Source organism: Brassica napus, chromosome A10, assembly GCF_020379485.1.
Source record: "Brassica napus cultivar Da-Ae chromosome A10, Da-Ae, whole genome shotgun sequence".
Lineage (NCBI taxonomy): Eukaryota > Viridiplantae > Streptophyta > Magnoliopsida > Brassicales > Brassicaceae > Brassica > Brassica napus.
In genome coordinates this window covers 4003970-4076058 of record NC_063443.1, presented here as the reverse complement: position 1 = coordinate 4076058, position 72089 = coordinate 4003970, and the positions used below count along the sequence as shown (strand labels likewise).

The 72089-nt window shown below is 37.2% G+C and overlaps 5 protein-coding genes and 2 long non-coding RNA genes across 26 annotated transcripts; 3 read left to right on the top strand and 4 right to left on the bottom strand.

Annotated features, from left to right (window-relative positions):
* Positions 1–10275: 10275 nt before the first annotated feature.
* LOC106345235 lies at positions 10276–13087 on the bottom strand. The gene is made up of 6 exons (XR_001270253.3): positions 12490–13087; positions 12256–12338; positions 11790–12085; positions 11493–11714; positions 11180–11244; positions 10276–10855 (listed from the first exon to the last, which is right to left on the bottom strand). It is a non-coding gene; the product is annotated as an uncharacterized LOC106345235 (long non-coding RNA).
* A 15-nt stretch (positions 13088–13102) lies between these two features.
* Positions 13103–24509, bottom strand: LOC106345352 (protein WEAK CHLOROPLAST MOVEMENT UNDER BLUE LIGHT-like 2). Of its 2 annotated transcripts, XM_048743542.1 has the most exons (3): positions 19994–24509; positions 19296–19864; positions 13103–19223 (listed from the first exon to the last, which is right to left on the bottom strand). In XM_048743542.1, the coding sequence occupies exons 2-3, from the start codon at positions 19851–19853 to the stop codon at positions 17502–17504; spliced, it is 2280 nt and encodes a 759-aa protein (XP_048599499.1). In that variant the 5' UTR covers positions 19854–19864; positions 19994–24509; the 3' UTR covers positions 13103–17501. The 2 variants fall into 2 exon arrangements, with proteins under 2 accessions (XP_048599499.1, XP_048599500.1); XM_048743543.1 differs by lacking the exon at positions 19994–24509 and having other exon boundaries at positions 19296–19960.
* An 11887-nt stretch (positions 24510–36396) lies between these two features.
* Positions 36397–38928, top strand: LOC125579459. Of its 19 annotated transcripts, none has more exons than XR_007317509.1 (7): positions 36417–36928; positions 37225–37357; positions 37471–37616; positions 37690–37770; positions 38083–38167; positions 38248–38378; positions 38454–38928. It is a non-coding gene; the product is annotated as an uncharacterized LOC125579459 (long non-coding RNA). The 19 variants fall into 19 exon arrangements; XR_007317512.1 differs by having other exon boundaries at positions 36421–36928; positions 38296–38378; XR_007317513.1 differs by having other exon boundaries at positions 36428–36928; positions 37706–37770; positions 38271–38378.
* A 10309-nt stretch (positions 38929–49237) lies between these two features.
* On the bottom strand, positions 49238–52447 carry LOC125578940. The gene is made up of 5 exons (XM_048742090.1): positions 52009–52447; positions 51287–51942; positions 50880–51189; positions 50629–50775; positions 49238–50484 (listed from the first exon to the last, which is right to left on the bottom strand). The coding sequence occupies exons 1-5, from the start codon at positions 52445–52447 to the stop codon at positions 49238–49240; spliced, it is 2799 nt and encodes a 932-aa protein (XP_048598047.1).
* Positions 52448–57273: 4826 nt separating this feature from the next.
* On the top strand, positions 57274–59099 carry LOC125579458. The gene is made up of 3 exons (XM_048743541.1): positions 57274–57887; positions 57964–58149; positions 58401–59099. The coding sequence occupies exons 1-3, from the start codon at positions 57405–57407 to the stop codon at positions 58755–58757; spliced, it is 1026 nt and encodes a 341-aa protein (XP_048599498.1). The 5' UTR covers positions 57274–57404; the 3' UTR covers positions 58758–59099.
* Positions 59100–61548: 2449 nt separating this feature from the next.
* On the bottom strand, positions 61549–62728 carry LOC106454042 (protein FAR1-RELATED SEQUENCE 5-like). The gene is made up of 2 exons (XM_013896223.1): positions 62324–62728; positions 61549–62211 (listed from the first exon to the last, which is right to left on the bottom strand). The coding sequence occupies exons 1-2, from the start codon at positions 62726–62728 to the stop codon at positions 61549–61551; spliced, it is 1068 nt and encodes a 355-aa protein (XP_013751677.1).
* A 1977-nt stretch (positions 62729–64705) lies between these two features.
* On the top strand, positions 64706–66202 carry LOC106452148 (probable BOI-related E3 ubiquitin-protein ligase 2). Its single transcript, XM_013894176.3, has 4 exons — positions 64706–64926; positions 65012–65103; positions 65201–65484; positions 65615–66202. Exons 1-4 carry the CDS (start codon positions 64874–64876, stop codon positions 66098–66100), a joined length of 915 nt encoding a protein of 304 aa, XP_013749630.2. The 5' UTR covers positions 64706–64873; the 3' UTR covers positions 66101–66202.
* Positions 66203–72089: the final 5887 nt, after the last annotated feature.

Sequence of the window (72089 nt, the reverse complement as noted above, 5' to 3'; positions counted from 1 at the left end):
AGAGCTCATATAGGCGCATCATAACCAGCTGACGGCTGAGGAGAGAATGTACAAGTTTCGCAGAGTTAGAGCAGCGCGCTACATGTAAGTGGAACAGAGCTCTAAACTGACTTCCTAGCAGACAATTCATTTCAGGGGAACCTCTTAGCAACTTCACTAACGATCCAATGATACTCGCCTTTGAATAGATGTTCAGTCGAGGTTTGGCAGGATAGCAATTACGTGCGAACAGTCTTTCCGGGAAAGTCGGCGTTGTGACAATAAATTCCGGCTCGGTGGATGCAGCTTCGTCTTGTTCAGTGGATGCAGCTTCTTCTTGGTCGGTTGATGCAGGTTCGTCTACTTCTGACTCCGTGGTCATTACTGAAATACAATGACCAAATCCAGACATTTACCCACCGCTTTATTTTTAAAAACTTTTCCCAAAGAATTTCACAGCGGAGCTTAGCAAAAGGAGATACCTTCATAACGAGTTCTACTTTTGCCTTCTCGGGGAATTTTCTTGGGAATTGCTTTTCTATCACTGGCGTATTGACTACGAGTCACCCTCCTCGAGGGCGTTACGCTGGACGGGGATACCATGCCGATCTGGGTTCAGTCGAGGGTGGTTCTTATGTGAGAATGTTCTTATGTTTGGTTCTCAATTGCAGCTGTTTAGAGGTGGTTCTGGTATATTTTGATGGGATGTTTTTGTTTTTCTAATTTTTAATTTTTTTTTGTTTTTATTAGGTCTTTTTTTGATTTTTTAAATAAAAAATAAGCGGTGGCACGGTCGTAATATCAAGAACCACGTGCGCCCTCTGTCGACATTTCACACTTCTCGAAAAGGCGATTTGCCCAATTTGCTAATTTAAACTTGAGGTGTCCCAACTCCCTAATATCAAACTTGCGATTTGCCCAATTTGCCAATTTTTTCTAAAATATACAAGGCCCACGATCTGGGATCTCCATCGATCGACGTGCAGAGTGCTGCATCGATCGACGCGGCTTCCTCTTCTCGGCAGCTTCCTCTCGCGAGGTAGACTGACCACTCTTCAGTAAAACGGGCATAACTTCTGCTACAGGATGCTGATTGACCTGAGACCGGTGGAATTGGAAAGCTAACCCAAAGCTCTATTTTGTGTCAAAATATGGGCGCAATATAACGGTCGGAAGGTCTCCATCCATAGCTAAACATCTGCGCGTCTGTTCAACTCTGTACCTCCAAAGGCTCCAAAAGACTCCAAAATCACCATATTTCTCCTAAACGTCTCTGAACCTGTAAATACTCTAAATAGACTCTAAAACATAATAATTGTATCTTAAAACAATTTAAAACACTTATAGACCATGATTAAAAATGGGTAAAATATATGGTCTATCATACGACGAGTTCAAGCCTACCAAAATAACTTTAGTTCTTGCCGAAAGATCCATTAGAATACCTGAGGGGATACTTGACGACGTGCAAATAAAGATTAACAACTGTCACATACCCACGGATTTCGTTGTCCTGAAATACCAAAATGAACCGAAAGATCCCCTCATTTTAGGTAGACCATTCCTAGCAACAGCTGGTGCGATCATCGATGGACGCGACTATGGCAGTAGAAATGTTGATGACATAGAGGATGATGCTTTGGAAATCAACGTTGATCGATATTTGAAAAAAGCCGACACATTTTAACAAAGCGAAACATTTTTATCCGCAAATTATTTTCAGGTCCTCGAAAATAAACCAGTCGTTAGGGAAAATCAACCTTTGGCATCGCGAGACGTCGCAAAACATGCCTTAAGAGTTGTCTTTTCCCGGCCGACAAAACGAAACCTTCGTCACGAAAACCAATGAACATGTCAAACGCCTCAGCCAAACACATATTTTGCACAAAAACTCAAACGGCGACATCTGCCGCCAAGTCCGGTGCTGATCACATTGAACTCTTGAACGTCCTAAACAGACATAGCCATCTCACGAAGATGACTCTCGTACATCCGACACAAGGATAATAGCGTTATAAAAGAAACCCGAAATTTTGGTTTAGCACTTCCAGTTGGCTTAAAAATTGTCTCTGGAGAGATGCTCGATTCGTATCAAACAAGTCGTGTAAGCCGAGAACCTATCGCGGATTTTAAATCGGTACGAATCAGGTTAAAATAGCAACAGATAAATCGATAGCCGGCTAGTCACCGCATAAATCTTAAAACCGAAAGTAAACCTAGGTCTTGCCCTAAACCCAGCGCACTGGTGTCTAACATCTCAAGGCATGATATCGAAAAGATACGAGATCCCAAAACCATGCTTCTGTGTTTATATTCAACATCTTCAGATATCCCGCAAAATCTATATCTCGCGGAAAAACTCTCGAAACAGATCGCGAACAAAACATTTCACATCGTCTTCCTTCCATAGCATACGCTAACTCTCGAAACATTTCGAGAACAATCTATATGAGATGACAACTCATCATCTTCCTTCCATAGCATACGCTAACTCACGAAAAACTCAAATTGATCATCTTATCATAAAAAGAGAGCCGCAACACGGCAGGGATTTGAAGCCACAAACGGCCAGTCCCGAAACATGAAATAAAGCCACTTAAGGCCGAAACATCAACACAAAAAAAATAAAAAATCTCTCACAAGAGATCTAAACCATAGTCATCTTCTGAACTCAAGCCCCCTCTTCACCCATCGCTTCGTCCAAGATTGGAGCCGCGTCACCCCCGTATTCTCCGACCACGGGATCTTTCCCCTCTGGGTCTTCTGAACACGTCGGAAGGAAGCACGCGGATTTCAGGTCAGCTAGGACGAGATCGAAATCTTCATCCAGGGCTGCCAAATCTCCCTTGCAATCAGACAACCGGGTCTCTTCGGCCTCTAAGGACGGGGGAGTCTCGCTCTGGAACGCCCAAACTATGGCCTTCCCGCCTTCAATCGTCGCCAAGACCAAATCCCTACTCCAGATGCACTCGAGGGAGCCAAGAAAGGCAGAAATCTTTGCTAAACGAGCCTGGAACTCATAGCGGAGAGCATCCTCGGCCTCTCGGATCCCGTGACTCGCCGATCCTACGTCACCCTCGATCTGACGCTGAAACGATGCACCTCCTTAAGCAGAGAGCTCACTGTCTTCCCAAGGTCCCTCTCTAGCTCCCCGATCTCAACTTCGAGTTTGGACACCTTCGTGGAGTGAGAATCCTTGACAGACGTCAGCATGGCTTCAGTCTCAGACCATCTACCTTGCAGCTCTGTCAACTGCCCGGAAAGACGACTGGCCTCGGAACCGCACTCGCTGGTCATCCAGTCGATCAACGACACGAACTGCGAGACGAGAAAACAGTTAAAAAAAAGGAAGTCATATAAAAAATATATAAGAAAACAGGCGACAAACCTTTCCGCGGAGCCCCGATGTTAGACTCGAGCCTCCTTGCTGCGAAGATTCCCCGTCACCGCCCTTGGGAAACTTCCTCTTCCGGCCCTTAGGCTGAGCAACCGGAACAGCGCTAGGAGCACGCAGCTATAGAACGATCTCTTTTCTGACCGGAGGAGGATGCATAGACTCAGCGGCCCTCTCCTTATCCTCGATGAGAATCGGAGTCGTGGACGATCCAGCAGGGAGAACCAAAGTATCCGGAACGCTCGTGCCAGCAAGAGTTCCTGCGTCTTGCAGAACCTTGACCTCGGTTCCATGATTCGGAGCAATGACCAGGGCAGAAGAGGATGGGAACTCGGTACCAGCTCGAACTGGCTCCTTCTCGGCTTTGCGACGGGCTAGTTTCTCTCGGAAGGAAAGATGGTCGGCGACGCAAGCCGGTGCTTCGACGGAAGAAGTCGGAATCGGAACCGGGGAGGTGACCTCACCCATCTCAACGTCAGAACTTCTCTTGCCACCTTGGGAGGAAGAAATGTTGAAAGCTAAAATTTAGGAGAGAAGCTAGAGAAGATTTGAAGAAGGGAAGGTATGAGAGAAATGAATGATAAGAGCTCACTACTTATAGAAGTATGGGCTTAGAATTTTTTATTTTTATTAAACATATACTTTCTCGATGACTTTCCTCCGCGGAGTTTAGAGTGTAAACTTCATCTGATACGCCTATCTTTGCCTAAATCGCCAAACCGCGCGCTAGAATCTTGTCTCTCGATCCACGATTCAAACGAGCTGGGGGGGGGGACTAACTGTTGGGGTCAAAAACGGTTGCGACGAAGTTAACACTCAAAAAGTCCAAAAAAGAAAGTAAGAATTTCTTTACGACAAATACTCTTTCGGAAAAGATTTGTTCTTACGAAGGGCTTTGCGGAAAAAACATAAGACATCAGAGAAAAGCCCGAATAAGGTCGCTCGGTCGCTACGTAGTGACCGAGCGCGCATCCCGCTCGGTCTCTACGTAGCGACCGAGCTTGCGTTCCGTTGGGTCGCTACGTAGTGACCGAGCTCTTCCGAAACGTCGATACGACGCGAATCCATACGTTCTCGTCTACCATTTAATGCTATCTCCCGAAGACCGTAGCGAACCCATTTCGTGTTTCTCGTCATTTGAAGTCATCAATCGAACTTTACGATAAAAACCACGGAAAGTTTGTTTTTATCGAAAGAAACCGTAATAAACGTTTCAAGTCATAAGACGGCCCAAAGAGATCTAAGACATGACTCGAAGCCCACTTATGATTTCTTAACCAAAATCCCGTAAACCGTATGACGGTTTATGCTTGGTTCGCAAGAAAAGATAAATGTCAAGTTTCCGCGGATAAATACGAAGTTTTGGAGGATATTTACGAAGATCGGGAAAAATGGAATATTTCCATTTTTAGGCTATGACGGCTTAAGGGCAGAAGGGGAAAATCGTAAATCGACCTAGGAGAGAGTATATAAGGAGTCCTAAGCGAGAGGCATGGGGGAGGACTTTTCACAGAAAGCTTAGCATTTAGAGCAATTTTAGGCAATTTTCCGTTTTTGTTATTCGAGCTGCGACTCAATTAGGTTTTTGCCGTCTTAGGGCTTTTAGAACTAGGAATCTTGCCGACAGCTCTCGTAGCCTAGGCACCTAACTTGTTGTAAACGCTCAAACGCAGATTCAGAATAAGAACTATCTTGCTCTCTTTTTCGATTTCTTATTTTATTACTATTCTCGTTTCGTGTTCTGATTGCTTGGCGTGTGGCATTAGCAGATATCTGGGACCTCTGGGAAACTATGGTTCTCCTATTTTCCTTATTTAAACGGAAATCGACAGTGCGAATTTCGGTTCCCACAGAACCTCTTCAGTTTTGGTCAATAACTTATGAGTTATGGCAATTTGAACCTTAAAACATGACCAACAGGTAATATCTTGTAAATGAGTGTGTAGTTGTTTTAATATGATTATTAGTTATAAAATAATTGAATTAACAATCAAATTTTAAATCATAAATAAAAAACATGTCAATTATAAAACTACATGTATAAAAGGAATATATCCCATTTTTGTTGAGGTTTTCCAGCAGTGACTTTCATTCTTCTCTCTCCACTGTTTTAATTTTTTAATTTATTTAGTATTTAAATACTTTCATTGATGCTATCGATAAATGTGTCTATAGGGAATCAATTTTGAACAGTAGCGGATCTTTAAATTTTTTAAACAGAGGTACATATTTTTAAAGTAATATATAATGTAAATAAATTTACAATATATTATACATAATATGTAATAAGTTTAAAATTAAGTTCAAAATAACAGACTATATTTAAATTTGGTGTATTAAATTAAAAATGAAATAAGTTTATGGCTATTTTAGCTTTTTAATTTTAGTATTTATTTTCTTTTTAAAAATATTCAAATTTTTATTGTTTAAATATTTTATCCCAAAATATAACTAAATTTTAACTATTTAAAACTATGTTAACTATATACATATATATGAGTTAGATACATTGTTAAAGTTAAATGAAAAAAAAAAACAGTTGGAAAAAGCAAACAAATGATCTAACATAGAATTGATAACAAATTATGGAGGGAGAGATGTTGTCTTTACATTTTGTTATAATTCTGAATGACACCGACAAGAAAAAAAAAGTAGAAAAAAGAAAAGAAAACAGCTTAAAATATAGAGCTTATTTGCTGAATAACCTAAATCATAAGTGAAACTAAGTGCATGCTTATGATTTTGACATAATTAAGTAACAATTATGTTTTTTTTGATCCGGTTATAACCTCTCTCATACAAGTAGCAGGTAAAAGTAAGAAGGTAAAACCACATCACTTAAATTAAATATGACTAATAATAAGGCCACATCACACACATACAAACCACATCACCCAAATTAAATGAAGCCACATCATACACATACAAACCACATATGTTTTATTGTCTCAGTAAATATGTAGAGAATAATAGAAAAACAATAGTTTGATAAACGGTGTAGTCCATTCATTTGTGTAAATATAATGATGTCGTTCTCCATTAAAAAAGAAATGATGACAAATGTGTAGATGATGTAATATGGTAAAGTTACAATGTCTTACGTACTATTCTTTAAGGAATTGAATATCTCTAATCTAATCTGGATATGTCAACCTACATCCAAGATATAAACAGTTTCTCACGTTTTTAAATATCAAGTGTACCAAGGTTCATACCACTATACTATATGGTGGATATAGTATAGTATGTTTATAATATGGTTTACTATATACCCAAATATAAACCCAAATAGAATGTATATAATATGATTTACTATACCCAAACACTTACTTAGTAAATCTAAACCCTAGGCATGAACCTATAAACCCAAATGCAATCTATAAATTATTTTCCAATATTAAACACTTGAAAGCACATTTACTTGAAATAAATAGATTAAGCTAAACCCTAATCAAGAAAATATAAACCCAAATAGAATATATATAATATGGTTTACTATACCCAAACCTTTACTTAGTAAATCTAAATCCTAAACTCTAATCACTAAACCCTAACTCAAATATAAACCCTAAACCCAAATATAAACACAAAACCCAAATAGAATGGAACACAATAAATAACATAGTACATATTGGTGAAACTATAAAATATCTATGATTGCATGAAAGAAGTTAATGCTCACCCCAACCATACCCCTCACCTTCTAAATACTAAACCTTACATTCTAGTCACTAAACTCTAATCCAAATATACCCTAAACCCTAAACCTAAATAAATAGATTAAGCTAAACCCTAATCAAGGAAGTATAAACCCAAATAGAATGTATATAATATGGTTTACTACACCCAAACTACCCAAACTATCCAAACTTTTACTTAGTAAATCTAAACTCTAGGCAAAAACCTATAAACCCAAATACAATCTATAAATTGTTTTCCAATATTTAACACTTGAAATCACATTTACTTGGTTAGCATATTACATATCTTATATTCTATATATTCTAAGTAGTATAGTAAACGAATGTTCCAAATAATCAAATTTGTCCAACACTCGAAAAATGAATTTCATATTACAATCAATCACACAAATTGACAAAGAAGAGACCTATCAAATTTAAAAACATGACATATTATTACATTTTTAAGGAGTAGTATAGAAATATGTCTCAAATAGTATGGTAACTGTACATAAGTAGCTATACTTAAAAATATATACTATACTATTCATTTCACCAAATATAGTATAGACGGTGAATTCATCTTCTTCAATTCTTTTTTTTTTAGATAGGCTGATACATATTCATTTCGTTCACCACCATATATAGAGATCATCTTTATCTCCTCTCTTTTTCCCGACACGATGATGCTTTAACCGATTCGCCGTCGTTGTTCTTCACCACAAGATCTGTAAAACAAAAACATAAAGGAAAACAGAGTATGTAAACAAAATCATGATTGTGAGAATCAATTAATTTAAGAAAAAAAAAAGAGAAAAAAAAAGTTTTTGTGTGTGCTCACCGTCTACGTTTTCATCGCTGTCTGTTCTTCACCACTGGATCTTTAAAACAAAAACAGAAACGAAAACAAAGTATAAAAACAAAAGCATAATTGTGAGAATCAATTGATTTAAAAAAAAAAGGAAACAGTTGTTGTGTGTGCTCACCGTCTATGACTTCATCGTTGTCTCTTCTTTAGAATTGATTATTTTTTTTGTGAAGTATTGAAAGAGAAAAATTATGTGACAGAAGAAAATGTATGATTTTTTTGATAATCTGAAGAAGAAAGAGAGACACTAGAAAGAGATGGTGGAGTAGAGACTTGGAGGTGGTGGTGATGGATTAGAAGATGTGGCTAAAAGTTTTTATATATTTTTAATTATTTTTGTCAGCAGGTTTCACCGGTTGGTTGCAAGGGTAATATGACAATAATCTATAACGTGTACAGTGTATATTGAAAAAACAGGGTTTTTAGTTAGTGGATGAATTATAATTTGTTTGATGGATGTAGGATGCAATTCCTCTAAAATATATGTCATGTTCAAAATAACGACATGCGTGAGTTCGGTGCTTGGGGTTTGCAAATCAGTTGAAATTTTAAGATTAGTTAGAGATTAACGGTGATTAGTTTTGAATTTTTTCATAATTTTCGGTTACATTTATATATATTAAATTGTTAACAAAGATCATTAACCAATATATTGGTTATGAATGGTGACCTTGAAAAGTGGGACGGAATTGTCAAATGCATAAAACGCAATTGATTTACCATTCATACAATTTTTATAATAAGTGGTATGTATTTTACAATAATGCTTTTGTCAAAAGCAGAAATAATTTTTTCTTTGTTCTAATTTAACTAATAACACACCATGTATAACTTAATGATATGTTATGGTGCGGTTTTTGATATTTATGTGTGTTTTTCAATTTTATTTATTTTATTAAATAAAATAATATTTGTTTACTATAAATGAATTAGATGTGTGTGTTCCACTATTACTTATTAGTACTACTAGGGTGTGGTCCGCGCTTCGCGCGGAGTGTGTTATTAGATGTTGTTTGATTGTTAGGTGGTGTTACGAAGTCTCTCGCTATAATGATTTATTCCAAATAAAAACTGATGTGTATATGTTATTCCAAACCCACCTTACCAGCTACGCATACTCAGGTCTTAACCATGAGGGTCTTCGGGATATGGTTTGTTATTAGTTTCTTTTTTTTTTGCTAAAACCAACTACACCACGAAACCTTGTGCTTTTGTTGCATATTTCATGTGTTGTGTGGCAGTATTTCTCATTTTTGTTGCATGTTTTGTCTTTGGTTTCATACGTAATGTTTTAGCGGTGATTATGATATGGTAAATTAGTCATGGTGATCATTAGTTGGTCGAATTAGTGGGTGGTAATCTGGAATTGTTTATGGTAATGGTATGTTTATGTGTTTCGTAATTATTAAGTAGCTATTCCTTTTTAATTTTTATAATTGTTGAGGAGGATGGTCAGCTTGGGTTTTCATTGTAACAAACTTACGATCCAATTTATCCAAATCTTTGGACTCACATATATAATTTGTTGATGGCCAGTCGGCAAAATTCATAGAATATTATTTCTTTAGTTTGAGGGTTTATTTAGGTGTCGACAATATATTATTTGAATGTAGTGGTGGTTTTATTTATATCTTTTGTACCTTAAGTTCACGCTCTCTAATCCTAAATTTATTAATAGAAAATTTATTTTAAAACCGAGTTTACACCGGATTATTATGTTAAAACTACATGTGCAAGGAAAACAGTTATGGTATTTTAGGCAAGTACTGTACAGAAGTGACGACATCACCTACTTTTGGAGATTTAGGAGATACATATTTCGTAGTTAGTAGGTCAAAGTTAGGAGCTTAGTTGTAGAATTAAGAGTTAAAACTTTAAGTTTGGACCAATATGAAAACAATATTTAGGAGATACATAATTCCGGACGGGTACTGCAGTAATACATACATATATGTGTGCCATTAACCCTTTAACCCTTAGAAGTGGCTGTCAAAAAAAAATCCTTAAAAAAATGGAATGACATACCATCTCTGGTATCGTGAAGCTCATAAAAGAAGTTAAGAGAAAGGAAAACGATAAAAATTATCTACAGGAAGAGACTTGTGAACTCAGAAATTTTTATTAATATGATTTCCACAATCAAAGGTAGGAAGGATGGGTAGTTATGTTTGAAAATTGGAGCAACACTGGAATTTTTGTGTCGATAGATTCCAAGTGGGGTGAGCAGGTGAATATTGTCCTAGTGGTACCACCAGAGACAGCTAAAATGGTTAATATGTTCATGCGAGCATCCCAGTGAGAACCCTCCATGGTCGTAGGTGTTCAAGTCATAGTTACTTTGTCAAGAAATTTAATGATTGTTTTAAAGAAAGTAATTACCATTTACGTAAGACTTTTGTAATGTTAAAACATTAATTTGAGAAGAACTTGGTTTAGTGTTATACATAGAGCATTCTATCATGCAAATGGTTCTCTCCCCACTTCATTTGAGAATCTCCATAACTAAATTGAGAGAGGAATCAACAGGGTTGGGTCCAAACTCTTGCGCAAAGAAACAACCATTTCCCCCCCGTTATGGTAGAGTAACCCCTAACTCGCATGTAACAGAAAGTGAGCTGATCCAAAGTAGTGTTAGAACCATTGGAACGGTGACGGTGACGATTAACCACATGACTGAAATCTTGGAACCACTCGCAGTGTGTCAAAAGAAGTCGTTCGGTTTCTCTTCCAAAGATCGTACTTGTTGAGAAAGATTGGATGAGTGTGATTTCAAAGAGTTTTCTTGGTGAGTAACATCTTCTGGTTCTGTCTTTTGTAATCCGGTCACAGTCGCTTATCAAAACAACAATTACAGCCACCTCAAACGTTTTCAAAATGATCCATCAAGTTTTAATTTCACTGAGGCTTGTAGAAGGTAATCCTATTAACTGGTACCTGAAAAATACATTAAAAGTATCTATAAATATTATGGAACTGACAGGGAGTCAGATTAGACTTACCATAACAAAGAATCATGGTGGTCGAAAGGATCAATATCCTCTCTAGACTATACCCAAAAACAGAAAAATCAATGCTTGAGTAACTGACCCATTCGTTCTTAAGACTGAATTAGAGAGTTCGTCACAATGCTGAGGTTTTCAAACTCAATTTTCCAAGGAAAATAACTGAGGAATTAAATAGTTCATGCTTATGGCACTCCGTTACCAATATATTCACAGCTAGAAAATGCGTATTGCAGAAGAATATATGATGGCTTACATTAATTCTTCATTTAGTCCTCCTTTGTCCTTTCTGCTAAAATAGCCAAACTGGATCTGAACTTTCTGCATCACAAATACAAAATCACCGGAACATAAATCAGTGCAAGCTTTGATAAACTAAAACCCACGTAAATCCATGGTCTAGTTTTAAAGAGAAACGTAAATTCAAGTTTCTTTAAAATAAAAAGAAACGTACGTAAATTCAAGTTTTGGAGTCATTGAAACCACTATGAAGCAAAACGTACGTAAATTCAAGTTTCCACTAATTAATTGATTTAGGAATCTCCCAAGCAAAAAAGTAATCAACTAACCTTCTTATAAGACGGGATCTATCTCTTAACTTCCTGCAGGGCGAGATACTGGTGCGCTTGGCAGGTTTATAACTCCAGAAACTCTACCTCAACGGTCAGTTGGGTCATCCGACTACACAGCTCTATCTGGGTTTGCAGAGCATGACTTCGCTCATTGAGGTTGACCTGCGAGTATACACTTTCTTACGTCCAATCCCTGATCTTTGTGGTTTACACCATAACCTAGCCATCACCACCAAATCAATCTCCAATTATAAGAAGAGTAGGAAAGAGGTGAATAAGGAAGTGGTAAGGTACCTCTTTGGAATGGTGGACACTTGAGGTAAACTTGACGAAGAAGAGAACAGTCCTTGCCGCTTGAACAATGTCAATAGTAAACGAAAACTTCAACAACCATCTAGCTCAATCCGGATTCTAAAAAAATCAATATAAAATATAGCTGATGGTGATTAAGTACTTGCCTCGTCTATCTTTTTATTTTAGCTTTATGCATTTGCCCACTTCTACAGTCGCATACTCATATCAAAAGGTTCCAGCCACTTTTTTCAGACTCCATGAGATGATATAGTTCTTTGATCAAACAGATTAGGCTGCTGATAAAACAAATATGAAAACAACAAAAACATATAATCACTGTGTATAATCTCATTTAATAAGCGAGATTTTTTTAAAGGAAACTATTACAAAATAAGCAATCCTCCTCAGATCTAAAAGATGGATGAAGAAGATTTTGGATACACAACACAGATTCAATCTTTTTTACCTTATGTTTACTCTGCTTTCCAGTACCGGCCTCTCAAATCTGTGCAATGAGATTGTTTGATGTTTCAATTCTGCTTCTTTTGACTGCAAAATAAGATGTGAAAGTCTTCAATGTAAGTCCATAGAAATTGAAACCAACCACGAACTTCAAGTGCAATCAGGATGCATAATCAACTTAGCAAAAACAAAACCATGTAATTCAACATTTGAAGAAAACAAAGGCAAAATTTTGAACTGTCAATAGCAGAAGTCTTGAGCTGCAGCAGAGCGGAGATGCTGGCTGTATTTCAACGCAGAAATCTCGCAACACACTCTCCGGATAAGGCCTATTGATCATCAGAAGAGCACGAACTCCAATCAGACCTAACAGCGATGGCGAAGAAGACTGATCATTTGTATTCAATACCATCTCGGAAGCAGTTCCAGGAAAGCACAATCCTCTCGTGTCGCAGAGAAAGAATTGTAAGTTTTATGAAAACTTACGAAAGTGAAGAGGAAACGATTGAACTACTCGTTAGAGAAGAGAATGATGTGGCTAGTGGGCCAAACGAAGGTCCAGTTTCTCTAAATCTCGTCCAAGAAGTGCTGACGTGGCTAAAGAAATGTTTTTCATTGGTTAGAATTTCCATGCTGATGTGGACACTCTATCTGCTCACCATATTCTCCTTTTAGTATTGTAGATTTAATGTAAAATATTCCGTTTATAAAATTATATATGTTAACTTAATTAATTATGTAAGTATACAAAATTCTTATAACTTCTGAATATGAAATGAAATGATTAAATACCCAAATAATTTTATATTTATAATCTAAGTAAAAATATTTACAATATTTTTAAAATTTCTAAATTTGTAATTTTATTTCAAAAGAATGTTATTAGTCAAATTTATATTAACACAAAAATATATACAAATCATAATTTTTATTTCAAATTAATTCTAATATTTAAAATTTTATACAAGAAAAATATTATGACATTATCACTAAGAAAAAAAATAATTCTAATCGTATTTATTTACTTATTTTTCATTTTTCTGTCAAAACCGAACTATTTTTTTTTAATCAAAATTGCACTACCTTTTTATATCAAATCCACACTTATCTTGCAAATCACATGAACTGAAGTTTTACCGTACCGGAATCCAATTCCGAACCGCTTATATTATCATTTGGACTCATTATAGTGGTTTAGTGTTAACGGAAGTGATTATACACACCAAAGCCAAGTATACAACGGTTCATCATAATTTTTTTGCTGTTTTTTTTTTCTCTCTCTCTCTCTCTCTCTCTCTCTCTACACAAGTCTCTGATCCTAAAGCTCTTATTGAAGGATTAACCTTTGAACACGAACGTTGTTGGCGCTGCGATTACATAGAAACTTTACAAGATAAACATTCTGGTAGTTGTGGATTAGACAGATTTCTAATTAGATTTTTGTTGGTTCATGTTTGCATCTTGGGATTTTGTGATAGGCAATTATAAAGTTTCAAATTTGGATAAAGTTGAAACCTTTCTTTAGTGAAGATCGAGATTCTGGGATAAAGTTGACCTTTTTTAATCTATAGTTCTTTAGGAGTTTTATTGATATTTTGTCAATGATTTGCTTTCAATTTTTGATGTGAATCAATTACAAGAATCAGTTATGCTTCTTGTTTTACTGTAAACTTATGTTACTCAACTTACCAATATAAACATGAGAATTTTAGGGAAGAACACACATGCAAAACGGCGACTCGTACGAAGCTAAATTTATACTAGTTTTGTCTTTCATGAAACATTCTAAATGCAACATATTTTTTTTCCAACTTTGCAACTTTATTATAATGTCGAAGAATAATCCTCATGGAGGATTTGAGTTATTGATACAGGTACATAAAATGCAACATATTTTCATATATATATATATATATATATATATATCAATTTATTCTTTATCTGAAATAATTCAAAAATATTAATTTTATTTGGAGGTATCCAACATCTCAAATAATGGCTAACAAAATGATCTTGTAGGCATTTTCAAGTTGTATCCAAAATAACTTTGTATTATCCGCATCCGAATCAATCAGCCGGTTATTATCCAGCTAATAGTGTTAAATCTTATTATCACATCCGGATATTATACTGGTTATCTAGATAATAGTTGACCAATTCATTATTCATTTTAACGCATGTGACATGTACTATCATTGTTGAGCCAGTTTACCCAATAGATGAGACCATATTTAGTAAGTTTGACAAAATGATCTAAATGTAAATGTTAATAGGTAGATTTAAATTTTAACTGTAATCATCCAAAATGATCTAAATCTAAGAACATGAAATTGGTGGATATTTCCCAGAAACCTGCATTTTCTGGTAGATTTGACAAATTTGAATCAAAAGTTCATGATAATTTCATATAAAAGATTACAAAGGATTAGACTCTCAACATGTCTCACGATCAGACTATTGAAAAAATCACATGTGTCTTGTTAATGATTAATATAACCAGATAGTTTTACCAAATACTAAATCCTAATCAATCATCCGAATATTACACATATTATCTACCTAATAGTATTGAATCTTAGTATCATCTCCTGATATAATACAAATTATCAAGGAAATTGTTGATCAAATCATTTTAACATGTGCATGTGACATATATTATCGTTGTTGATCTGGTTCACCCAAAACATCCCGACAACAACTACTTTGGAACATTGTCTCTCCTCCTAAAAAGCTCCAGGCCATACCCAAGACTCCAATCATGGAAACCAAAAGCATGTTATGTAAACTTAATGTAATCATGTTTATACCATTATTTTAACTTGAAACTGGCTAAGTAGATTATTAACATGTTTCCAAATTAGTTAACCGGATAAGTTAACAAATATATTGTCGAATTTCATCAGATTTGGACTGGGCCGAGATTCGGAAATTTCGTTGTTGCTCTTCTCTTTTCAAGTATGTTTGTTCCAAAGGATTTATTTAGGTGGTCCAGTGATTAGTTTCATTCACCTCAAGTCATCCCTTCCAAATTCATAGATGTGAAAACCGCCACCAAGCTTAGATTTGTTGAGATCTTTATCAGAGTGTTCAAATGGATAGGTGGAGACAAGAAGATTATAAATCTAAGAATAATTAATCAGATTCAATAAAGAACTTTACAAATGAAAAGCATAATCACCAGAAGAAGAGCTTCGTTGTTTATTTTTTCTCATGACTTCAATAAAACAAAGAAACTTGAAATTGGATCTGATGTATAAATCTAAGTTCCACTGTAACTACTAGAAGATATAGCTTTCATCTCTGATTAAGAAGTAGCTAAATCATCATCTTCTTCAATGAAATAAGATTTTTCACGCTGAAACCAAAATGGAAGAAAGAAAAATATATCTATATACAACGAATCCTACACAATATCTCAAACATTTAATGCTCGCCACCTACCTTACTTATAGCTGTCATCATTAGATATGATATCTAACACTTTGAATCCTCTATTTTCTTTTTGGTTTTTGTTTTTTGTTTTATTCAAAAATCACATATATGTTTTAGGGTTACGTTCGTAACACCACTGCATAGACTAGACTGCAACCAAACCAACTACCTGAGTGGAAAACCTATCTATGAGATAAAGAGATGATAAGAATTTGCTTATTTCATCATTGATTCTTTCTCCGTTTTCCATCACTGTCTCATAGTGTTGTGTCAAATGATGGTTGATTTGAACATAGATTTCTGAAGATTTGTTGACACCATGAAGCTGAAATGGATTATCCGTAAGGACCTGGCACTGCATCTTATATTCAGGTTCCGCAAACAAGATGTCCAACCCGTATCCTTAACCTTCTCAGGCTTATGCGAAAACACTATAATTTATGTCAGTTTTGTTGGCCTCTCTTTCTTTAATGCTTCTTAGGGATATTGTTGCAAGAGAGACGTACTCAGACTCTTATCCTTAACCACACAGGCTGTGTTTGTTCATGTTAGGATAAGACTCTTAAGGCCGGAGTGATATAATTGAGCCAGTGGTTTTCTTGTTTAACATCTTATAGTTTACTGAGTGATTCTCCTGTTTTTCATTTTCTCTTTTCCTTTTTTCATGTGTGGTTGACGAGTAGATGATACTCCCTCTGTTTTTTAATGTTACATATTCTAATTTTTTCACACATTTTAATAAAACACATTAAATTTGCATAATTTTTTTGTGTTTATCTTTGTTCCATAATTTTAAGCCAATAAAAATTCAGTAAGATGCAATTAAGTTTTTTGAAATTTGCAATTAGTTAATAAAACATGTCTTGAAAATGTAAAAAATAGATCTTTTTAAAACAATTTTTTTTTCTAGAATATGTAATATTAAGGAATAGAGGGAGTATATGAATAGATCGGTGTTTCTAGACAGTTTTCTTTCATTTCTTTACGATTCTTGTTTTATTTATCGTCACTTTTCCCCATTTGTTTTCAATTATTCTATTTTTGGTTATATGAGATATTAATGAATTAATTAAAAATGGTAATTTGATTAAATAGAATTGACTGAGAGGATGAGATGGGTGTTAAACTAATCTCCATTCTATAAAACCAATGTTGTTTCAGAGGCTTGTTGAGACCAAAAAGTATATGGATTTGGTCTCTCCAGGAGTCAAGCAACATAAGGATCTTTCTTTTGACTTGATGTAGCACCCAAAGGACAACCCGAGTAATTTTCTTCCACGATATTTTTTTAAACTCTGTTTGTACTTTCTGTAGAATGAGAAAAAAGTTGATTTTGGCTTTAGACATACTGGAGGACAACTCCTAAATTTAAAAAATCATAATAGCTTTCTCTAAATGAGTTTTCATACTCATAGGCACATTTCTTTTTAGCATGTTTGCTTCATACTCATAAACTCTCTAGCAAATGATGGTGATGCTGGGGATATTCGTTCAGGCCTCTTTGACTAAAACTGGTCCTATTGATGCCCTTGTCGAGCACCTCTCAATTCCATGGATAACAGCATTATTCAAACCCTCTTCAGTTCTTGCTTCTTAGGAAAATTTGATGTAGCTAAATTCAATATACTTCTCAGAAAGTATATTAGTTACCGTTATTTATATATGTACAAGAAATCTAACAAACAAGACTCTGAATACCGCCTTTTCTTTAACAATGTATAAAATTTAGATATTCTGTTACCCATTTCGATAATGAAATACAAACAAAATAAGCCGAAAAGGGATGGTAAAAATTACATGTAAGAAACTGTAGTCGGCTCACTTGTTCGATTTTTTTCTTGACAAGAACATGAAGACCTTTGGCAGCAAAGAAAATCTCTTCTTTTTCTTCTTTGTTTCATGTGTTACGTTACTACTATCTCCAACATTGTTGCTTCCTTCTTCACCAAATGCAAATGATCTTGCTGAATGCAAAGCCGATTTCGACTTGCCTAAGTCATGACTTTCCTTCTCCCCACCCTCTGGACTAGACATGGGGCTTCTCTTCCCATTCTCTGAACTCCATTTTCGCAATTCGTGATCCATACTAACCTTCTTATCTCTAGCCTTCTCTACTTTGTCCATTGCTTCCTTTAGCTTTTCCCTTTGAAAAGCTGTTTCTCTATTCACTTCTTCTATCTTTTCTAAGACTCTTGATTCTTCTTCCTTAGCCACCTCGATCTGAGAGACGATCTCTGCTAACTTTTTATTGGCTGCTTCTTCTACTTCATGTGCCTGCTTGCTTAGCTCATAATATTCTTCCACAGATATTATTATACTTCTTGGTGTACTAATGTCTTCAATTTTTGTAGAATATTCAGTCTCTTGCAATGCTTTTATCGCAGCTAATGCCAACTTCTCAGAAGCTTTTGCCGCTTCCATTTCCCTTTTCGCCTCAACTAACTGACTTTCTATTGCAGAGACTCCAGTTCTCGCTTCTTCTGACTCTTCCTTCGCCTTTCTCAGCTCTTCTTGAGCAGCTGAGGCTAGTGATGTTGCCTCTTCTGCTTCTTTGTTAGCTTCTTGCAACTTCTTGGCTATTTCTGAACATCTCTCCTCTCTTGCTTCTTTGCTGTTTCTATGAACTGAAAGAGCTTCTCTTTGTTTGGTTTCTGAGAGATCTTTCTTTTCTCTTTCAAGTTCAGACTGCAATGATCCGACGATTATCTTCAATGTTTTCACCTCGGAGATTGCTTTCCCAATATTGGACTTAACTTCTTCAAGCTCCTTCCTTGTGGAATCAACCGCAGCTTGTATGTCACTGTTGTTTCTCTTTTCGATCATCATGTTGTCATCTTTGTAAGATGTTATTTCAGCCCTCAAATCTTGCTGAAGTACAGAAGCAGTCTCTATTTTGATTCTCACATCATCTGACGCATGCATCTCTTGTCTAAACCTCTCGATCTCCTCTTCCACCATTTTCAGTTCTTTCTCCCGGTTGTAAACGTCCTGGTCCCGAGCCATGGCTGCTTCTAATTTATTTTCTTCAGCTTCGAGGTGAGCTGCACGCGCTGACTCCAACAACTTCTTGGTGGCAATCACCTCTATTGTCAAACCTGTCATCTGCTTCTCCACTTCTTTAGCTGCCAAAACAGAGTCCTCTGCTTTTTTCGTTGCCATTTCTTTTTCTTTCAGCAGAGATTCGTACTCATTGGAGACCATTTCTATCTCTTCTCTTACAACTCTTAGCTCATAAACAGCTGACACATTCCTCACTTTAGCCACCTCAAGCTGCGTTTTGACTGCAATACTAGACGCATCAGCTATCCCATGCTCCATCTCCTCCACTCTCAGCTTCGCGAGATCAGAGTCTTTTTTAGCTTGTTGTTCCTCTTTCTCGGCCTTTTCTAGCTCCATTTTTAGCTCTTCGACGACGCTCTTTGTCCTCTCAAGCTCCATCACCACCTGCTGTTTTGCCTCTTCCGCTACAAACGCTTGTTTCTTGTACTCAGGCATGTCCTCTTGTATCTTCTCAAGCTCTTGATCCACCGTCTTACGTTTCTGTAGTCATATTCATCCAAGACTTGAGTATAATGAACAAAAAGAAATGAGACCAAAAGATCTCTTTGTTACCTCTATTGTCTGTATTTTATGTGCTTTCCAATCTGTGATTCCTCCAAACTTTGAAACTGCATCCTTAACAGATTCGAATGGTGCAGCGGTATCGATCAAAGCAGCAGGACTCGTGGGAGACCCGAAACGTGGGGATCCAGATGCTCTTGGAAGGGCGAGAGCTCTTGGTGAACCAGGAACTTTAAGACGCGAGAGGCTGAGATCTTGGCTTCCTCTAGGTGAGTCCGGGAAGCTAATCCTTGCATCTTCAATGGTGTCGATTCTAGGGTCTAGAGAAAAGGAGTCATGGTGGTTTATTATGGCTCTTGGTGCAATATAAACCTTTGGAGACTCTGCTTCAACAGAAAAATGTAGGTCTTCATCTTCTTGAAATGTATTTACCGATTCGAGAAATGGGTTATGTTCTGGTAAGAGATTTGGTGTCTCTCCTCCATCTTCCAAGTTTATGAGATCAAGAATGGATGAATCGAATTCGATACTGGTGAATGGTGTTGAAAAATCGTCATTGAGATCAGGTAGTAAAGAAAAGTCATTGGAGGCTTTATCATCATCCACCATTGTCACGCTAACTGCAGATTAAGTACAAATATTGTCACAATCACAAAGATGAATTCAATATATTGAGCCATAACGATTCGTTAATATTAGGAGTCATCTGAACAAAGGATATTTGTTAATCAAAATTACGAATGTCGTACCTTAACTTTTGAGGAGAGATTAATGAAGCCTAATCTTTAGATTCTGAAGATCAATGTCACACCAACGTACGATTTTTAGGAAATGAAAATGAACATTGAGAAAATAGTTTTAGGGAAAGAGACAGAAGAGATGATCATCATCAGACAAATATTTCAAAATAGCAAAAGAAAAAAAACATTAAGGCGTGGAAGGCACGCCTCTCATTATCATCTTCTCTTTGTTTTGACTATTATTTTTTGTAAAAATATTTTCTGTTAATTTTAGTTTCTAGTTTCTGTCGAAATTTGTATGTACATAATGTAAAACCAAAATATGTTCTTATCTAAATCGAATGTTGATTTATGGAAATATATGTTGTTTTTGTCAACTATATATTTGAAGTAAGTTATTATGGCTGAATTGGGACTTTGCCAGTTACCATATTTTCAGTCAACCTAATAAATAGTATCGGTAAAAAAAAACATAAAGTTCTTAAGAAAGACTAAAATTCAAAAATTCAAGCATAAGACCAATTTACTTTTGTTTTTTACTAAAGAAAAAGTTAACTTTGCCATTATCTATTGTCATATCGTTTACCATCTTGAAAATACTGTTTGAATCATATTGAAGGACATAGGTTTGCAATGATACAATTAGATCACTTAAAGTATACGAAAAATCCAATCACATGCCAAAAGTGGTCCACAATATTGACGAATATACCTTGTTGGTTTTCATAGAGACATATATTGATACAGCCCCAGAAGACCGGAGGTTTAATGGTTGATGAAGATGGATGATGGTTGAGAGGTGATCGGTGGTCGATGGTCGAGTTACACCTCTTTAACCCCAAACTTACCCGAAAACAAAGGGAAATAAATGAGCTGAAGAATGATATTAATAAACAGAAAAATAAAAAGATAAAAATGGACGTTATCGAATGATGGATGCAATGGAGCTAAGCTGGAAGTTGTATAATGCTCTGAAGCTTTGGCTGATGAATAGGATAGAATTTATGGATAGGTGATTGACTCGCTTAATCGGTGGATTGATTGACTCGCTTAATCTGTGAATTAGGGATGCTTAAATCACACAAATAGGTTGTAGTTCACAAATAAATAGAACTGAAGCGCATCTCACACTTGAATTCTAATGACAATTGATTTAATTAAAAGATGGAATCATTTGAAAAAAAAATAGAAACAAACTTGTATTAACTTTTTGTGACTGAAAAGGTAATTTACAAAGGTAGAAATGACTTTGCTTTATAGGCTTGACTCTGGACAATGTGATTTGCTTGGTGGTCTGGACATATTCCATCCATACAACAGCTTCAAGTTGTAGAAGCTTACATAGGTAGAAGCATACTTATCCTCTTAAACCATCTAGGTTCAAAAAGGTTCAAACTTCCTTTGCAAGGCCAAACAAATAACCTTCAACGGTCATATTCCATCCTAGATGATTTTGCTCGAAGACCATTCATTGTCAGACTTGATTGGACTGAAATATTGAAGATATAATCCATCAAGTATTGTAGTAATGCTCTGTCTTAAAAAAATCATATTTTCATAGTCCCTGAATATTTTCAGGTGATTCTAATTTCCATTGATGCTCTAGTGAGTTGGTTGTCTTTGAAAAAATATTCATGGAAAATCCTCTTGGTTGGTCAGATATGCTCCTTGAATAAACATGAGTCATTGATAGCTCATAGATTGTCGGTGTGGGCAGTTTAGCGAGGCTCTCGTTGAGCCTGTGATTTGAGGGCAGTATCATATATGACGGGATGAAAACGTCTTACAAACATTTTTCTAACTTCATTCTTTTTTTACCTAAACTTTGTTTGAAAACATAATATTTATTTAATCTGTTCTTATTTTTATTTTATTACTTCAAAAATGAAGTAAATATGTTTCTATATATGTTTTATTTATCACTCTATTTTTCACTTTAAAAATAACAAAATTAAAATTAAATTTGAACTTTATTTTAAAGGTAAAATTAGAATGATACATTATATATAAGTAATGAAATTTTTTGATTTTCAGAGTCATTGTTATGTTTGTTAGTGTTTCACTTCTTTTTATTTAATACTTCATTTTTACATTTGCAAATATTTACATTATGACCTCTTCAGTCATATAATTTGTGGAAATTGATTCATTTTATTTGGATTTACCAATAATTACGTTATAACTTTGTATATCATACACTATGAAGTGTGGAATTTAACAGTGGCATATATATATATATATATGGAATTTAATTCATTTCATTTTTTGTCGGCTTAATTCGTTTCATTTACATCAGCTAACACTTACATAGATTATATATATATGTATAAATATCATGTGAATATCTAACACAACAACTAATCTGTTTTTTTTTTTTAATTCGGAGTACATGACTTATATTATTGGCAATATATTTCCTATTTATTCTTTTGTTTGTCACAACAATGAATGTGAATTTACATAATTTTATAGTAATGGTATTCATCATCATTATTATTGTTTAGCAAAACATGAGCAAAGTAATATAAACGTTGTTTTACACATCTCAAACACCATCTCCAATCATTATAACTTCACTAGGCTGTCTTCCGCGCTACACGCAGATTATTGCTATATAAAAACTTATAATTTAAATTATTATTTCAGTACCATATATTATAAAATGAGTTTTAGTTAATACATACCATTTATCATTTGACATCCCTTTATTATTAAAAGAGGAGCACTTTTAGAGACTAACCTTATGTTCATGTGTTATTTACAAGAATGTCATTTCCTATGTGGCAACACCATATTCCTTCTCAGCCTCTTTAAGCAAAAACCCTCTCTTTACTAGATTTATTACATTTTTTACCATTATTTATTAATTGTAACTTAACATAATGTTTTAGTCAAGTTAATTGGTTACGTGCGTTGATATGGGAGATAATATCGAATCCGGTAGTTTGTCGACCTTTTTGTTAACGTGTTTTATTCTTAAAAATCATCAACACGGTTATTTAAGGTTTCATCAATATATCAAACTGATGGGAAAATCATCATCGAGTAAAACCAGTTTATATAAAATGGTATAATCGAAATATATCAAAACGATCTTAAACAGCATTGTTTTATTTTCAAAACGATGTCTTTTAAAACAAATGGATCTTTATATACCGGCTTATAAAATGGTTTATAAAATGGTATAATCGATATCATAATATATCAAAATGGTATATTTAAAACCGGTCTATATCATTATAAAATGTTATGTCTTGATATCATCAACAGATCAATTCCTTTGCACTTTAACTATGTTTTGTCAATGTCATATTTCTCAATGCAATATATTATTGGATCGTTTTATGGCAGTTTAGTGTAAATGAATCCGATTCAAATTAAGCGAAATAAATATATTCCTACATTAATTAGTTGCATTAATTCGCTTAATTTAAGTTTTTAAAGATCAAATATTAATTGTCAATCACGTATTACTTGTTTGACATATTGCATGAGCAGTCATACTATTCCAAATTAGGAATGTATAATATTTGAAGATGACACTAATTTGGTTATATATATACTTATTTATAACAGACGATTTTGGTAATGGCATTGATAATTCAAACTGAATCACATATCATATAGAAACTAAATTTGAATCATGTCAAATTTTAAATGCATATGTGATCGTTAATGTTTGATTTTTAAATTTAATTTGATTGACAAGATCCTCAATTTGTTTCCTATAATATTACAAACCATTGTTTCAAATATTTATTTAGAAGCTATTAAAATTACCTATCGAGAACATGGATTGCACAAAAAAAATTATTTCCTAACCTTATTCCCCTTTATATTCGTCACAACACCGACATAGAATAAACTAGAAGTGTCAATTTTTAGAATCTGAAATAGTAACATTTTTTAGTCCAGCCCATCATGTTCCTTAAATGGGTTTAGAACCATTTTTAATGACTAAATAAATGAGCCATGTACATATAGTAGAATGTGTTTTTGTTTTAAAATTGAGGCATACCCGAAATAAATATTAACCATCATCACTTTTGTTTAAAAATTTGTTGCAATAAAAAATATAGGGTTGGGAAAATCTGAATCCAAAAAACCTAACCAAATCTAATCTGAAAGGGTGGTACTGAATTTTAATCAAAATTGATTAGATATCCGAACAGATTTAAAATTTTAGTATATAGAGAACCAGCACCGAATCTGATCCAACAAAAATATTTCAGGTATCCAAGTATATTCAAACTAGATTTATATACTTAAATATATTAACTATTTTTAAATTTAATATTTAAAATAATATACAAAAATATAAGATGTTTTTAAATTGTCAAAAATACTTTGAAATATATACAAATAGTTAATAGTACATGTTTAAAATAGCTAAACGATACTTAAAATGCCAAAAATATTTAAAATATCTATTGATTTTCTATCCAAATATTTAATCTAAACCAATTTTTATGTTAAGTCTAAGTATTTTGGCATACAATATTAAATTTATATGTTAAATATTATTTTTATTTTCAGATTTTGAAAATTTAAAGTATATATGAACTTTAAATTTTTTTTTAAAGTTTAAATGGATTATCCGAATCCGCAAAGATTCGAATTGAACAGAATCAAGCAAATCAAATGGTACCCGAATGTCAATCCTTAATCAAATGTAAAAAAATGGTTATTGATAACAAAATATATTTTGTATATAATATTTAAATACAATATATTTTTTAAAAAAAACTCATCCCACGCAAGACGTGGGTTATCATCTAGTATACAGTATACCATGGAGATATGATGTTTGGTTGTTTAAATATTGTGTTGCGAAAATCTTTATTTGTCATAGGATGCCAAGTTAAGCGTTGACTTTATGTATGCAAATTTTGTTTATTTCTCTTTACGAAGATTTGTATGATATTAATGGTGTAGAGTAGAAATTCCTTCTTGATGTTGAAATGGGCAATCGTTAATTTGTTTGTAATTTTGAAACAAATAACTAAACTGGATTTGATTTAATAAGTTTCTAGATGGCACATAAGCTTCATCGGACATCCACTTCCCGCTTTAAAACCAGAATCAGATCAGAACCTTTTGAATCTTACGAAATCTCGATTCTTAACCGTTTCTAAAATATATGATTTGTAAACACGTTGGAAGCTTACTATTTCTTTTTCAAATCATAGTTTCGTTTAAAAAGCACAATATCAGAAATAAATGTAAATATAAAATTATGATTTTATGTTTTATATAAAATATAAAATTTAATAGTATTGAAATATGAAGAATGGAAATATATGAATATTAGAAATGATACGTAAATTATCTTTATATATTGAGTTTTTTATTAGAGATATGCAATATATTTTAATATATATTGTGCCAATTATTTATGAAATATTAAAATTAAATAATTGGAAAATACTTTCTTATGAAATGAATTTATTTGTATTTTCACAAAATATGAAATCATTTAAAGTTATTGTAAGTGAATAAAAGCTTTATTTTGAATTTGAATCATTGAGTTTTTTTATTAGGGATATGAAATATATATTCAAATATATTGTGCCAATTATTGATGAAATATTGAAAGTAATTAATTGGAAAATAGTTTTTTATAAACTTAATTTATTTGTATTTTTACAATTTTAATATGAAATCATTAAAGTTATTGTAAATGAATAAATTATTTATTTTGAATTTGAATTATATAATTTTAATAATTTTTATATTTATATATATATATATATAAATATATATATATATAAATATATGCTTCCAACATGTATCCGATACCTATTTTTTTTAGAAAATTAATTTCTCGCTTATATATGGTTCCACTTTTGTACACCCGCTTATGATTCCTTGTAACACATATATATTTGTTTGTATATTATCTTTACGTAGACTCTTGTTACTACTATGACCTCATATTTTCTATTTGTTATGGTGAAATATGAACTTCAATTCACGTAGAAAGTTAGGCCATTGTTGATCAGCATTATCAACATTAATGTTTTTGTGTGGAAATAATATTTATTATTTTATGTGCCGTTTGCACTTGTTCAAAAGCAAATCAACCATCTCCATTTTTAAATCACCAACTATGAAAATAAAATCATTTTATTTGATTATTATATCACTTATTTTTAAAAGAAAGATAAATTTAAATAAATACATGAAAATATATTGATCATTTAATTAATCTGATGTATTTATATTACACGAGTTTTTATTACTCTCTCCAATATGCAGATATTATTTTCCATTTGTTCACAGATATTTAAAAATACATTAAATTTGTATAATGTATCACTTTTATAATTACTAATTTTTAATAAAAATAAACCAGAAATAATTCAAAAAAAATTCTATTGATCTTTTTAAAAAAATTAAAATTTACTATTATTAAATAAGATAAAATTTATAGAGAATACAAAAATATATCTTTATGAAATAGTTTATATATCTTTATAGAGAATACAAAAATATAGCTTAAAACTTGATTTTAAATACAAAAGTATAACCAAACTTGAATCAAATGCAAAACTAACCTAAAAGCCTTGTGAAATTACAGCCAGCTCCTTGTGACAAAAAAAAAAAACAGAACTCATTTTTATGAATATATCTCCGGAAAGTCGTCTGAGTCTTCTGAGATACTGTAAGTCGTGTAGACGACTTCCAAAGAAGTCTTCAGGTATAGTTGATCTTAAAAATAATTTATAAAAAATTTAAAAAATATTTTGACAAGTAAAAATTAAAATCATGAAATTATAAACAGTTTCAAGTAATATAAATTAAAATATAATTAAACTCAATAGTTTTCAACATATATGAGTGAAAGTAGTTAATCATGATATTCTTTAGCTTAGGGTTTGACAACATATGTTGTAGTATTGTATGTTGATATACCATGTATTTACCCACTTTCAGCCATGGTATATAGGTGTTTTAAGATATAATTATTATGTTTTGGAATCCTTTTAGAGTATTTACAGGTTCATGTACGTTCTAGAGACATATGGTGATTTTGGAGCCCTTTGAGGTGCAGAACTGAACAGACGCGTCAGATTTATAGCTCTGGATTGAGATCTTCCCACCGTTATATTGAGCCCTACTTTTGACACAAGATATATCTTTGAGTTAGCTTTCCAATTCCATCGGTTTGAGGTCAATCAGCATCCTGTATCAGAAGTTATGCCCGTTTTACAGAAGAGTAGTCAGTCTGCCTCGCGAGAGGAAGCTGTCGAGGAGATGAAGGACTGTCGATCGATGAAACAGTCTTGAAATCGGCCAACAGTGATGCCAGAATATGGGCTGAGCATATTTTATGACCGACTGAAGCCCAGAAGCAACCATAAATTTCCAGAATGCCCTTGGACGACCTAAAACCCTATTTCTGTGTTTTTTTAGCCATTGTTGATGGCTAAGCTTTATTTTATTCATAGTTTTAAGTTAGGAGAGAAGAGATGAACTCCTTGAGATTCCTCTTGGAACTCCATTGGTTTTATAATATCTATTGCAGTTTTATATCTATTTTTTCTATGATTTCTGTGACAAATTTCATGTCTGAATATATCCACCTTTTAAATTTAGGATTCAGATAGGTTATGTGGGATTAGCCCCAAATATAGAATTGCTAAGTTGTGATATTCATCATTGAGTCTGTTCTTATTGCTTGTTCTTGAGTAATTAACCTGAACTTGATCATAGATTTATTAAGCACAAGCGAAAGCTTGGGTTTTATCAGACTTGTCTTCTCTGAGCTAGGATTGATAGAAACAAACGAGAGTTGATCTAGAAACTCTAGTGAACATATTTCAAACCTGGTCGCTAAATCTTGCTAGAAAGATCGTCGATCGACAACTCGGTAGTTGTATCGATCGACGGTCTGAAAGGTGTATCGATCGATAGCTTGTTGATAGCGTCGATCGATAGCTTGTTGATAGTGTCGATCGACACTTTCTCAAGATCAATACACAAGAGTTGAGATCTTAGATCCAGTAATAGATAATCTAAACATGTGAAGTCGTCCATCTTTGCTTGTTAAAAAAAACTCGAGACGACTTACATGTAAGTCGTCTAGGGAAAACGGGTTAGTTTTGCATTTGACTGGGTAGTGTCAGAAATTTGACTTTTCCTGGACGACTTACACGTATGTTGTCCAATAGTCTATTAAAAAATCAATATTTTGTTATACCTAGACGAATTCCATGTAAGTCGTCTCAGGTTAGTTTTGTAATTGAAAAATAAAACAAAAAATATTACTTTTTCTAGACGACTTACACGGAAGTCGTCCGTCCGACGACTTACATGGAAGTCGTCCAAGACAAGCAAGGTTTGACCAGAATCTCGGAATAAATCATGGACGACTTTAATGTAAGTCGTCGGACGGACGACTTCCGTGTAAGTCGTTTAGAAAAAAATAATTTTTTTTGTTTCATTTTTCAATTGCAAAACTAACCTGAGACGACTTACGTGTAAGTCGTCCAGGAAAAGATAAATTTCTGACACAATCCGGTCAAATGCAAAACTAACCCGTTTACCTTAGATGACTTACATGGAAGTCGTCTCAAATTTTTTTTTAACAAACAAAGATGGACGACTTCCATGTAAATCGTCTATAAAAACACATTTAAAAGTCAGTTGCAAAACTAACCTCTGCATTGACCTGAAGACTTCCATGTAAGTCGTCTACAGCCACACGACTGACATGTAAGTAGATGACTTATATGAAAGTCGTCTGGACGAACAGATCTGGGAAAAACTGATTTCAAAGTTTCAACCAGTGAGATAACTTGTTTAGCACACATAGGTCTTCTCCAAGCACCCAAAATCTCAAACAAAAGTGATCCACCAAGAATCGTAAGCTTCAATGGCTCTATGACCATAAAAATTTTAGAATCAAAATCTTGGGTTTTTTGGATGAATATGGAGAGAAAGTGAAAGAGATGTTCACAATAATTGAGAAAGAAAGAGTGTAAATCGATTTTAAGGTGCATTAAGAGCTTCAAATTGGTTGTTCATGGTGGTTGGTGTATTGATGGTAATGACAATATTTTGAATACTTGAAAAAGATGAGGATGATAGATTAAAATATGTATTTTTGAAAAAAAAGTGATGATATTTTCGTGAATAATCTGAACTTTGGGGGTGAAAGAGACAAGTCAAAGTTCTAAAAAAACATGGGTTAGTTTTGTGTTTGACTTTAAGTTTTGAGTCATATTTGCAAAAACCCCCATTTATCTATATGGAACAGAGATAGTATTCGTTATTTTTCGTTTTGTTATTTATTTATTATTTCTATTTCGTGTTTCCTTATATAATTCCTATATATTTTTATAAATTTGCGTATTTGGTTTATAGATTATTCGTTAATTTAGTTTGTGAAATAATATTATGTAATGTTTATGTTCTTGTAAATCAAATAAATTTGATGTTCGTCAAATAAAATATATAAATATTAATTTATTTTATTTTAGTTAAGATCATGACTTTTTTTAGTATTGAAAACTATTTATCTACAACATTTCACATAAGTATTACGTTTTGAGACATATTTTTTTTAGGTAAACGACCTATTTCTCCACCAGAAGTATCATATAGTAACAAATACACACAAAGTTTTACTCTCGTCTTAATTCCACATATATTAAGTTATTCAACCTATTTCTCCCCAATTCAAAGTTTCAAACCAGAAAACCACATAATCTTTAAGATTGAAACTAAAACCGACACAGCGCTGATTTCCATCAGTTTAATATTTTTCAATTTAAAAATAATCAATTAAACCAAAAACGACTGAGATACAAATAATAAACCAAAAGTTAACTAAACCTAACCTAATAATAACTTGTTTCAAACCGAGAAGCCACATCATCATCTTCTTCCTCGTTTCTCTCCTCTCGCCATTCAGACGCCATTATGCTTTCTCTCACTTGTATATCGCCTACATTTCTTTCAATGGATGCATACCTCTGAAAACGAGAACACATTACTCTGAGATTTGTGAGAAGAGTTGCAATTTATAGGCAGGAACGCTCGTGATTTGGGGTCAGAATCATCTTCTATGAATTTCATGTTTCTGACTGGAACTTGAAACCAGATTTCATGTTTATTGTAACGGCCCGATCCTCCGGCGTCCGACCGAGGTTATCGAAAGGTCGTTATGGACATGTGTCTACTCATTTAGACAACCCTACGTGTCCCGTTACTGGTCCCAAAAGTCGACGGACGCATAACCTTCTTTGAAATACCGTCCCATCCACATCCATATACTTCTACTTACAGTCCTCCGCACATGGAAATGGAAAGGGAGGGATAAGCAACAAGTTACTCAGTGAAGTGACTCTAGACCAGCCTGCCCGCATGACACTCTATACTACTCTATGCGGGAACAAGGGCTGACTAGCCACTACAATCAGTTAATGCATCTTAACATTTCATATCATCATCATTTATTTCCAAACATTCTCAATTCTATACATTTCTAACAACCTAGCGATCAATCAATACAATGATCTCAGTCATTGCCACGCACGTCAAACCATAGACTTAACCGACTCCATTTCAACACCCCGATACCCGACCATGAACTAAGGATTCCTACAATGCACGTTTTTATATCATGCCTCTCGCGGGTTGCTCGTCTTCTCATACTCTGGGGGTAACTCTCGCTAGACCACTACCCCATATTCATGTGGGTGCCCCAACGGGACACTACCCCACAGCTCCTATGGGTGCCTAGCGTAGAGCTAATCCACGTACGCCCTCTATCCTATATGATTCTCCAAACTCATGCTTAACCTTAACGTTTCAACACCCATATACCCGACCATGAACTAAGAACTCCTACGACGCACGTTTTTATATCTCACCTCTCGCGGTTGGCTCATCTTCTCATACTCCATGGGTAACTCTCGCTAGACCACTACCCCATATTCCTGTGAGTGCCCCAACAGGACACTACCCCACAGCTCCTATGGGTGCCTAGCGTAGAGCTAACATCCACGTACGCCCTCTAGACCCTATACGATTCCCCAATCTCATACTTATCCTTAATGTCATTCACTTATCCAATCTCATTCTCATTCTCATTCACTTTCACTTATCCATTCTCATTCTCATTCCTTTATACTTAGACTCGTACTCATACTCGTTCACTAGACGCCACCCGTTATCGGTGTCACACAAAATATACATCGCACTCAAGTTGTACTTACATTAACATTAACAATCAATGCTCATATATCATCTTAGCATTCGCTTCTTTCTAGCATCCTAGCTTTAATCACAAACAACACATGGGACTACACATCCAAACATACAAGCATCATCCATCAACCAATCAACATCACAACAACATAAATCAGTTCATTAAGTCCCTTTAACAGTATGAGGGTTCTTATGCATCGTGATCCATTCATCTATCATCCTAGCAATAAACATGTTCTATCAACCTAGCTCTCAAACAGGGTCTAATCAAACCTAACTCCAACATAAAGAAGTATACAGAATCATGAGAGAAAGTTGGGTTCGAGACACTCCACCTTAGCTTAGATCTGGATCCGGATCTGGAAACAAGAGACAAGGGAGAGGAGATCTGAACAGATCTGGAACAAGTAAACAAGAGAGAGACGAGATTTTGTCACCACCACAACACCACACAGCCACCACCATCACCACACTCGGACGATCACCCCACCACCACTTGGACGACCACCACCGGCGGCTCGACTTGCTCTAGGGGGCTTGCGGCGAGGAGAGAGGAAGAGATCCAATGGAAAGAGAAAAGAGAGGGAGAGAGAAAGAGAGAGGCGTGAGAGAAGAAGAGAGAAAAGGAAAAGAGAAGCTTGACGGCTAGGGTTTCCTAGTCTCTCTAAATCTCTGCAGAGCTTCGCTCAAGTTTCAGAATGAGAGAAAAGTAAGAGGAGGCAGCTTCATTTATAGGAAAAGGAGGGAACCCTAGGTCATTTACCCTAATGGGCTGCAGTCTTAACGGGCTCTTCTTAAGAAATTTATGGGCTAGGAACCGGGTCTTTACAATGCCCCCCTGTTAATCGGAATTCGTCCCCGAATTTCAAGCATTAGACTTCCGAACTTAACATCCGATTTCGAAATGGACTCACACAATCACATATCATACAAGGGAGGCACATAAGGCGAGAATAACTTTGCTTGGGATCGTTTTAAAAAACAAAGAATGAATTAAGCTCAGAAAGAAATTCTGCAAGTAAAATGGATCTGATCAAAAACCTTAATAGACTTATAGATATAGTGGGTGGTTTTGAAATCGTTTTCAGACCTTTTAGGAGAATCAAAACTTTCACAAACTTTTTTCTTTTAATGAAAACAAGTTTTTTTTCTAAAACGTCGGAAATGCTGATCCCTTAGGACAAAACTAAGGGATCTTAACCCGCTCTGATACCACTTGTAACGGCCCGATCCTCTGGCGTCCGACCGGGGTTATCGAAAGAGCGTTATGGACATGTGTCTACTCATTTAGACAATCCTATGTGTCCCGTTACGGGTCCCAAGAGTCGACAGACGCATAACATTCTTTGAAATACAGTCCCACCCACATCCATATACTTCTACTTAAAGTCATGCGCACAGGGAAATGGAAAGGGAGGGATGAGCAACAAGTTACTCAGTGAAGTGACTCTAGACCAGCATGCCCGCATGACACTCTATACTACTCTATGCGGGAACTAGGGCTGACTAGCCACTACAATCAGTTAATGCATCTTAACATTTCATATCATCATCATTTATTTCCAAACATTCTCAATTCTATACATTTCTGACAACCTAGCGATCAATCAATACAATGATCTCACTCATTGCCACACACGTCAAACCATAGACTTAACCGACTCCATTTCAACACCCCGATACTCGACCATGAATTAAGGACTCCTACAATGCACGTTTTTATATCCCGCCTCTCGCGGTTGGCTCGTCTTCTCATACTCCGTGGGTAACTCTCGCTAGACCACTACCCAATATTCCTGTTGATGCCCCAACGGGACACTACCCCACAGCTCCTATGGGTGTCTAGCGTAGAGCTAATCCACGTACGCCCTCTATCCTATATGATTCCCCAAACTCATGCTTAACCTTAACGTTTCAACACCCAGATACCCGACCATGAACTAAGGACTCCTACGATGCACGTTTTTATATCCCGCCTCTCGCGGTTGGCTCGTCTTCTCATACTCCGTGGGTAACTATCGCTAGACCACTACCCCATATTCCTGTTGGTGCCCCAACGGAACACTACCCCACAGCTCCTATGGGTGCCTAGCGTAGAGCTACTATCCACGTACGCCCTCTAGACCCTATATGATTCCCCAATCTCATACTTATCCTTAACGTCATTCACTTATCCAATCTCATTCTCATTCTCATTCACTTTCACTTATCAATTCTCATTCTCATTCCTTTACATTTAGACTTGTACTGATACTCGTTCACTAGACGCCACCCGTTATCGGTGTCACACACAATATACATCGCACTCAAGTTCTACTTACATTAACATTAACAATGAATGCTCATCTATCATCTTAGCATTCGCTTCTTTCTAGCATCCTAGCTTTAATCACAAACAACAGATGGGACTACACATCCAAACATACAAGCATCATCCATCGACCAGTCAACATCACAACAACATAAATCAGTTCATTAAGTCTCGTTAACTGTATGAGGGTTCTTATGCATCGTGATCCATTCATCTATCATCCTAGCAATAAACATGTTCTATCAACCTAGCTCTCAAACAGGGTCTAATCAAACCTAACGCCAACATAAAGGAGTACACAGAATCATGAGAGAAAGTTGGGTTCGAGACACTCTACCTTAGCCTAGTTCTGAATCCAGATCTGGAAACAAGAGATAAGGGAGAGGAGATCTGAACAGATCTGGAACAAGTAAATAAGAGAGAGACGAGATCTGGTCACCACCACAACACCACACAGCCACCACCATCACCACACTCGGATGATCATCCCACCACAACTTGGACGACGACCACCACCACCACCAGCGGCTCTGCTTGCTCTTGGGGGCTCGCGGCGAGGAGAGATCCAACGGAAAGAGAAAAGAGAGGGAGAGAGAGAGAGAGAGAGAGGCGTGAGAGAAGAAGAGAGAAAAGGAAAAGAGAAGCTTGACGGCTAGGGTTTCCTAGTCTCTCTAAATCTCTGCAGAGCTTCGCTCAAGTTTCAGAATGAAAGAAAAGTAAGAGGAGGCAGCTTCTTTTATCAGAAAATAGATATGTTTGATTTCTCCTAGCTGATGGTTTCACCTAAACCGCTCTCTTGCAATCTCCGAGACGAGACTCAACCTAGTAACATGGAATTGTGCCTTAGATGATGAATTTCACTATCTCTTGGTCTTCCTCGGGGAGTGACTCGGTAACGATAGGTGGCGGAGGAGGGGAGGTGACGGATGAGCGTGAATCCGAGATCGATCTCAAAGCATGACATGGAGAACGAACTCAGTGGCATATCTGCATTGAGTCTGATGACCCTTTGGTGAGCAATAAAGGCGATGAGTAATGCCCCTTTGGTAATTTATATTTATCTTGGATGTCTTTTTTCCCAGGTTTTCAGAGCTCTATTTGTAATTGCTAAGGTTTGTTTTAATGATCATAATTAATTAAAAAAGAGAGAAAGAGAGATAGACAGGGAGACAGAATGATGGAGTAGAGAGGCTTGTTCTAATGAGGGTCGGGTTGGTTTTTTTTTGGTTCAAGTATTTCCATTTTGGTTTAGGTACTAAACCAATTTTGGTAGGTTATTAACCATTAAATCAGTGAAAAACTGGGTTTATGTGGATTTGTGTTTCGGTTTTTTTTAATTAGGGAGAAATAGGTAGAATAACTTAAAATATGTGAAATTAAGATGAGGGTAATACTTTCTGTGTATTTGTTACTATACGTTACTTTTGGTGGGGAAATAGGTCGTTTACCCTTTATTGTTTAAATGATTCTTTAGCTAATTTATAATTTATTACATTAGATTAAACTAAATACTATTTTGAATTTGGTAAGTTTTTATTATGATTTCAAAAAATAATCTATCGAGTTACTCGTATCAAATTTAGATAAAGGTTCTGTTTAATGTATTTAATAGTTTTTACTGTATATATGTTTTAAAAACACAGTATGAGTAGATATCTTAATATAAAACCATAAATGACATTTTATTTGAAATTTGATGAAATGAAATTCTTTTTATTAATCAAACACAAAACATTTTTGTCGGAAAAAAAACCACAAAACGATAACAGTTTGAATATATGAGAAATTATATTAAATTCATTAGAAGAAAACCGAAGTGGTGAGCCGACGAAACAATTTTGTGGATCTGTTTCTCTAATGGCAATCTTGAAAAACGGTGTCATACTCCATCGATGTTATTCTTGATAAAATGTATGTCTGTTGTTGCTAACAAAATTCATCTAACAGATTCACGGGTTTGTTCAGTTTTCTTAGTAGAAATACCAGCCGGGATGAGATGAATCAATCTTCGGCTGTCCAAAAGAACACTCTCTTATTTAAGCCTTAATATATATCCAATGAATTCGCAAGATCATCCAAGTAAGAACATAATTCTACGGGGGCTAACCAAATCAAACCAGTCAAGTCACAGCAACAAAAAACATAGCAAAAGATAAGAGATAGACATCAAATGTTAAAAATTCATTCATTGACAAGAAAATTGTCATTTGTGTGTAGGACTGTAAGTCACCGGAAGCACTCATGTATTGTCATGCATGCATTGCATGGCAAGATCAATTGAAGTTAGGAGGAAGAAATAAACATATAAACAGTAATATTAAATAGATTGAAGTACTTTACAGGATTAGGAAGACCACTGTAAGGTTCATCATCAATGGAGATAGTGTTTGAAGCAGAGAACTCTCTGAACCTCTGAAAAACTTAAGAGATCATTGTAGAGTAGAAGTCTACCAATGTTCTCTACTGTATTGAATCCAATGTAGGAACACTATTTTGACCCTATAACAAAGAGTATAAGAGAGAGTATGTATATATATATATACCAGTCAGAACCATGAAAAAATCAATCAACGTACTATAAGCTTTGAAATTTAATTTTTCAAAACTAATATGTACTTATAAAGATGAAAAATCACGAGACTAAACCCTAAGCAGAGGTCCAGATCCCAACTTAGAATCTCTCAAGAATTTTTTTTTTTTTTTGTAATCTCGAGCAAATGCCTCTTATATACCGTTAGACAACAAAGAAACCTAATTAAGCTAGTAATAGAAAAAGAAAATAAAAACATTGTAGTGAAATCTACTTATAGTCACATATATCAAGACTAATAGCAGTGGTAGTCGTTTTGATTTATTTATTATTAAAGTTGTGATATAACAAAAAAAATGGCTTGACATATTATATTATCTATTTATATAAAATAGAGTTTACTTTCTCCTTAGAAAGCCACCTACGATTCCAGCTAGATAAGTCAACATACCTCAGGTTGACACGTGTCACAGATTCTGAAACTCATCGTTTCATTTAAACTGCAGTTTGTTGGGCCTATCTAACGTTATTGGGCTGATATGTTCTTCTGTGAGCCCGAGAGAGAGAGACGAGTATCGTGTTTACCAAAGTCGGCACCAAAATTTAGGGTTCATGTCCTTCTTTGATCTCTGACACCAGAAATGTTCTTCTTCGTTCTCTGATACCTACAATGGAGTTTCTAGGTGTTCAATCGACGTGAAAGAATTGTTGTGTGAATCTTCAATCTTGACGTTTTGTCTTCTGTTCAAATCAAAACCGAAACGTTACGATTATCGATTCATCGCCTTAATCATACTTCTTAACTCTATCAACCCACATCAAGCACGATGTGACATTGAATGAAACTTATCCCTTTGCAAGGCGGTCTCTCTATACCTATAAAAAGGTAAGTCCTCTTCCCTTGATCATCATCCTCTCAAAGCTGTGGATGTCATAAAGACTATTTCCATAGAAATGGCTAACTCCTCTTTCAATGGTTTTGGGTTTAGATCCTTGGTTAATGGTTTGATTATTTGACTGAAGTTGATTCAAAGTTACGTTCTTATTAGAAGATTAAAGTTTGTTGGTTTATTAATTTACTTAATGTGAAATGTAAAAGCTTTATATAGTTTAGTTTCTGAGCTATGTTACGAATGTGTTTTAGGCAAAACAAAATTAAGAAGGGATATTCATGTGTTGTAGACAATTGAAAAATAAAGATGAGGATAGAGTAATTGAGAACAATGAAGGTCTGCCTCACCCTTTTTTGGGAAGCTGCAATGATCGTGCAAGGCAACTCCAGGCTTCTTCTTCAGGTCTTTCTCCATGTTTAAAGGTTTTATCTCTCTCACACTTCACTTTTTATCATTCAGATTATTTATTTTTTTGTTTGTAGGAAAAAGGGAATGAGGGACTGTGTTTGAGTTGATTTTGTTTTGTAAAAATTAGATTGTTTCTTTCAAAGTACTGTACATGGAGGGATGAAACTTGCGGTCGGGGAGTCTGACATGACAGTGTAGCATATCATGAGGCATTTCCTCAAATTTGATGGCATCGAGGCAAAAGGGGAATCAAGAGTACAACAAAAAGCAGAGGTTAGTTTCTCATCTCTTCATTCTTCTTATGTCTAACTCATAAACTATATTTACACGATAAAAATGTCACCAGTAGTGGTAAACGACAGGAATTTGGGTACTTATGACTAATGAGGCTTTGGGATGAGTTGCAGTGATCTGATTGTTGACTGTGGTATGTATATCTTAGGATTCGGTTTATATTTTTTGTTCAGTTAATTGTTATTACAGAGCCTTTAATTATGATACATTCGGATCATGTCAAATAGAACAAACGTTCGGAGTAAGACAAAAAATGTTACAGTTTTGACATCTCATTATTTCATACATATCTAACAGTACAAACAGTTTCTCGGTGATCTCTTGCTTTAAGCAATAGTCTCCCTAAAACTAAGAAGCACAGCTACACTATTTACAGTGACTTCACCAAATCATTAAGCCCTTAGTGACTTAGCACGTATTTAATTTCAGCTTTTTTTCTCTGCAGCAAATAACAGTTTTCCATGTCTCAAGGCAGGCACCAACCAAAGTAAATGCATGCGAAAGGAAGAACAAATAATGGATCTATTAAGGTATTATTGATTTTTTTTCCAAGATGTGTTGTACATTTATTCGCATGTAATAAATCCATTTTCAAATATTGTCTTTTAAGACCTCCCATTGCATACTCTGAAGATCATTTTTGTTCTTCTTTGTGGAGCATTCGCCATAAACGGAAAATCAAATTCAACATCGGAAGATTATAATGGTTTGGAGTGTAAGATAACTTGCAATAATTCAGAGGTACATTGTCTTCTTCTGCTTAACAATATGGAGTTTAAGTTTCAAAATTTGTCTTCATTTGTACATTTCCTGTAGGTCTCTTATGTATTCAACCGGTTTTATGAGTTACTTCAGGCGATCACAAAGCTGGGTTGAGAAGATAGCAGCCAATATCTAGCGAGAAAGTTGGAGGCTCGCACTAGCCAAATATTTGAAAGGATTACAAGGATGCTGATTATGTGGAGGTGGGGGTGGATGTAAGTCTCACGTGACCGTGTGGATACAAACCAGGATGAAGACAAAGAAAGAGTGGAAAAAAGCAAAGAAAGTTAGAAATGGAAATAAAACTATGGAGGAGTTGAAAATGAGGATAAAGTAAGTACCTGAGTACTGACAACAACATCAACGAAGACAAAGATACATTGCCCTTTGTTTGCTTCATATGCAGAGAGCCTTTCACTACAAGAAAACGTATCTTTACCGAGGAAGTTTAACGAGGAAAAATATTCCTCGTAAAAAAACGTTGATTTTGCGAGGAAATTACGTTGAGAAAGAAAAGCATCGTTATTTCGTCGTAAGGTAACGACAAAAAAAATTCGTCGTAAAGACGATGTAAACTGACGTGGCTTTTACGAGGAAATAGTTTTTCCTCGCAAAAGCCACGTAAATTTCGCGAGTGCTTTACGACGAAATATTTTACGTGTACTTAACGAGGAAATTTTGAATCCACCAACTTGGTAGGTGGCTCACGTTTTTTTTTTGGCCATACAATTAATTTTCGTCGTAATTTCATAGTAAAATTACAACTACCAGATTCGAAATTTTCTATAAATATGGATGTTGGAACATCATTTTAAACACACCAACAACAAAAAACATGAAAGAAAAAAAAATGGCTGGCTCTGGGACTATTTACGAGTTGCGGAATTGGATGTATATGCATAGAGATGCTAACGGGAGAGTGACGAAAGAATACCTTGCGGGGCTGGAGACATTTATGCACCAAGCAGATTCAACACCGCTCGCCCAAGAAAGTGGTAAGATGTTCTGTCCTTGTCGGAAATGCAACAATTCGAAATTGGCAAACCGTGAAAATGTTTGGAAGCATTTAATAAATAGAGGTTTCACGCCAAATTACTATATCTGGTTTCAACATGGGGAAGGTTATAATTATGATCAGAATGAAGCTAGTAGTAGTAATAGCAATTTTCAGGAAGAACCGGTTAATCATCATTTGCATAATGAACATAGTTACCATCAGGAGGAGATGGTAGATTATGATAGGGTTCATGATATGGTAGCTGATGCATTCGTAGCTCATGATGAAGATGAAGAACCTAATATAGATGCAAAAAAGTTTTACGGAATGTTAAACGCGGCGAATCAACCACTTTACAGTGGTTGTAGAGAAGGTCTCTCTAAATTGTCGTTGGCTGCTAGAATGATGAATATTAAAACTGATCACAATCTACCTGAAAGTTGCATGAACGAATGGGCGGACTTGTTTAAAGAGTATTTGCCGGAAGACAATGTGTCTGCTGATTCTTATTATGAGATTCAGAAATTAGTTTATAGTCTTGGGTTGCCTTCGGAGATGATAGATGTCTGCATCGACAACTGCATGATCTATTGGGGAGATGATGAGAAGCTAGAAGTATGTCGATTCTGCAAGAAGCCACGATTCAAGCCGCAAGGACGGGGACGTAATAGGGTACCGTACCAAAGGATGTGGTACCTACCAATTACAGACAGATTGAAAAGATTGTATCAATCAGAGCAGACTGCTGCAAAGATGAGATGGCATGCCGAGCATACTCAGACGGATGGTGAGATGACTCATCCATCAGATGCAAGAGCCTGGAAACATTTCAACAAAGTACATCCGGATTTTGCTAGCAATAGCCGGAATGTGTATCTCGGATTATGCACAGATGGATTTAGTCCGTTCGGAATGTCAGGGAGACAATATTCATTGTGGCCAGTCTTTCTTACGCCATACAACCTGCCACCGGAGATGTGCATGCAACGGGAGTTGCTATTCTTGACGATATTGATACCTGGTCCGAACCATCCAAAAAGGTCCCTGGATGTTTTCCTACAACCACTGATAAAAGAGTTGAAGGATTTGTGGTCAACAGGGGTGAGGACGTATGATTGTTCAACGAAGACGAATTTTACGATGCGAGCTATGCTTTTGTGGACCATAAGTGACTTTCCTGCATATGGGATGTTGTCTGGATGGACTACACATGGGAGATTAGCTTGTCCATATTGTAATGGAACGACAGATGCGTTTCAACTGAAGAATGGTAGGAAGACAAGTTGGTTTGATTGTCATCGTCGATTTCTTCCCATTGGCCATCCTTACCGAAGAAACAAGAATTTGTTTAGGCACAAAAGGGTTGTGAGAGACACTTCTCCACCATATCTAACTGGAGAACAAATTGAAGCACAAATCGACTACTACGGAGCTAACGAAACAGTTCGTTGGGGTGGTAATTGGCATGTCCCTCGTAATATGCCTGATTCTTACGGTGTTCATCACAACTGGCACAAGAAGAGTATATTTTGGGAGTTGCCATATTGGAAGGATCTTCTTCTGCGCCACAACCTCGATGTGATGCATATAGAGAAGAATTTCTTTGAGAACATCATGAATACAATATTGAATGTCCCAGGGAAGACAAAAGACAACATAAAATCGAGGTTGGACTTGCCGGATATTTGCTCAAGAAGCGAGTTACATATTAAAAGCAATGGACAAGTTCCCGTTCCGATATTCAGACTGTCTTCAGAAAAAAAGTCGGTGTTGTTCAACTGGGTGGCATCAGAAGTGAAGTTCCCCGATGGGTATGTTTCAAATCTCTCTAGATGTGTTGAAAAGGGTCAAAAGTTCTCTGGGATGAAGAGTCATGATTGTCATGTCTTTATGCAACGACTACTGCCCTTTGCATTTGCGGAGCTACTTCCAACAAACGTACATGAAGCACTTGCAGGTTCGTAGTGTTTTATATCACAATAATTTTATAACGGTCTAGTTTGCAAAATAATATACGACTAACAATGTGTTTAATTGTTTTTGGAATATAAAAGGCATTGGAGCATTTTTCAGGGATCTGAGCACACGCACTCTTAAAGAAGAAGTTGTAGAACAGCTTCAGGAGAACATTCCCATCTTATTGTGCAACTTGGAGAAGATATTTCCTCCTGGATTTTTTGACGTCATGGAGCATCTAGCTGTCCACCTCCCATATGAAGCATTGCTTCGTGGACCTGTACATTACGGATGGATGTATCAGTATGAGCGAGCCATGAAATATTTGAAGGGAAAAGCAAAGAACCTCGCCAAAGTTGAAGGTTCTATAATTGCTGGAAGTTTGACGGAAGAAGTTTCTCACTTCACATCGTACTACTTTGCGTCAAAAGTACGTACCCGTAGAAGAGCTCCAAGAAGATATGATGATGGTGGAGTTGCGCCAACATATGCAGTTGCTGGTGTTCCAGACATCTTTAGCCAGATTGGACGACTCGGTGGGAAGTCTAAAGAGGTTTGGTGGTCGAGTGAACAAGACGCTCATAGTGCACACACCTATATTCTACTCAATTGCGAGGATCCATTGATGCGTTATTTTGAAAGGTAACATATATGGACACTTCAAAACACATATAATTAATTATATAATTGCAAGAGATTCATTCCTATGAAATGTGATTAATTTTACAGCCTATTTGTTTCTCAAGTCGAAAAAACATTTCCTGGTATATCCACAAGTGACGTAGACAAAAGGAAAGATCAACACTTCATTAAGTGGTTGCGGAATCAGGTATTATAACTCAAACTATTTTTTCATACATGATTTGTATTTTAATGTTCTCTTTATTTTTGCAGGTTGATTATGACGACGATGCAGATTATCCTAAGTGGTTACACGAAGTAATTCAATCTCCACTTGTAAAGGTCACCACATCACAGATGTATTTCACACGAGGCTACACTTTTCACACATATGAGTATGGTAGACAGCGGGCGACCAGTAACTATGGAATATGTGTGAAAGGGGAAACAGATTTCTACGGGATCTTGACGGAGATTATTGAAGTCGAATTTCCAGGGATACTGAAGCTGAAATGCGTCATCTTCAAATGTGAATGGTTCGACCCCGTCGTCAACAGAGGTGTTCGGTCTAACAAATTTGGTGTAGTTGATGTCAACGGTGGACGTCGGTACAACAAATTCGAGCCTTTCATCTTAGCTTCACAAGCAGACCAAGTTAGCTTCCTTCCATACCCTCGGATGAGAGATTCGGGTATAAATTGGTTAGCAGTGATCAAAGTTACACCTCGAGGACGAATCATCAGTGGAGAAGAACCACCATTGCAAGAAGAACAGATAAATGAAGTCGAGGAACCTGAACAAGAAGTTGATGACATCCTTCTCATTGATCCGCATAATCACGAATACGAAGATCTTACCGATGATGCCACAGACGAAGCTGTAGAAGACGAGTTTAATGAAAATGATGATATTTCTAGTGATGACGAGAATGTCGATGTATCCGATTGATGTATTTGATTTTGTGTAGTTTGTTTTATGAATAAGGTAATGTGAGAGTTTGTTTTATGAATAAGGTAATGTGGGAGTTTGTTTTATGAATAAGAAATTGTGGGAGTTTGTTTTATAAATAAGTAAATGTGGGAATTGTGGTTTGGAATGGAAATAAACATGGGGTTTGGAATATATGAAGTAGAAGATAAGGAATATGGGGTTTTGGGGTTTGGGGTTTCGGATTTTAGGGATTTAAACGTACTGCTCGTTAATTCCTCGTAATTTAACGTCGAATGTACGACGAAATCGTCGTTTATTCCACGTAGGACAGAATCGTCGTAAAGACCTCGTAAGGTAAATTGACGTAAATACCACGTAAAGTAAATGACGAAGGAGGCACTCTTTAATTCCACGTAGGATGATTTCGTCGTAAACACCTCGTAAGGGCACGAGGATTTTACGACGAAATTAAAAAAGCGGGGCACGCTAATTCCACGTAAGCAAGAATCGTCGTAAAAGAGTCGTAAACTAACGACGATATTACGACGAATATATTAAAAATACAATAAAAAGAAGAGAAGAAAGATGCTTGAATCACATTTGGCGAGACTTACGTAAGTCTCGACCACATGAGTTCCAAATATCTTCTTCTCTTCTTTTTTTTCCAAATTTTCTAAATTGGCGAAAGCGGGACTTGCTACTTCCTCATAGTATAAAAACTAGAAAAAAAAGAAAAAAAGAAAGATACTAGAATTATATGTGGCGAGACTTAAGTCTCACCCACATAAATTCTAATATCTTCTTTTCTTCTTTTTTTTTCAAATATTTCTAATTTGAAAAGTATTTTGGTGAGGAGTGTGACTTGTGTGTGTGGGAGTTGTGTGTGTGGTTTGAGAAGGAAAGTTGTGGGTATTTATAGAAAATAAAGGCTCGCTAATTCCTCGTAACTGGTTTACTCGTTAATTTCACGTAACCCTTTTCGTCGTAAAAACGTCGTTAACGAAAACGCGGGCCTTTGTATTTCGTCGCTATTTCGTCGTAACTGAAAACGCGGGCCTCTGTAATTCCTCGTAAGTTTACGAGGAAATTACGAGGACAAGTAATCTTATATATATCCCGAGCGAGCTCGCTCCGTCTTTCCTCTCCACTTCCTCTCCACTTCCTCCCTAATTCGTAGCAATGGTAAGTCTCCCTAATTCCTCTCTAGTTTGATTAGTTTAGGATAGATTAGGTGGTTAGTATAGGGAATTTAGATAGGTTTACGGATCTTATGTTATTTAGTGTTGATTAGGTGGATAATTTTGGGAAGTATATGTTTACGAAAATTTAAAAAATTAAATTTTTTTCTCAGGTTCGAAAAGGTAGACTTACTGCCCATTACAGAGAGATGTTCGGAGAGCCGGGTAGTCGTTTAGACCCGTCGTCTTCTTCAGCTCCCGGTTCTTCGGGTCAGGAGACTGTCCCCGAGACTCAGTACACTCAGAGAGTCATTGGATCTCCTTCTTCTAGTGCTCCCCAGATGCCTCCTCCTCCTGTGCCTCCTACGATGCCGGCACCTCCGATGCCCGCGGCCGAGATTCATCCCGATTTGATGGTGCCTCCGAGTGCTCCTTACTCGCAGTACACCGTAGAGGACATTCTCCGTCTGCCAGGCAGAGAAGGTTTACCAGTCATCGACCCCGACCGACCGGACGGAACTTTATGGTATGTTTCATTATTTTTTTATTCTTTTTAAATTATTTTATAACTTTAAAAAATAATTTATATTTTAAATTTGTATTTTTCAGGTGGGGGATTGACGGATGTCTTGCATCGGACGTAACCGACACGATAAAAGGTTACTTCTCCATGGCACATCCGAACTGGAAAATGACGCCCCACTACGTCAGAAAGACGTGGTTCAAAATTTACGCTGTAAGTTCTATTAATTAAATATATATCTTTAAATTTTTTAATTATTTATATATATATTTTTTTCTGAAAAACTAATTATAAATTATTTTTTCCAACAGCAAAAATATAATTGGGCCTTCGGGATCACTGAGAGGGTGAGGAAGAAGTTTGAAGCGAAGGCGAAAGTTCGCTTGTTGGACACGGTCTCCAACTGGAAGGGTGACTGGATCGTGAAGGGGTATGAGCGTGGCAAACCCGCTGAGCTCACCACGGATGTCTGGGATGGCCTCATCCGATATTGGCGTCTTCCTGATTCCATTAGAATCGCCCAGTCTTGCTCTAACTCCCGTAACACAGTCGATGAGCACGGGAACGGGCCGATGCTTCACACTACGGGCCAAAAACCCCACGCTGGTGTCCGTTTGGAAATGGTAATTAAAAATTTAATTATATTAAATTTTTAGTATATTTTTATATATATATTCTAATTAACAACTTTCTTAAATGTTTTTTTAGGCCAAAGAGACGGGAGAATTCCCGTCTCTTATGCAACTTTACGAGAGGACCCACAAGAACAAGGCGGGCCGATTTATAGATGGCAAGTCCGAACAAATCTACAACGATTTGGCTGCTCGGGTTGAAGAACGCCAGACCCAGCTGACCCAACAGTCCACCGATGGATTACCCGTCACCTTATCCACACCTGAAGTGGATAAGCTTTACGAGGAGGTAAATTTTCTAAAATTTTAATTTTTTTAAATATTCATTTAATTTAACTTTAAATTTTTACTAACAAAATTTATTTTTTGTTTTTAAGGTTGTCCCTAAAAAAAAGGGACGGACGTTGGGGATTGGTTCCGTCAACGATGTTCCGAGAGCGACATCGTCTTATGTTCAGCGACGGGATGATGAAGTCGCTCAGCTGCGTAGGGAGTCCGAAGAGCTGCGTAGAGAGTCTACTGAGCTGCGTAGAGATTCTACTCAGCTGCGATCTCGTATGGGTGGACTCGAGGGCTTCTTGGACGTTGTAGCGGCCACAAATCCGGAATGGGCGACTTTGTTGAGGACCATGCGACAACAAAATCCTATCCCAGGCCAGTCACCGACCGACGACTCACATGCCGAGGCGGATGTTCAGGCGAGGAGTGATGAATTCTACGAGGCGATTAATTAACGACCACCCAAGTTCTTTTTAATTTCGGTTCTTGTATTATGAATTCAAAACTTATTTATAAATAAAATATTTTGGTTTTGATTTTTTTAGAATTTTAATTTCATTAATAATTTAAATAATTTAAATTATATTTATAATTATAATTTTTTATATTTCTATAAAATAATGAAACGAAGTAAATTCGTAGCTAATTTTGCAGCTTCTTTACGTGGAAGATTAACGTGGTTTGTACGAGGAAACGTTTGGAAATCTATCAAGGTTTTTACGTTTTCTTTACGTGGAAAGTTTTCAAGGTATTTACGTCAATTTTACGAGTATTTATTTACGTGTATCTTACGAGGAAAGATTTTCGTGGTAATTACGAGGAATGTTAGCGACGTCCTTACGAGGAATCTTTACGTGGTCTTTACGAGGAAAATTAGCGACGTCCTTACGAGGAATCTGTACGTGGTCTTTACGACGAAATATCCTCCTTCGCTTTTACGACGAAATTATTTCCTCGCTAACTTACGACGATTTAGCGAGGATATATGCGTTACGACAAACATATAACGACGAAACGGGTTTCCTCGCTAATTCGTCGTAACACTGCTTTTACGACGAATTAGCGAGGAAAACTGCCCTCGTAAAACTTGTGTTTTCTTGTAGTGTTTTATGAATACAGTTGTGACCAAGTGCAAGCAATTCTATGTGAGAATTGTACTTTGTCTTTATGGTTTAGCTAAGATTGCCTTCTGCTCAACCTTTCATCACTTTTTCTTATATGTTTTTGAAAATATAAACCCGGTCACAATATATTTCCCATAGATTGATTGAAAATTAAAAACATTGAATCTAATATACTTTCCTCTTTTAATCACTAAATGCAAATTAACTGAAATTAACATATTGATTCAAAACCACGATCAAATTAATAAAAACACAAAATATATATAACAAATATAAAATAAACAAGATATAAAAATTAAAATAATAGATTTTTAATTTTTTTGTCATGAATATCCAAAATAAATCTTGAACATAAATCTAATAGTGAGATGTGTATATATATATATATAATTTCACTTACTGTATCATAATATAAAACAATTTAACAAAAAACATCAATGAAATATACTAAAAGTTTTACAGCCTAAAAATAAAAATAAAACATAGATCCACTAAAACAATCTACACAATCATATTTAAAAAATAATTTAGTGCACCAAAACTACAAAAAAAAAAAAGCAATAACAAAAGTAATGATTTATGCATAATATATACCCAAAATTTTCAAAGCAAAAATAAATATAAAAAGATATAATTTATATATAATATTATATTTTTATATATCACACGTAAATCATATCCCGCCCGTAGGGCGGGCCGGCCCTAGTTATAATATAAAAGAGGCTTTGCTTCTCTCCTAGGATGACAGGTCACTAATTCGGTGGCCGAGCATCTAACACGTGTCCGATTAATGAAACGCAGTGTGTCTTTCGTCCGGGCTTCACATGGGCTTGCTCTCAGCCTCTCACACTTTGTTTTGCAGCCCAGCGACCTCCTAACTATACGCAAACCCTAATCTGTGGTGATGAACACATTTGTGTTCTTCGCTTCACTTCGATCTGGCGGCGACAACGACGACGATCGATTATCCACGCTATTTCAATAACGGATCGATTTATGGTTTCACATTAATTCAGTTGGCCACTACGAGCTCTTCAATGTGTCGTTACCGTCGGTGAGCTCTCTAATCTCGGGTATAAATTGGTTAGTATACCTCTTCTGGAGTTTGCGATCTATTCATCTCTCTGCTAATCATCTCTTTTAAACTCGATTCTTATATCCATCTCTCTCAATGACTAACTCAAGGGTGTTTTTTTCTGATTTGACGTCCGGTAGGTGTTCATCGGTTGTGGAGGCGAGGCTGCTGCGGTACTGGGAGGCTAGGAACGTCAAGCCTGTGGAGAGCTTATGTGGGTAGCATGGTGGATGTTAATGTGAGTGATTTTCGTTTCTCAGTCTTCACTATTTTGATTGTTTCGTCCTGTTATTATTTTCCGGTAAACTTTATTCTGTTTATCAGCGTTGATAGTGTTTCGGTGAATCTGAAACTGTTATTTAGCATTGAGATCGATTTCCAGTCAATTAGCATTGGTTCTGTATCTTTTTCCCCTTTTATATATAAAGATGGACTGTTATTTGTTAATGTAGGTGCTACGGTTGGCATCAAGTGCCACACTGGATTTAGGAAGAGATCAAAATGGATCAAAGCTGTCCTTCATTGAGCTTCAGTTAATTTATTTGTTTATAATTTCTGTTCTTAATGTTTTTGCGTTACTGTTGATTTCTTATAACTGGATCTGGAATGTTTATGATTTTGCAGAATCTTCCAACTCTTATGCTAGAAGATACAGTTTTGGATGTTCTCAAAATACTTAGTTGGTAAGGAATCCAACAATCAATATGGTCTTTTGCGCATATGTAGTTTCTGAAACGTAATATACTCCTTATTGCTTTTCATCTCTTGAGAACCAGCAGAAGAATTTGGAGAAGAAGACTGTGACTGAGATCTTACCGGCAAAGAAATTCCACAAAGCTGAAGAATACCATCAGCATTACCTCTCCAAAAATGGGAAGAGTGGCCATGCACAGTCCCCTTCAAAGAGCTGCAAGGACCCTATCAGCTGCTTTGGCTGAGGAAAATATTTTGTTCCTCTTCCACCAAAACAGAGGATTCTCAGAGAATATGTATCTGTTTGTGTGTGTTGATTTGTAAGTCTCAGTTAGTAATAAAGATGCATGTGCAATCACCTCAAGTGTGTGTGTTCCAAAAAAAAAAAAGAAAGTGTTCCGAAAAAAAATAATCATCTCACGTGTGTAACTGATGTATGTTGGAATAATTAATAAATACCATCATTAGAACCTAAACCTCTTATTTACTTATGTTTTTGTGTCAGTATTCTCTAATTTCCTTGAACGGATGCATGGCCTCTAACCACTTTTGTCACTCATACACCAACATGTCCAAATTTTTTTTTTAAATTACGATGTTGTTTTTTTTTTTTTTTGCTAAAATTTGGTGCAATAAATAAAACGTGGCAAAAGCATACAATATTGTCATATTACATCACTTTAGAAGCATTTTAATGAGAACTAAAAGGGTTGAAAGTCCAAGTAGTAGTAGAGTAAGATATGTGGTTTTTGGGCCCAATAGCAAAGAGGAATAATGGCCCAAGAGGAAGCCATAGAAAGCTCGTGAAGAGGAATGGAATACGGATGGTTTCAAGGAAGTGAAAACCATAGTTTCATGCAGGCGCTAGATTCCAATGGTTGGGTTTGTCGCATAGCAGATATGCAATTCTTGATAATCGAAGAGATGGTGGAAATTATAACATCGATTGATTTGAAGCTTGATCGATGGAGTTTGTTGTTGCGTTCTCTCCAAATTTCATGGATCGCTGATTGCCAAGCTAGAATGGTTAAATAGCGCAGGTGCTTGTTTCCAGTGAGGCCGATAAGAGCTTGCAGGATATCATCCCACTCATCAGATGAAACGATTAAACCTAGCTTTGAAGACAGGTTCCTCCACACTCCCATAGAGAACGAACATTGAAAGTAGATGTGATTCCGACATTCAGGATGGAGATTACATAAGAGACAAAGAGGGTCTGTTTGCAACCCCCATGAGAGAAGTCTGTTGCGAGTTGGGCATCGGTCTTGGACAAACATCCAGGTTAGAGTTTTGAACTTTGGGATCCCTTTCTTAAGCCACACGATTCTGTGCCAAGGCACCTGCGGCCTTGATTCTCTAATGCTGTCATATATTTGAGCAGATATAAACTTGTTTGTGTTTGCAGATGAAGCGTTGTTTTGAATCCATTCCGGGTAATCAGGATCTTCCAAGAGAGTGATTATTGACAAATAAATTTGCACTTGCTCCATTTCTGGGGATCTAGCAGGAGCTAGAGTCCACGATTCTCCATTCCACAAAGAAGCCAGTGAGGATAATAGAGGGAAACCTGACTGTCTAGGGCCGTTCGGCCCCACATGTCTGATCAATTGGCCGTAGGGAGTCCACGGTGAAGTCCAGAAGTTTATCGAATTCCCATCAACAGGTATTACTCTCAACCAGTTTATCACAATTTCTCTCTGTCTGAGTATTTGTTTGAAGAGCCATGTGTAACTTTGGCTTTCTTTCATTGACCAGAAATCCTCGTCTTTGATGACATTTTGATGAATCCAGGCGACCCAAACAGATTCAGCTCTGAAGAACAGCATCCACAACAGTTTGATGATGCAGGTTCTGTTCCAATAGGTAATGTTTCGGAGACCTAAACCACCTTCTTCCTTAGGTGTAGTCACTTTATCCCAAGAAACCCGAGCAGTATATTTTCCTCCCAAGCTACCTTTCCATAAAAATGCTGAACACATTGAATTGATTTCATTGATGCACTCCACAGGCATAATGAAGGCAGCACACCAGAAGTTAATAATGCCTGAGATGACAGAGCTTAAGAGTTGAAGTCTGCCTGCAAACGAGAGGTACTTTGTTGTACAAGAGCTCAACTTTGATTTTATCTTTTGGAGCAGTGGATCACAGTTGACAAGTGAGAGTTTTTTTGTGTTCAGAGGAAGCCCTAGATAAGTCATTGGAAGAAACCCTTGGGGTATACCTGAAAAGGCCACCAGATCAGAGGTCTCTGCGGTAGTTAGACCTGCTGAGAATAAGCACGATTTCTGTGGGCTTATAGCTAGACCCGAAATTTCCTGAAAGTCAGAGAGAACTGAGATGATTCCTTGCAAAGAGGCAGGTGATCCATCTGAGAAGATCAACAAGTCATCCGCAAAACAGAGGCAGGTGATCCATCTGAGAAGATCAACAAGTCATCCGCAAAACAGAGGTGCGTTAGCTTCGACTCCTTACAACGAGGGTGATAACCAATAACACCATCTTCTGCTGCTTTGTTAAGCTTGCGAGACAAGACATTCATGGCAATACCAAACAAATATGGACTTAATGGGTCTCCTTGTCGCAGGCCACGAGTTCCTTGAAAGAAGCCATGGAGCGAACCATTAATACCAACAAAGTAGGCAGCGGTTGATATGCATTCTCTTATCCAGTGAATATACAATGGAGGTAGATCGAGGGAATTGAGAGAAGCGATTATGAAGTCCCACTTGATAGAGTCAAAAGCCTTGGCGATGTCAACCTTCAGAGTAAGCCTTTTTGATCCCTTATTTTTGTGATCCCCACTGACTATTTCTGATGCCAAGAGGCATCTCGAGTAATAAACTCCCCTTGATGAAAGCCGATTGATTAGGTAGAATCACCATAGGAAGTATAAGCTTTAGTTTTGAGACCAGAATCTTTGAAATAACCTTGTAAGTAGTGTTGCAGCAGGATATAGGTCTGTAGTCCTTTACAGAGGAGGCCCCTGGAAATTTAGGAATCAACGTTAAGATGGTTGAATTAGTTGCAGTCGGCAAGTTCCCTGATACAAAAAATTTGCTGATTGCAGCAGTAACCTCTTTCCCCAATATATGCCAAGCACAACTGTAAAATCGAGAAGTTAATCCATCCGGGCCAGAACTTTTATTTGGATTTATCTTGAACAAGACTCTCATAATTTCATCATCTGTCGGTAGCTTAATCATATCTTCTGCTTGTTCAGGAGAACAATGAAAGGCAGTAGCTAAATCAACCCGAATCTGGAGGGATGGGGCAGATAAAGTCAGAGGAGGTCCCAAGACATTGATGAAGTAATAAATGGCAAGAAGTCCCACTGCTTCAGGAGATGAGACCGTTATTCCATTAAGGTCAGTTAGCTCGTGAATAGCATTAAAATAGTTCCTCGCCAGAGCTACTTTATGATAGAAACTTGTGTTCTGATCTCCCTCTTTGAGCCATTGAATTCTAGACTTTTGGTGGAAATAAGCCTCTTCCACACGTCTCAGATGTTGCAATTTTTCAGCACAAAGTTTTTCGGCTAAGAAGGCAGTAGGGGAAGGTCTTCAGAAAGATTCCTGCTGAAATTCTGTGAGTTTTTCAGTACATTCTCCAACTCTTTTCTGAATTTGAGAATAATTGTGCTTGTGAAGTTTCTTGAGAAATTTTTTAAGTATCTTTTGCTTCTTATGAAGGAGAGAGAGGGACCAGCTTTCAGGGTGAGATACTTCCCATCCTTCCAATATTGTAGCCAAGAAATCCGGGTGAGAAGTGAGGAAGTTGAAGAACTTAAATGGCTTTGTTCCAGCAACAGGAGGGTCAACTTCAAGATTAATGATAGAGGACGTATGGTCTGAGATAACCGGAGGAATGAAGTGAGCCAAACTATGTGGAAAGGTGAGCAACCACTCTTCATTGATGAGAACCCGGTCCAACTTTTTAGCTATAGGGTCATCCGGTTTACTATTAATCCAAGTAAAAGGGGGCCCATGGTATCTGAGTTCTCTAACCTCCAACTCATCCAAGCAGGCCTTGAATTCAATCATTTGCGGAGGTGAGCTGTTGAAAGAAGGGGAAGAATGTTCTGCTGGGTGGATAATCTCATTGAAGTCTCCTCCCAAGATCCAAGGAGAGTTATGGAAAATACGTTATCTTTCTCTTCCAGCAAGGTATTCCGGAGAATCTTTCGCTCCTCGACTGTGTTGTCAGTGTAGACAGCAGTCATTATAAAAGTTGGAATCCCCGGATAGGTAACACTGCAAGATTGTCTTGTTTTGTGCATCACTGTTACAGCTGCAGGAGAAGTCCAAAAGATGATTATGCGGCCATCCTCATCCTCCGAGTGGTTAGAAACAAAAGACCACCAAGGACAAAGGGAAGCCATTATCCTAGTAAGGTTAGACTCTTTTATATGAGTCTCCAAAATTGCGCCGATAGTTATTTTATTACTAATAAGCCAATGCGAAAAAGCAGGGTGCTTTTTATTATCATTTATTCCCCTGACATTCCAAAAAGAGATGTCTACTGACATTAAAATTTTGAAAATTTTCTTCCCCAGGAGGAGGAGAGCCCTTAGCAGGGGTAGAAGATTCATGGGAGTTTACGAAGCTGTCTGAATCAGGGATTGAAATACCCATGTCTCCATCAGGTTCCTTGCTGTTGAAAGAGAAGGTAGAAGCGTTATGGCGCCCGAGATTCCGGGTTTCCAGTATAGCGAAAGGATTAACCAAAGACAGCTCAGTGAATAAACTTGGAATAGAATCCCCTCCTATAGGATCTGGAGATGATCTTTTAGACAAGTGGGATCCCTTACGTTTCTTAGAAGCACTATTGATGAAAGGTTTTCCCTCAGAAGGTCCGACCCCTGACGCATATGGGATGATTGCAGCTTGGGAGTCTTGATTCAACATAACCATCTGGAGGGGTCCAGCAGGAGCGCTATTAGCAGGGGAATCAGTTGGAGCTGCCTGAAAAGATGTGGAGACAGAACCAGGAGCAGTCTTGGATAATGCAGAAGGATCCAAGACGGCAGCAGGGTTGAGTTTAGACTTAGCTTTCCTCCTAGATTTTGAGGGAGTCGCCATCGTGGGATTGCTATTAGAAGAGCTTTCTTGATTGAGATTAGGCAAGCCGGAACCAGTATCAGGGTCAGAATATGGAGGGGGAACCTTTGAGGCAGGTGCCCACTTGGCATTTGGGCAACGGTTCTCAAGATGGCCAAGCCTTTTGCAGCAAACACACGATGGAGGGGTCCAAGGTTAGGTGACTGAAACGGGAATGATAGAACCATCATCTCTTAAGAGTTCAACCACAGGAGGTAGCGGTTTAGTACAGTCCGCTCTCACTTTCAAGTGGGCCACTTCGAGACTGACCATGCGGATTGTGAATTCGTCAGCCTCCACCGGTTGCCCTATCAGTCCAGCCACTAAGCTCAGCCCTTCTTTCATGTAGAGGTCAAAGGGAACACCCCTGACATGAGCCCAGAGGGGGATCGAGTCCATTGTAGGAGGGTTGATGGCGAAGTTAGCACTCCACTGCGCTACAAAGAACATAGAGGAGCCAATGTGCCAAATTTCTTGTTCGACAACCTTCTGTCTAATAAAGTCATTGGGGATTTTCACCAACATTGAGTTAGAAGCAGGCCTAAGGTGAATCACCAGTTTTGAACCCTTTCCCCATATGTGCGTGAGGACGCTTTGAATCTGGCTGTAAGAAGGGGTCTTTCCAGTGAAGACACCCAGAACGATGTCTTTATGTGCCTCTGCACCTCTATTAAAAACCACATCAGGGATCTTAACTTGAGGAACCCCTTTATCATTGAATGGTAAGGGAGCGAGCCTCTCCAGAGACCTGTCCGTCCCCATTTTAGCTTTGCCAGCGTAAGAGGAAGACGAGGGAGGGGGCCTAGGAGGAGCATCAGCTGAGGAAGATTTCCTTGGTGGACAGTGTGAGTTTCCTGTCGGGACAGGATTTCTTTTGCCGGACCAGTAAATCCAGAGGTTTGAGATTTACTTTGGGGGGGAACACCCTGCTTTGGCACATCTAGTGATGGAGTGTGACCTTGATGAGTATCTTCTGCTATAACCTCAGATCTAGGCCGACGGTGAACAGTTATAGCGTTAGGGTTTGTTACAGTATTAGTTGGATTGGTTGCTGCAGGAGAAATCCCTTTAGACTTTGCTGAGAGGGTAGTATACTGAGCTGAGATAGTATCCAATTCCTTACTCTTTAGAGAAGGTAGTATTTGCAACTGTTTGTGACTTTTTGGAGGAGTTTCCAGAGCCGCCGCAACAGGAGAGATCTCCATGGTCGTAGAAGTTGATTACAAGTTGACCATGTTAACATCCAGTGGACCCAAGTCCAACGATGGAGAGTTTGTTTTCTTAAATACCCATGGGGAAGTAGGGCATGGTGGAGAAGAAAACTGAGCTTTATAAGCATCAGGAGATTGGGGGAGAGGGGAAAACTGGGATGGATGAAGAGGAGATCCAGAGCTTTGCAGTTCAGATCCAGGATCAGGGGGGTCAGCGGCTTGCGGGATTGAGGTACCTCCTTCCATTGAAAACTAGAGCACTGTACCAAGGAAAACCAGGAAAGGGGAGGAGAGAGAAGAGAGAAAAAGAGATATTTTCCGTCACTCAATGTTGTGTATATCAGTGTTTAAGGAAAAATTACGATGTTGCTGAGGTGATTTTAGCAAGACACAACCATCCATTGACTGGCCTATGTTCTATCAGCTGCATGTAATGCTTTTTGAAATATGGATTGGAAGAAGAAAAGGCTGCAAAAGGATTAAAGAACACGTGACATTCACACTACTTGAATTGTAAGTAAATAAAATTGAAGTTTAAACTCTCTGATAGTCTGTGCCAGAGTCTGCTGAAACCCTTTTTGCTAAACTGCTAATTTCTCAATCCAATTTCAAAATCCAACACACTAATACCACCCTAAATGACACGGCCTTCCAGGCTACCACAATATCCCCAACCTCAGGCTTGTACCTAAAATCATATGACCAAATTAATCAATTCTAGTTAATCTCTCAGTAGAGAGTTAATTTCCGTTGACATATGTATCTTGGAGAGACATAATAAACAAACACAAATTCAAAAAGCAATTAGAGAGGAATCCAAACCACATGGCGCGCAAAGTATGTATATACACCAAATCACAAGGCTTCAAAATTGAGTTTATAGCTTCAAAATTGAGTTTATAGCGATGTGGTGAAAGGGTGAGAGACTTACATCAGTGCTTATAATGGCTGTCCTGACAGACTCTCATCCAACATTCAAGTGAAGTTTAGGAGGGTAGTGTAGTCCTAGATAGAAGAGATGGTGTTATGTTTGTAGGGGGAAATTTTAAGTCCACATTGACAAAAAAATTATCAAAAGTTTCTCTAACTCTCATAACATGAAAAGCAACAGAAATGTTAAGTTCATGCTCACGACGAAGAAGAAAAGAATTCCACATTTTTAAGTAATCGGCAGCCAGTGTAGATTGAAGCCATAATGACATAACAAAAAAAAACTACTAAATAAGATGAACTGGTACGATATTCGTCTCTGTTTATAGGTTTAAAAGGCCTATAAGCATAAGCAGCCTTTAAATCTAAGAAGCCACAAAAGGATAGGAACAATCTTAAGTTTGTAACAATTTTTGGTCCTACGTCTTACTAGACTCTTTGTGGTAGTGGCATCCTTTGAATCACCGTCATACTGCACCAGCGGGATCCTCAGCCATAACTTCATAGGAGAATGACATTAAACAAAAGAAAAGAAAGAAGGAATAAAATTTTAGAGCTTCATTGAATCAAAAGTGGAAAAAAGAATATCGGCAAAGAGAAAAAAGAGTGGCAAATAGACAGTAGTGCATAACTTAAATTTATAGAGTCCAAGGCATCTGTAAGGAGAGATGTATAGCACATGCTATTTGTGGTTTCTGAATCCATTCGCAACACCTCATCTTCGGAATCCAAATCAATCAACGAACTAATTTTGCATAGATAACGAAACATTAACATTAATCAAACCCATCATTCATAACCAAAAATAGAAATATACCAACGACATTACGGCTCCATGTAGCAAGAATATGTCAGAGCCAGAGACTGGTAGAACCTGAGTATTTTCAGCCGTTTCCTTCCACCAAGCTCGGCCTATAGGAAGTGTACATCTGAGGGTTATTGAGGATTTGAAAGGCGGCATCAGCTGGTAGTGGGAGAAAAGGGAAATCAGAGATCGATTGTTGATGTTGTGGTTTTTTTAGTTTGTGAGAGAGAGGAAGACGAAGAGGGAATGAGAGAGCTTGGAGAAGAGAAATCATATGGCAAACAGCCAAGAAGGCGAATCGAGGGATTACAAAAGTCGTGAAAAGAAGATGAAGCCAGAGCTGCTGATGTGGATTATCTAATTGACGTGGCATGGTTTTAATGGTTGATTTTTTTAAACTGACGTAGATACCTCCTCCTTTCAATATTAAGAATTTATAGTATTGTAAGATTATAGAGTTATTCTATTTTGAAAGAAAAAATAAAATGATAGACAACAAAATAAATTGACTATTCTATATATTGCTTACTTTGCTATAGAATGAACACATATATTACAACCTTTCTACTCCAAACACTATTTTATATTAAAAATAAAATAAGATTGTAGATGCTCTAACAAGTTCCATATGGCTGACAAAAAAAGGGTTTCATATCTATTATTTTGAATCATTTGTGCTAACCATATATAAAGAGAAAATCTTACTATCAAGCAAAAAAAAAATGAAAAAAAAAACGAAAACAGATGTCTTTTGGAGGAGTTTTGAATTAAAAATAATGTCTTTTGGAGGACATAATATAAAGTCCACAATTGTATATTAGGTAGTTGCGAGCGCGTTTGGTAAAATATTACAAAGCCACACATTGAGTCATCGTTACATTTACTCACCTTCCCTTTTCTCCTCCCTCCATTTTCAGTGCCCAGAGGAAGAACCTTTTGCTCTTCCAAGTCCAAGATGCACGCCAAAACAGATTCCGAGGTGACGAGCATCGCGGCGTCGTCACCAGCCAGATCTCCACGTCGGCCAGTTTACTATGTCCAATCACCGTCTCGTGACTCTCACGACGGAGAGAAAACAGCGACCTCCTTCCACTCAACTCCGGTACTTAGTCCGATGGGATCTCCGCCGCATTCTCAATCATCCATGGGCCGCCACTCACGAGAATCCTCCTCAACCCGGTTCTCCGGGTCTTTGAAACCCGGGTCTCGGAAAGTCAACGACGGCTCGAAGCGGAAAGGACACGGCGGAGAGAAGCAGTGGAAAGAGTGTGCGATGATCGAAGAAGAAGGGTTGTTAGATGACGGCGAGAGAGATCGTGGTGTGCCTCGTCGGTGCTATGTCTTGGCCTTCATCGTTGGGTTCTTCGTACTCTTTGGTCTCTTCTCTTTGATTCTTTACGGAGCTGCTAAACCTCAGAAACCGAAGATAACTGTCAAGGTTAGTGTTCCGATCTGAACTCTTAGATTTTAAATCTGATTCAAGAATTCGTATTTCTCAGATCTGAACTTTGCAGAGTATAACATTCGAGACGCTCAAGATCCAAGCTGGTCAAGATGCTGGTGGTGTAGGAACGGACATGATCACCATGAACGCGACTCTGAGGATGTTGTATCGAAACACAGGAACTTTCTTTGGTGTGCATGTAACTTCAACTCCAGTCGATCTCAGTTTCTCGCAGATGAAAATCGGCTCTGGTTCTGTAAGTCCTAATCAAAGTCAGTATTAGAATTTTTGGGTCGGGTTCGGATGTTCTTGTCCGATTCAAGACTTTTGAGTAGAGAATTTTTAGACCATCTAGGACTTGCAAGTGTTTTAGGTCAGTTTTAAATCGGTTCGGGACAATCTGCAATAAAAATCCCTAAATTGTTTCTTTTTTTAACATCCAATTTTGTTTGGGAGGCCATATTAGGTTCTGATGTTTTTTTTCTTTTGGCTTTATGATATTTGCAGATTATGAAGTTTTATCAGTCGAGGAAGAGCCAGAGAACGGTATTGGTACATGTGATCGGAGAGAAGATTCCTTTATACGGAAGTGGCGCGACACTGATACCGCCAGCGCCTCCAGCTCCACTTCCGAAACCTAAAAAGAAGAAGAAAGGAGCTCCAGTTGTTATTCCTGACCCGCCCGCACCTCCTGCACCCGTACCCATGAAGCTCAGTTTCGTTGTTCGATCACGAGCTTACGTGTTGGGGAGGTTAGTGAAGCCCAAGTTCCTCAAGAAAATCGAGTGTGACATCAACTTCGAACACAAGAATCTCAATAAGCATATACCTATCACCAAGAATTGCACCGTCACTACCGTTTGAAGAAGAATAAAAAATCATTTTTAGTGAGGAAAAAACATGTCGTATAGGGTTAACGTGATTACAGCTCTACACGGGCAATATTTTGGGTTGTCTGGGCAGCGCGTCAAAGGTGCCTGAAGGAAAGAACCATTGTCGGTGGCTTTAATTTACTTGAGTGGTTGGTTTTGGACCTTTTGGTTACTTATTTTATTTTATCTGTGAAGAATTTTTAATTTCAATTGTGTGGACATCGCACTGTACACGAGGAATCACATTTTTTTATTTGTTTTTTTTTTCTTTTTCGATGATATGTTAATTCAATTGTTTTGAACTTTTGATGCAATGATGACAATACTTCTTATACGCTTCTTATATGCCAACCAAATCTTATGTTTCCTTCAACTTTTACAAGTTTAAAGAACTGCTTTTTTTTAATTATGAATTATTCTTCATTTTACTTCCTAGGGTGAACTTTTAGATTCGCTAACTAATAAAATTTCATTATTTCAAATTCAATATCTTTAAAAAAAATTTTTTTTTGGGTTCACTCCCTAGGCGGAACCTATAAGTTTACCAGCCACTTACAAATTAACACCTCATATCTAGTTTTTTTAAATAAAGGAAGGTAAAAAAATAAGTAGAAATATAATTATTAACTAAAAAAAAAGGAAAACGAAAAAAAAGGAAACGAAAAAAACATAATACGACGAAAGCTTCTAACCTAACAGAGACGTAAAAGAAAAAAAAAGAGGATCAAAGAAGAGTAGCAGAGAAGAAGCTACAAAGTCGTTAGCATAATTGACCATATAGTTGTTAGATCTTTTTTAATCACGTCAAATTCTCAAAAAAAAAACCAAATAATTTGGCAAAGATGTTTTCAATTTCATCTCTAGGATACGTCTGATCCGTAGGTTACGTTTCTGTGGAAACATTGCTTTTGCAGTTTTGCTTGTTATTGTCGTTACATGTATCAGCATGTTTTTTCTTATCTTTATTGTTTAGATCTTGTAGTTAGGTTCAGTGTCAAATTAATCCATTTAAGACTACTCTTTCTTCAAGCTTTATCTTTTGATTCTTTCAGCTGTTAGTGACTATCGCCAATCTCTTCAGTTTCAATACCTCAAAAATGAAAAAAGAAATACACAACTAGATGCCTGCTATAACATCTTAGATTGATCGCAATTTATATGATTTTGAGCTGACAATTTAAGAAACAAAAACTCTTATAGGTCATGAGAGGAGGGGGAACAGTGAAGATTTCAATCTATAATGTTGTTGTCGGAGATGTTATACCTCTTAGAATAGGTGAACAGGTCCCTGGGGATGGAGTGCTAATTAGTGGCCAATCTCTTGCCATTGATGAATCTAGCAAGACCGGTGAAAGCCAGATTGTGAGTTCATCATGATTCTGCTTGTTCAATTTTGTGCTTTATCTTCTCCTTCCACTTGCTAACACTGTCTCTTGTTACAGGTCCACAAGGATGAGAAAAGATGCCACTTGACATTGGTTACAAACCAAAGAGAAGTTGAGGACAGCTATGTTGTAGTTGTTTAAGTTCATGTGTAGTAGTTAGTGAGAAACTACTATAAGTATGTGTGGTGTTGTAATAAAGATACATCCAATTCTAATAAGAATAAGAGTTGGAGTAAGTAAAAATGTAGAGATGCAAAGTTATCTCTCTTCTCTCTCTACAATAACAAACCAAACATGAGAGCGTAAAGAGAGTGTGTGGTAGGTTGTGTTATGGTTGAAACACAAGCAAAACTGAGAGAGTAAAAACAAGACAAAGTGACCACATGTATCATTCGTCAAAGCAGTAACATCCCATGGTGGACTTGTCCAAAAGATCTTTATTAAAAGATACAAAGAACCAATAAAAAATAGGCGACACTATGAACCATCGCCATAATTCTTGTTGAAGTCCTTTGATCGCCATAATTCTTGTCAAAGTCCTAGAAAACAAAAAAAATAACTACTTATTTTTAAAATGACATACAACTTAATTATAAATAAAATATGAAATGAAAAATTTACCTGGAGTAATTGCGAGAAAAATGACCCACTAGGTAATGTTGGATTGGTGGCATCAATATCTAACTGGGTACCATGAAAAAGAGTTGGCTCCTGAATCATTTATCAATTTTTTTAAAATTGACATATAACTAAATTATAAATATTAAACATAATGAAACTTTTACCTGGGATACTTGAGAGAAAAATGGCTCATTATGCAGACCAGTGGTGGTAAGAGATAATTGCGTATCGGAAGTAGGAGTTGATTCCTGGAGCATTTATCAATTTATTCAATCACCAGTATATACATATATTGATTAAGGCACATTTTGATGAAAAATTTACATAAACCAAAAATTAATAATATATATCAAATACCTGAAATAATAACTTTTTCTTTAATCTAGCTTTACTTAATGATATCGATATACCACGTTTTTTTCTTTTCAAGAACACCTTTAAATCGACTATAGAGTCCATCATTTTGGTTCTTTGATCGTCCAATAGGATTTTTCCTTTTTATTCCATGTATATTAGGAACGTCCTCATCTTCTTCTTCTTCCACGAGTTTATCCTCTAAACTATGGGGCATCCATTTATCAGCTCTCACAAGTTCTTTTTTTTCCTCCAGTTTTTTAAGCAACACAATCACATCTTCATCAGCACACAATGTCAGTTCTATATGTTCATCAGCTACAGATGCAATCTCACGGAAGTACGACAAATATGACTATATCACTTTCCAATCGACTGGTTCACTTCTTCATTAGGTATCTCTGAATGATAATAAGATATGGTTCATGCTTTTGCCTCTTTACTCCATCGATTCAAAATGTAAGTAGGTGGAATTCTTCTAACATTCTTTTTGTTCAACACTTTCAATGCATGCAGGCATAAGAACCCATCAAATGAAAACTTCATGCAACTACAATGTATCGTTTGGTTTGCAGCATCATCCTTAACCAAATGCTCTCGTGCCACACCACGGTAAGATACATTGTATTCATACACCATCTCATACTTACTGGTCTTTTTTGCAACATAATCACCAATGACCGTGTATTCTTTTTGGAACAAGGTAAACACTTCTGGGGTATACACTTCTTCTGCATGCTGCAACATCTTTACAGAAGCAACTAATACCGGCAAAGTATGCATCATACCGAAGTCAGCAACTAATTCTTTATACCTCCTATCATCCAACGCTCTTTCATAGTGTTTAAAGAAGGTCAACAAGTCAAAACTCCTCCTCAAGTATCTTTTCAAAATACTATTCATACTTTTGCTACGCTGTGTGCTCACCGAATCGGCTGTAAGAGTATGACGGCCATATACCATTGCCCATTTTTCTTTCACCTCAAACAAATTCTTCAGCCATTTATTATCTGTCAATTTATGCTTATTAAGCGTATCACTCCACGCCAATAACCAGTCTTCTTCTTCCTCATGGTCATATACACACTTTCCAAAATCCATGGCAAACTGGTCTGATCTGAAATACACGACTCAAATTATTTGCAGCATTTTGGTAAATATGCCAAACACATAACCTATGTTTTGTTTCTAGAAATACCTTCACTATTGCATTCGCCATTGCTGCAGACTGGTCTGTAAGAATTGTTTTTGGTTGTTTTCCAGACATTGCTCCAAGAAAAGTCTCAAAAAGCCACTTAAAAGACTCAGTGGTTTCATCATATAAGAGAGCAGCTCCGAACACAACAGTTTGCTTATGATGATTGACCCCGACAAATGGAGCAAACGGTCTATCATACTCATTGGTCTTATAAGTTGTGTCAAAACAAATGACATCTCCAAAGAGATTGAAATCGCTTATAGACCGATCATCCACCCAGAAGATATTAGTGATCATATCGTCTACATCGAGTTGCATTGAATAAAAAATTGATGAATTTTCTTCTTTCTTTTTCTGAAAGTATTCCAAAACTGGTCCAGCATCTCCCTTTGCCGTTGCTACCATCCGCTTACGGTATATGTAATTGCGATAGTCTTTTTCCAAAAACCGAGATTTTCTCTCCCCCCAACTTCCATGCTCATCATTTAAACAGTTGCTTTTGCTGAAATTCCTAACATCTCGGCGTCATCAGCATGTTGTTTTTGAGAGACAGTGACTGCTCGATTTCCTTCAGCAAATGCTTCATAGGTGTCCTCACTAAGTCATGGTTATGATTCGGCTCGAAAGACACAATCTTATATCTACCGCTACTCTGAAGGTAACAAGCCGTATGAGCTTTACAACCACACCTTGTGATTGGTCGGGTATAAGATCTTTTGACCTTAGGTTCCCCCTCTTTTGAGCATACATAAAGAATCCTTGCTACCTTTTCATCTTTCTTATTTTTTTCGTCCTCCTTTGTTTCCTTACATTGAAACCATGATTGCCTGTGTACTTACAATAAGTTATATGCACAGTCTCATCAGAACTAAACTCCATTCCATTCCAATACAAAATTCATCTCTCTTCTCATTCACATTGTTTGCTTCTAATGCATCACCACCATCAATTTCAAGTTGATCATCTTTGTTGACTACTTCGTATTCTTCCTCAGATTCACTGAGTGAATCATCATCTTCACTGTGTGAAGCGTCATCTTCCTCGACCAAAGACTCAATCAACTTTTGATTTATCAAACTTGAATCATCTGAAAAGAAAGAAGACAACAGATTAAAAAAAGGTCTCATCACCTTCTTTGTCGACATGTGAGAACACATCAAGAACCCATGTTTAATTTGTTACATACAATTACATGTGAGAATCAGCTACTTACGCATGTAACTTCCTATTGATCATCGCTTTATTTTCTAATAATTTGATAAATATTATGGAAATACATGCACATTTGACTTAATTATAATAAAAATAATTATACTTCATTTTGAATTTGAAAGAATATATGTAACTCAATATACTCACAACATGAGTGATTTGATTAATCTAACTTATATCTAAAATCATAGATTTAACTACAATAAGAATATATAATTTTATAAGAATAGTAATTTATTTTATAAATATAAATCATAAGATAACTAAAAGCATATTAAAAATGAAAATATAATATTTACCAACTGCTACAATTTAGTTATTTTGAAAAATTTATATATATGCATGAGATTTCAGAATATTATCGTTTCATTATATTAATTTATGTAATTTGGAATCAAACACTTTAGTTTATTTTTTTATTTCATTCTAAGCACAATATATCTTAAGTTATACATAATCTTCATAAAATACATTTACATATCTAAGACAACAACCACCTAAATGAAAATAAGAAATTAACCAAAATTTTAATATATGGAATAATAATATTACAGTTGAATTCCTAGATGCAATCTAATTTACCCAAATGATAATTAAATCGAATGAAAAAAAAAACAAAATCGATTAGATATAACATATAGAAAATCATATGTATAATTTAAGTAACATAATATTATTAATATAAATGATGCATATAAATTATAAATTAATTTAAAATTAAAAGTAAGTAGCAATCAATTAGGACAAATCTCCAAAATAGCACCTTTCTAAGTTTATATCACAAAAATAGCACTCAAAAACTAAAATGACCAAAATAGCATTTTATCTTTTGAAAAATTTAAATTTTTTTATTTTTCAAAATTTGAAATCTTATCCCCAAAACCTCACTTCTCAACTCTAAACCTAAACTCTAAACCCTAAATTCTAAACCCTAAACTCCATCCTTTGAGTGCTATTTTTGTGACTTTTGGCTTTGAGTGCTAGTTTGGAAACAAAAACTTGATTTAGTACTATTTTGGTCTTTTTCTCTAATCAATTATTATTATATATTTATTTTAAAAATATTTATATCCGTGCATGAACACGAAAAAATCACCTCTAGTGTACTAGTGTTTGGGACCGTGCAGGATGTTGTTCAAAACTGGGCTAAGATTATAGCACGAAAAAACTAATAAAAAAGAAGTATGTGGCAGAAAACAAAGATATAGAGAAAAACGAGGGAGCTGATCATAAATAAAACTTACAAGTTTTCCAATTTCAGAATCCAAAAGATCCGTCTCCTTCTCCGTTTCGCTTCTTTGTCTCCCCTTTTCTTTCTATCGCCAGTTTAGCCATTCCATGGCTCTTCCTCACCATTTAGATCCTCACCTACAAGACTCCAAGAATTTCAGGTAACAATCTCTTCTCTTGTTTCTTCTTCTTCTTTGAAAAAGCCCCAATTCTGCAAAGTTTCTAACAATAAAACCCTAATTTCAGAGACTTTTGCGGCCAGATTTCACCTGAATTAGGATTCAACAGCTCCACGAATCTCCATGATCAATCTCAGCATCCTCCGTATATTCCTCCCTGTAATTTCACCTCCCTTTCTTTTTAATTTAGGTTTCTTTAATTGCGACCCTTTAGGTTTTAAAAGTCTTCTGTTTGGCTTACCTTTGAATTGATCAGTCCACGTTGCTGGTTTTGCACCGGTTGTGCAAATCGACGGTGGCGAGTGGAACAGCTTTGGTCGGGAGAGAGTAAAGGAAATGGATTTCCTCGACAACAGTTCTCAGATATCTTCAATTGATTTTTGGCAAGGCCGGTCTGTCTCAACCGGGTTGGGTCTTTCACTCGATAGTGCTCCTATCGGTTCTTCTGACGGCTCTGCTTTGTTGTCCCTCGTCCGAGACGATGTTGAGCGAGAGTTACAGAGGCAAGATGCAGAAATCGATCGGTTTCTCAAGATTCAGGTTAGTTTGCTTTAACAAATTATGTGTTATAAGATTGGTTTAATGCTCTTGTGTCTTTGTATGAAATTAGATCTGTTTGGTCTGTATCGTGTATCTTCTAGGATGTATTGATTTGTTTTATCTTTAACAGGGAGACCAACTACGCCATGCGGTCCTCGACAAGATCCAGAGGAGTCAATACAAAACCCTGGCCCTCATGGAGGAAAGAGTTGTCCAGAAGCTGCGTGAGAAAGACGAGGAACTCGAGATGATAAACCGAACGAACAAGGAACTCGAGGTGCGGATTGAACAGCTGGCTATGGAAGCTGACGCATGGCAACAACGTGCAAAGTACAACGAGAACATGATCGCTGCTCTCAACTACAATCTGGAGCGAGCTCAGGGTCGACCAAGAGATAGCATTGAAGGATGTGGAGACAGCGAAGTGGATGACACGGCTTCTTGTTTCAACGGTAGAAACAGTAAGATGATGTGCAGGTTTTGTGGAGTGGGGGAGGTGTGTATGTTGTTGTTGCCATGTAAGCATATGTGTTTGTGTAAGGAGTGTGAGAGGAACCTGAGCTCTTGTCCTCTGTGTCAATCTTCCAAGTTTCTGGGGATGGAAGTATACATGTGATGTGATATTTGCCTTAAACTAAAAAACTCTAATTAGCTAACGAACGCTTTTGTAATTTGTCGTTGTTTTATTATGTATGTTAATATCATCTTCTGTTGTGTCTGTCCTTTTTCAGTCAACTAGATTGACATACTAATCATGATCGAACCGTACAAAATCTATTTCTTTAATAAAAACACAAGACCGACTGGTCGCTAATTCTTTGTAAAGTTGTTTAAACAATTTCAACTCCATCCTCTTCCTCCTGTTCTCACCAGCCTGCTTACTTAACTCCGCTTTTAAGACGCACACCTAGTGATCAGTCCCACGTCCAGGCCCATAAGGATTTTATACCATGTATAGGAAGGTGAACGGGTCTTAGTGGCGACTGATTAGCATCGGCGGTAAGAAGGAAGCTTTGTGTATGATACACCTTCAAGACCACCTGCGGGAACAGAGTCGAGAGAAACAGAGCATGAGGAGATTGAGAGTGAAGCTGAATCAGAACTGGTTGTGCCAAGAAGATCAAACCGGCAAAGAGTGCCAAACTGGAAGTATGATTAAGTCAAATTAGTTATTATTTATTTTCCTTATTTATCTGATGAATTTCGATTGCACAATACAAAGAGAAACTGCAATCTTTGTGTTTAGGATCCATCTCTTTCACTATTTCCACTTTCCACGTTTCAAGGAGTCGATACTCCAAGCTTTGTATTATTTAACTTCATATTATGCAATGAGAAAAGGTAGAATTCTACCACCAAAACAAACTTGTTATTGAGATTACGCTGAATACAATATCTGGGACCAACATTTGGTATCAGAGCATTTATTCAAAGTTTTTCTAAGATCGGTTGTCGTGACTTACCGTGTAGTACAGTCATGGGCAGCAACAAAGAGAGGGTATCAGATCTTGAAACTGCCGTTGGCATGATGCAAGATGAGATTTCTCAAATCAACAAAGGGATCCGGAGCATGGAAGAATCGTAAAACATATGCTGTCCGAGGCTGTCTCGAGCATCCGTGAAGGAAGTTCCAGTGCACCACAAGCCAGTCGCAGATCCGAAGGGAGCCAACCGTCGGCATCTGTCCAGAGGGAGCACACGAACCCCTTTGTGCCAGTCACCACATCTCGACATTCAAGTTGGAGTTCCCTAAGTTCTTACAGCTTGGCTCAGCAAGGCAAACCAGTACTTCTGTTATCTGGACATGCCATATGACCAGAGAGTTAGCTTTGGTTCATATCACCTGAATGATGAATCTAATGAATTGTGGCAGGCAACCACCAAGGCTCTTAATGAAGATCAGACACCAATCACCTGGGAAGTGTTTGAGGTGGAATTGTGGGCTCGTTTCGGACCAATTGCTGCAGAAGATTTCAGCGAAGCACTTTCCAAAATACGGCAGACCGGAACGTTGAGAGAGTATCAATGGGAGTTTGAGAGGTTACAGAACAAGGTGTCGGATGGACACAAAAGGCATTGATTGGACGTATGTTGGTGGCCTCAAGGATACTATATCTGACGGCATTTGTGTGTTTCAACCAAAAACGCTGAAAGCCACGATCGAGCTCGCAAGGATAAAAGATGAGCAGTTGCAGCGGCAGTGACGATTCACTGGTTTCGCTAACAGAACTCAGCGAAACCCTTCACCAATACCACCGGCACCAAATCCACCGAATAAGAACGGTAACAACGGAAACCCTAAACGACTGAGTTGGGACGAAATGAAGCGAAAGAGGAGTCTCATATACTGTTTCAGCTGCGAGTAGCAGTACACACCGGACCATCGTTGCCAAAAGTCACAACTACTCTTGATCCAAGGGATCGGTGATTCAGAGAGTGAGGATGATGATGACGGGGGGGAACAGCTGAAGAACCTGAAATCACGCTGCAGGCTTTAACCGGTTGGGGATCGCCGAAAACCATACGCACCCATGCTGAGATACACCAATAGAAGCTAGTGGCCTTGATCGACAGTGGATCAACCCACAATTTTGTCACTGATAAGGTCGCCAGCCGCCTGAATCTCAAGCTTTCACCCGCCAAGCTGTTCCATGTCAGCGGATGGACATCCTATTCGATACACCGGTATTTACAAAAATATGCCTACAACCAATGATGGAGTTCAGTTCTGGATTGATTTCTTTCCTTTACCCATTAAAGGTCAAGATCTCATTCTAGGAAGGCAATGGTTACTGCAGTTGGGACCGGCGTTGTGCGACTGGACAGCACATACGATGAGCTTCTTGTGGGCCGGACAACACCAAATTATTCATGGGCTTCAAGGGAGCTCAATCTCACAGGCCCAAACGGAAGAGATCATCCAAGACATCAAATTGGGCCAGGCCTGCTTTGCAATCTCCATACCACACAGAGACGACACCGTTTTCGAAATCCCTGCGAAGCTTCAGCCACTGATGGAAAAATTTGACACCATACCTGATCAGTTGCCTCCATCCTGTGATATCGAGCACCACATCACCTTGTGAGAAGGAGACGACCGGTGAATGTGAGACCATATCGGTATGCTCACTACTAGAAAGAAGAAATTGAACGACAAGTACATGCCATGATAAACACCGGTATTATTCAACCTCGCTCCAGTCCATTCTCATCTATGGTATTGCTAGTGAAGAAAAAGGACGGATCTTGGCGGTTTTGCACAGATTATCGAGCTTTGAATGCAGTCATGATTAAGGATCGATTTCCAATCCTGACTGTTGACGATATTCTGGTTGAGCTACACGGTGCGACAGTCTTCACGAAGCTCGACCTCACCGACAGTTACCACCAGGTCAGAGTTCATCCAGACGATGTTCACAAAACCGCATTTCGCACTCATAATGGTACCACTACGAATACCTGGTTATTCCATTTGGTATTTCCAATGCTCCCTCTACGTTTCAGGCATTGCTGAACTCGGTATTTTGGAACCACCTTCGTAAATTTGTTCTTGTTTTCTTCGATGACATTTTGATCTACAGCCGCTCGTGGGAGGACCATATTGAACACGTCAGACTGGTCTTCACAATATTACAAGAACAAAAGTTGTTCGTCAAGAAGAAAAAGTGTGTGTTTGGTCAGTCAGAGGTTGACTACCTTGGACATGTGATCTCAGGAGAAGGAGTTAAAGTCGTTGGTACCAAGATCACAGCAATGTTAGACTGGCCACCTCCAACCAACATCACAGAATTACGTGGGTTCCTTGGCCTCACCGGTTACTACCAAAAGGTTGTTAAGGACTACGGTCTGATCGCCAAGCCACTTACCAATCTACTAAAAAGGGGAAGTTCGAGTGGCCTGTTCCTGCTGATGAAATTTCAATGCCTTGAAAATTGTGATGACAACAACTCCGACACTGGCCTTACCAGATTTCTCCAGCCCATTTACCATTCAGACAGACGCTTCGGGAGATGGCATTGGTGCTTTTCTCATGCAACACGGCAAACCAATCACATATATGGGTCGATCTTTGGGTGTTGCGAAATAGAGCTGGTAACCCTATGCTCGAGAAATGCTTGCCATTGTCATTGTTCGTACGTGGCAACCATATCTCCTTGGGCGTCGTTTTGGGAGATGGCATTGGTGCTGTTCTCATGCAACACGGCAAACCAATCACATATATGGGTCGATCTCTGGGTGTTGCGAAACAGAGCTGGTAACCCTATCTCGAGAAATTCTTGCCATTGTCATTGCTCGTACGTGGCAACCATATCTCCTTTGGCATCGCTTCACGATACAAACGGATCAACGAAGCTTGCGGTATCTACTTGAGCAACGCATTATGACACCAGAACAGCAAAAATGGATGGGCAAGCTTGTGGGTTATGACTATGAAATCACATACAAACCAGGCTCGATGAAAGCCACAGCTGATGCACTCTCTCGTCGTGCTAACAGCCCGTGCCTCAATGCCATCTACACTCAACAGACATATTTTTGGGGAGATATTCGCGAGCAGCCATCAACAGATCCATATCTCCTTAAGATTGGCAAGCAGGCTGATGAGAAACCCGGAGCACCATACATGAAGCGCAATGGTCTCGTTCACTACCATAATCGCCTAGTTATTCCACCAAGCTCTCCATTGATCCAGTCTCTTCTTTGAAAATACCACAACACACCAATGGGTGGACATTCATGTACACTCCAGACTCTCAAACGATTATCACCAGCAGTACTATTGGCCGGCAATGCACAAGTTGGTCAGTGGATTTGCGGCTCGGTGTGATGTATGCCAACATGTGAAGTCTGAGAGTTTGGCACCATAAGGACTCCTACAACCACTTCCCATTCCGAACCAACTCTGGGAGGAGTTTCAACGGATTTCATCGATGGACTGCCCGGTTCCGATAATCACACGTCCATCATGGTTGTGGTTCATCGACTCTCAAAAGCTGCTCACTAGGTACCTCTGGCGCACCCTTATACAACAAAAGGAATCGCAGCTAAGTTCCTTGAAGTGATAGTGAAACATCATGGCATTCCTAAAACCATTGTAAGTGATCGCGATCCAATTTTAATTAGTAATTTTTGGAAAGAGCTTTGGCGTTTGTCTGCAACGGAGTTGAGGATGTCATCTTCTTACCACCCACAAACCGACGGCTAGACCAAAGTAGTAAACCACTATATTGAGAAATACTTACAATGCTTTGTTCACAATCATCCGAAACAGTGGAGCTTTCTCATTCCTTGGGCCGAATACTGGTATAATACGATATGCCACACATCAACAGGAATGACACCTTTCAAAGCCATGTACGTTCGCGAACCACCAGCACTTGTCTGCTATGAAGGTCAATCAACACCAGTCCAGGAACTTGACGACCAACTAGTGGAGTGTGATCGGGTGTTGCAGGAATTGAAGAAGAGAGAGACATTGCTTTTCGGACTGGCGACCGGGTTTATCTACGTCTTCAGCCTTATCGTCAACATACAGTCTTCAAGCGTTTTTCCCACAAACTTTCCACACGTTACTATGGACCATTCCGTATTGAAGCCTGCATTGGACCCGTCGCTTATCGCCTGCAGTTACCGGAGGGTTCTCGAGTGCATAACATCTTCCACGTTTCTCTTCTCAAAAGACATGTTGGCGCTGATACACCAACATCGGGTTCCTTACCTCCTATCCGCCCTAATGGAGTTCTCAGACTTAAACCTGTGCGTGTGCTGCGTTATTGAGACCATGAACATGGGGGTGAGCTCCTACAGGAGGCTCTCATACAATGGGAAGATTTACCAGATGCGGATGCTACATGGGAGAAAGTTGATCAGCTACGTCGAAGCTTTCCAACTCTGAATCTTGAGGACAAGATTCTTTTCCGGGACGGCGGTAATGATGCATCTTCAGGACCACCTGTGGGAACAGAGTCGAGAGAAACAGAGCATGAAGAGATTGAGAGTGAAGCTGAACCAGAACCGGTTGAACCAAGAAGATCAAACTGGCAAAGAGGGCCAAACCGGAAGTATGATTAAGTCAAGTTAGTTACTATTTATTTTCCTTATTTATCTGATGAATTTCGATTGCACAATAAGAAGAGAAATGGCCATCCTTGTGTTTAGGATCCATCTCTTCCACTATTTCCACTTTCCATATTTCAAGGGGTCGATACTCCAAGCTTTGTATTATTTAAGTTCATATTGTGCAATGAGAAAATGTAGACTTCTACCACCAAAAAAGCTTGTTATTGAGATTACACTTGAATGCAATATCTGGGACCAACATTAAATTATATTATATTCCTGAATCAAATACCTAATTGTGCAACACGATCAGTGATTATACACTTTAAACAAAAACCATTTTTGAAGAAAAAACTCAAGAAATCTATCTCTTCTTCTGTTCCCATGTAAGCAAACTCAAAAGGTGTACATGGGAACATATATACACCTTTAAATAATTGACGTACTGAAAGGTGTTTGACGGATGGATCATCTCCTTCATCTTTGATTTTGATGTACTTTATAGAAGGGGCAACTATCACATGCTTCGTAGAAGGAGGATCACA

Coding starts and splice junctions, on each gene's coding strand:
- LOC106345352 (XM_048743542.1), bottom strand. CDS start 19,853: ATGGTGGATGATGATAAAGCCTCCAATGACTTTTCTTTACTACCTGAT. Junction 19,224..19,295: donor ATAAAATACAGACAATAGAG/GTAACAAAGAGA, acceptor ATATGACTACAG/AAACGTAAGACGGTGGATCA.
- LOC106454042 (XM_013896223.1), bottom strand. CDS start 62,728: ATGGTAGCAACGGCAAAGGGAGATGCTGGACCAGTTTTGGAATACTTT. Junction 62,212..62,323: donor TGGCGAATGCAATAGTGAAG/GTATTTCTAGAA, acceptor GATTTTGGAAAG/TGTGTATATGACCATGAGGA.
- LOC125578940 (XM_048742090.1), bottom strand. CDS start 52,447: ATGATTGAATTCAAGGCCTGCTTGGATGAGTTGGAGGTTAGAGAACTC. Junction 51,943..52,008: donor TCAGAAAAGAGTTGGAGAAT/GTACTGAAAAAC, acceptor CTGCCTTCTTAG/CCGAAAAACTTTGTGCTGAA. Junction 51,190..51,286: donor TAAAGCTTATACTTCCTATG/GTGATTCTACCT, acceptor CACAAAAATAAG/GGATCAAAAAGGCTTACTCT.
- LOC106452148 (XM_013894176.3), top strand. CDS start 64,874: ATGGCTCTTCCTCACCATTTAGATCCTCACCTACAAGACTCCAAGAAT. Junction 64,927..65,011: donor CAAGACTCCAAGAATTTCAG/GTAACAATCTCT, acceptor CCCTAATTTCAG/AGACTTTTGCGGCCAGATTT. Junction 65,485..65,614: donor ATCGGTTTCTCAAGATTCAG/GTTAGTTTGCTT, acceptor TATCTTTAACAG/GGAGACCAACTACGCCATGC.
- LOC125579458 (XM_048743541.1), top strand. CDS start 57,405: ATGCACGCCAAAACAGATTCCGAGGTGACGAGCATCGCGGCGTCGTCA. Junction 57,888..57,963: donor AACCGAAGATAACTGTCAAG/GTTAGTGTTCCG, acceptor TGAACTTTGCAG/AGTATAACATTCGAGACGCT. Junction 58,150..58,400: donor TGAAAATCGGCTCTGGTTCT/GTAAGTCCTAAT, acceptor TGATATTTGCAG/ATTATGAAGTTTTATCAGTC.